The sequence below is a fragment of the Pinus tabuliformis genome, chromosome 5_1 (assembly GCF_031772625.1).
Source record: "Pinus tabuliformis cultivar Carrire ecotype Pingquan chromosome 5_1, CPIR1, whole genome shotgun sequence".
NCBI lineage: Eukaryota > Viridiplantae > Streptophyta > Pinopsida > Pinales > Pinaceae > Pinus > Pinus tabuliformis.
Window position 1 is genome coordinate 443,312,583 of NC_142305.1, and position 72,089 is coordinate 443,384,671.

A 72,089-nucleotide genomic window follows, 5' to 3' on the forward strand; every position below is an offset into this window, starting at 1 on the left:
TAGTTCGTGGAGTGGTTGGGCCTACCGACTACAACACACCCGCAGCCATACAGTATCGAGTGGCTTCACAAAGGACGAGATCTCCGAGTTCACCAGTAGTGTCGTCTCCCCTACTGTTGGGTAGTGGAAGTGTCGCACAATGGTTAGGGGGCTCGAAGCTGGACATTTTGGGTAAAGTTAGGGTAAAGACTCCGCTGAAAGCGCGGAGTGCAAATTATAATAGGTCGAGTCAAAGAGTAGTCCACCCGAAAATAATGTAAAGAAATGTAAATAGAGTCAGTCCATGCAAGGATCGCGGGCCAAGGAAGGGTATAAATAGAGTGAGGCTCTATGGGTAGAGATAGTTAAGTTTTGATAGTTAATCTGGAATATGGAATGTAATGGGTTTCTGAAGAAGATATCCTGAAAGCGTCTGTTAGTCCGAGTCAAGGGTTGGGGTAGTAAATAGAGGCTCTGCAGCTGTGTACGCAGAGGCCTAGAAAGTCCGCAGCTATGTGCATGGACCCCTGCAGCTGAGTGCGCATGGCGGATCTGGATGTATTGAGGATAAGTGGAAATAAAGATAAGTTTCTTCTGAAATTTTGTGTTCCTTCTAAGCTATCGTGAATCTGACTTTCATAATATTTGTTTAAATTAATCTGCTTATTGTATGAATGTATGTAAATCTGGGTTCATTTTAATGCGTGAATCAATTGTGTTGGTTAAATTTTTGCTTAAAGACACTGTTGATTTGTAACCGCATCCTCCAATAGAATAGCGCACTAATAAGAAAGATATAATCAATCTAGATCTGTGTGAATACCGAGCAGTGCAGAGCTGTAAACCTGTGCATGAAACCTCCAGACCACACCAAGACATCCCTATGGTGTGAAAACCCGGTTCCAGCACCCTCCCCTGCTACCTCAGGTGAGACCTCAGTCTGCGCTCTGCGGGTTGTTTCCGAAAGGGCCGGTTGCTGCGGGATTTGTTTGGCTAAATAACTCTTCTGAACTTGGGTCAGGCCCATATAAGCCAACAAATGGTTCCGTTGTCGGGACCGGGTGTTATCGGGAAACTAATGTCCATTCAAAGCTACTAGTCCCACTAAGACGGGTAGCTATCTTAGAAACAAACAAACTAAAGTTACTTGTGTTTTCCTTTATGAGAGATAGATGAGAGAGAAGCAGAGAGTACCAACCTCAGTCTTTCGCTAGTCTCCTTGCTCGTTTCCTCTCTCCCTTGATAGAGCTTTCGCCACTCCTTTCTCGCTTGTCCCGCTTCAAAGAACACCTGTAGAGTCAAAGCAGCAAAATACCATCAAAGCATAGAGATCTATAACCATAAACAATGTAGGATCAGATGTACATTAACCATATAAATGCATATACAAATACAAGATTCAGAGATATACAAGCATATGGAGGAAAACTCAAATAGATTTATTGATAGAAGTAGTAGAAGAGAGGATTACAACCAAGCTGTTTGATCCAGCATCATCTTCTTAGCATGAAAGCCTTCTTCACCTCATGCAAAGCAAGATCACCCAACAATGTCTTCAAATAAAAACCAACAGCACTTCCTTGCAAATTACAAAATTCCACCCTCTGGATCTCTAGGATGAGAGATCCATATACAGATGTTTGCAGGAGAGTGAGTCAGCTTCTAGGATTTTGATTAGTGTCATTTCACTGATAGTTCTTGGTTCCACTTGGAGATTTCATGATCTCTTACTCATCCCTGGGCGAATTCAAAGAGGCAAGTGTCATATGAGCAGTTTCTAGAAAATTCTTTGAGTTTCCACCTAGTGAACAGCTTCTGCCATTTGTCTGCTCTCGCTCATCGCACCCTACAGAAGGGCTTTTCAGTATGCATCGCACCCCCCATGTGTAACAGGTGATATGCATCACACCCTCAGCATGGAGCAGTCTGTATGGTCCAGTTTTGCCCAGTTATGAGTAGTTTTTCAGGGAGAACTTATGGGAAATGATGTAATCAGCTGACCTTGTTCCTTTAGGGTATGAAACAACACTTTTAAGGGTTTAGAAGCCCTTGGTTTATGGACATATTTGATTGGGGTTGCAGTGCCCAAATATGTCTATAACAGTTTCCCCCTAAAGCATGAGGTCGTAAATCTTCTGATTTCGAGTGAAATGCTTTATCATGAGGATCCAAGGTTTTTCGAACTGGAAGGTGACTTGTGATAAGATACAATACAATACATTATCTTCATAATATTTTCATGATCTAGCTAAGGTGGGCATTCCCATGCTCAGCTTTATAAATTCATTTTCATGTACATAAGACAGACAATCGTTTGTGTGGCAGACTGATGATTCTGGTAGAACCATCATCCTTAGTTTGGATGATTATCTATGCAGTTGTGATGTACATTTGATGTCTTTATTTTCCTGAATATATCGCAGCCCAGATGGATGAAACTAGATCCAGGGTCTTCAAACTCATTCAGTCTTCACCTGAAGTACAAGTCAATCCATGTGAAAAGATGTTCTGATGTCGAACATGGAAAGACATCACCTGATTACCAGCCAATGATGCAAGCTATTAATAGGCATGAGAGGAATCATCGATAATGATAATGACCCTCAAGGTACTGCAGTAAAATTCACGTGGTGTGAATACATGAGTTGATGTCGAACACCACGCAAAATCTTTCGGTCGAAGGCCATTGATGTAGCCCTGTCACCGGAAGTGAGAAACTTGCCATTGAGGCATGCAAGCTTCAAAGTACTGAAAGGGTTGTTCCCAAGTCAACTTCTTGGATAATGAGCTGATGTCGACAAGAAGTGACCCGTCATAGGAGGGCCTTCATGAATCCCGCATCTACGACACGGAACAGAGCAAATGATTTTGTGGAGGTGAAAATGATCTGATGATACAAGGTTCAGGGTGGCGGTCATGAAAAATGCAGAGTGAAGGTATTGCAACGGATGAGGCGTTAGCTGGGTTGGTGAATTCTCTAAGTGACTTCTCTTGAACATATCAGCGACACTGAAATGGATTGGTAGCGTTAACCCAAAATGGATGGTACGACGGATCAATGGTGATATGACCAGTGAACAAAATAACCCAACCTGACTCAATCATGGTGATGGAGTGAAAGTTTCATGTTCAAGAGCAACCTGCTACCAATGAAGTTATTCAAGTTTTCTTCCCTTTTTCCCCAGTCATTGTTGACCAGTACCTCTTTATTTTTGTCAAGTTTGAGGAGGATAACATATGCTTGTTCTACAATTTTCCCTTTGGGCAAACCTGTCACTATGTTTTAAAGAGCCTAGCGACAGTGAAACTCATTGTTGTCTGCATGGACAAGTTTGTTTCTATTGTTTTAACAAGTTTAACGACAAAGATAACTCGGTCCTTTTCAATTTTAGAGAGTCTAAAAAGAGATGTAAAGGAAACTCTAGTAGTCCTTTTTTGTAATATAATCCCTTAAGTCTGAAAAAGTATAAAATATTACGAAAGGGATGACTTTTCGATAGTTTTAACGAGCCGAACAAGACAAGCACTCGATCTTTTTGTGTAATGATCCCTCAGGTCCAAAAAGATTAAAATCTAGAGGAGGTATGGCACTTCCGATTGCTTTAACGAGTTGGAGAGGCCAATTGCTTGGCAATCTTTTCATATTTTACGAGTCAGATGAAAAGAGCTTAAAAGAGACTCATTTTTTTAGGAATGAGTGATGTTTTTGGATAGCAACTGGTTCCAGGTTAGGTTTGGAACTTTTCAATCACGGCAGTGTAAAGAAGGTGGCTAATAGAATCACTCATTGCAGCTATTCCTCAAAAGGGTAAACAATCAAATGGAGGCTTATGATCGGCTAAAAAAGAGTGGAGGAGATGGTAAGAACATGACCAAGGTTCAAAAGCTAATAATTATTCGATCGCAATGGTTATTTACCAAAGGTGGGTTCATTTTTTAATGAGCTTGAACTCTGGGGGAACATTTGCTCATTGCTAGGTTTATTTTTTAACGAGCTTGAACTTTACGTAAAACTGCTCGTGCTAGTCGTATAATAAGGATGTCTCATCAATAGGTTCATTTTTTAGGGAGCTTGCCCCATTCGAAACTTTGCTCCGGAGCCTTTCATATGCAAGCTAGGAACGACCAACCTACGAGTTTAAAGGGTTGAGAGCCTACAAACTAAGAAAATAAAAGGTCACTTTTCACTTGCATGCAAAAAGGTTTGCATGCCCCCAGGTATAAGTAGAGTTTCCAGGTTACCATACGGAAGTTCTTGCATTAGCAAGATTGTTCCATCCACGTAGCAGACAAAACACTTCCTTAGCGATGTCCATAAAAATGGACAAGGGTGATTATTGTCAGTGCCAATCACATAACCTTTGACGGGGGAATCCTTTTCCAATCTACTTCCATTTTCCTAAACGAACAGGGGAGTCAGACTAGTCATATATCCTCCATGGAAACCTACCTTATAACTGGGGTGTTCCTGCCGAAGCAGATCAGGGTGCATGCCTCCTCGGTTTTAGTCACAATCACCGAATCACTCGCGATCATCAGGTGGATGGACTGGAGATTGATGAGACATTCCTTGCATAAAAAGACCAGTTAGGGATGGCATTTGACTAGTAGCTGTGTTTGAACCAGGGAATGAAAGTTGGTCAACTAGGTGGACCACTCCGCCTTCATACGGAAAACACATCACTCGAAAGAGTGAGGAAACAATAGCTCCCATGCTATAAATGTAGTCACGCCCAAGGAGTAGATTGTAATCTAGGGGCCCTTGGACTACCATCACGTTTAGATGAATGGTTTTCCTTCTCAAAGTTACAGGAAAATTTGGAAGGATCCCTAACGGTCGACTGGATCCTTTGTTGAAGCCTATCAAATTTTGAATCTTAGGCAGAAGTGATGGAAAACCAAGCGCTTTCCAAGCAGTTGAGGAAAGGATACTCACAGAAGCCCCTTCATCTATGATAGTACCAACCATGATCATTCTATAAGCTTGTACTATGATTCGAAATGGTACATTAGATGGTAGACGGGGTCTGCCTAGTAGATTCCAATCGAAGGAAATGAATAGATTTCTTGGAAGAGGGACCGAATAAACAGCCGGGTAAATCTCTAACGAACTTCCTTCCTGTGGTAAAGGAATGGGTAGATTGCCCCCATGTTCATCGGATTTCATGTTAACAAAAAGAATTTGAACGATGTCGTTCTCATTCTCTTTGGTGACAGTATCATCTGAAGGTGGACCTTCTGAAGACAAGGCTGGGTCGACTGCCGTCTCAACCTGTTGACTTTGGTCTGGTGTGGACTCAGAGGGTTTATCTTCAATGATAGGTGCTTCGACCAACAACAAAGGTGTGTCAGTCAGATTTTCAACTAGCAATGGACTCGATAAGAGTTTCTTGTATCTAGGAGGAAATTGTTGCGGTGAAGCAGGACGGTTATCCAAGACTCTTTTAGCTTCGTCCAAGAAGAGACAACAGTGGAGGGCATGATTGCCTTCACACAGCCTACAAGGAAATCTAGATCTTCCTTTCTGTCCACTGACTTCATTTTCACTAGTTGATGGTGTGCTCTCAACGTGATCGTCAGAGGTTGAAGACACCGGATTGTGCAAGCAGGGAGACCAGTCCCTCAGGATCCATGGGATGCAGGGACAATCTCGATGATAGTGGTCTCTTTTGCAAATGACACTTGGAGATTTAGATTTGGAAGATGTGGTGTGTGGATTTTTGCCAGATGATGCATGGTTGCCCCCTTTCACCATTGGATTCTTCTTCTTCTTCTCCTTCCCTTTCTTCTTCTTCTAAATTACTTGGTTTTTAGCGTTACTAGTTTCACCAAGTGAAGAGGAAGAAGGAGAGGGAGAAACAAATGAAGTAGAAGGTGGGGGAGCAACTTCAGTATCATCTGGTTGCTAATTTGATTGCTGAGGAATTGTAGTGTTTTGAATGACAGAGGTCGAGAAAAGCCATACTGGCAGGCCAATTGTGAGTCTTGGAAGGTACAATGTAGCCATGTGTGGAGCACCAACATCTCCCCAAGAGGAGAAGGGACTAGGATTTCCCCCAAGGGGAAATCCTTGATTGGTAGACTCCATTTTCTCAACCTAAGTCCAATGAGGGAACAATGATGTTATTCCAATTAAAATAAATTTTATGATGCTTTGACACAGCTTGCTTTTTCAATTTTTAAGAGTCGAGAAAAAGCTAAAGATGACTCTAGTCGCCTTTGATTTTTAATGAGCCTGAAGTGACAAGTGCTCAGATGGACCTTTTCTTTTTACGGTACGGCAGTCAATCTTCCCGAATGCTGTGTTCAGTGCATTGCGATCGATAGGGCGGTAGACATGGCTTCCTAAGGATAAAGGATGTAGCCTATTGTGGTCTCCAAATATATACTCGACAATACGTGGGAGCACAAGTCCATATTGGCACTTGTCGTCTCAAAGATGAGGAATCACCCAACCTACGATGAAAGCAATAGTTACCAGGCTTTACGACGCCGGAATACGTCTCTAGCCTAGACTTCTAGATGTTGTGCGTTAAGTTCCAAAGAGTTTTTATGTTCATTGAGGTTTATTTTACAGTTGATCTTTCTTAAGAAGTTTGCCTTTAAGGTTCACCGCGTGATGTAGATATACAATTCCTAAATGTATAATATAAGATGATAAACATTCGTTTACTTTCTTTTTGCAATGAAAATCCTAGCTACTAAAGAAAGAGAGATGAAAATCTTTCAACATAGAGCAAAGAGCACACACTAGATGCACTTTTCCTAAATCAATTTTAGCATGCAGTCTAAATGCAAATGCACATGCATGTATTGTTTTTTAGTTTCCTTAATGTGAGAATGACAAAAAGAAAACTAAGTAAAGATCTAAATTATCTTCTTTGAAAGCGACAATACCAACAATTTTCTCTTCAAAAAACAAAAGGAAGGCTAAGATGACACTTTGTGATTTCGAATTTAAAACTGTTTTTGACACTTGAAATACTATTCATTCAAATCAAATACAATGGTAAAAGTGTAATCGACTATCTAAAAGAGGAATGCTTTACGACACTCTTTTTCTTGACTGAAAACGACACTTGCGACACTTTCAAATCAAAAGACGATAGTTCGATTAAGCTACTATTTGCAAAGGAGAACTGTAAATGATGAAAAATACATTAAAAAACATCACAATTCCTTATCAGTGGAGGCTGAAATAATGCAAAGGAAGATGATTTCAGTAGTGATGTACTGATCATAGATAGCAAAACTACTGAATAACGCTGAAGACAATGAAGAAAAAACCAAAATCTGGAGGCATAAATAGTCCTAGTCAATCATCGCACTTGTAACACAGGGAAACAGGGATGCATCTCACCTGCAACACACAGGAGGTGTGATGCATCCAGATTGCCAATGAGAGACAGTGCGATGGTTCAGGGATGAGACTGAGCTTGGTTTTCACTCACAATTTGCAGCTAAGTTCAGGGGTTTAGGCTTAGCTAATGATAGTTAGTAAACACAAAGTATAGGGGCTGATCTAATGAGGTTATTTGAGCTACCAGCAGGGCACTTATTATGTTTGCAAGCTAGATGTTCAGTTCATAAACCAACCCAGAGATTGACTGAAGCAGTGTTGATCTACTTTGTAGTTGCATAGCAAAAGCGGTTCAAAGGCTAGCTGGCTTAACTTCAGGCTCCGTCTATGGTTTATAAAGCAAACAATAGTAACAAAACAAACAAACTATTCGCTCCCCAGTGGAGTCACCATTTTGTTATTGGGAAAACTAGTGTCCATTCAGAGCTGCTAGTCCCACTAAGATGGGTAGCTATCTTAGAAACAAACAAACTAAAGTTACTTGTGTTTTCTTTTATGAGAGATAGATGAGAGAGAAGCAGAGAGTACCAACCTTAGTCTTTCGCTAGTCTCTTTGCTCGTTTCCTCTCTCCCTTGATAGAGCTTTCACCACTCCTTTCTCGCTTGTCCCGCTTCAAAGAACACTTGTAGAGTCAAAGCAGCAAAATACCATCAAAGCACAGAGATCTGTAACCGTAAACAATGTAGGATCAGATGTACATTAACCATATAAATGCATATACAAATACAAGATTCAGAGATATATAAGCATATGGAGGAAAACTCAAATAGCTTTATTGATAGAAGTAGTAGAAGAGAGGATTACAACCAAGCTGTTTGATCCAGCATCATCCTCTCAGCATGAAGCCCTCTTCACCTCATACAAAGCAAGATCACCCAACAATGTCTTCAAAGAGAAACCAACAACACTTCCTTGCAAATTACAAAATTCCAGCCTCTGGATCTCTAGGATGAGGGATCCATATATAGATGTTTGCAGGAGAGTGAGTCGGCTTCTAGGATTTTGATTAGTGTCATTTCACTGATATTTCTTGGTTCCACTTGGAGATTTCATGATCTCTTACTCATCCCTGGGAAAATTCAGAGAGGCAAGTGTCATATGAGCAGTTTCTAGAAGATTCTTTGAGTTTCCACCTACCACACAGCTTCTGCCATTTGTCTGCTCTTGCTCATCGCACCCTACAGAAGGTCTTTTTAGTATGCATCGCACCCCCCATGTGTAATAGGTGAGATGCATCGCACCCTCAGCATGGAGCAGTCTGTATGGTCTAGTTTTGACCAGTTATGAGCAGTTTTTCAGGGAGAACTTCTAGGAAATGATGTAATCAGCTAACCTTGTTCCTTTAGGGTATGAAACAACACTTTTAGGGGTTTAGAAGCCCTTGGTTTATGGACATATGTGATTGGGGTTGCAGTTCCCAAATATGTCTATAACACTGGGATCTACCTAAGGGGTGTCTAATGTGGGAACACTGGAATCCTACAAAGAAAGAGCTTGAAGATTGGTGGGATCTGAAGCTTCGCAAGTTTGCGGTTCAGGAAAATAGAAACTTGCAGATATCAGAGGAACAGTGGTTGGATCGCTATATATTCATGGATATACATAAGATCTTCTTCGTAACATTTCCAATAGAATTGTACGAGTGGATCGCGAAGTTAGCTGATAGCGTGGGGAGGTGCAGATTAGACCAGCCGATAGTGTGGACTCTAGAACTGGTGTGTGGGCTGGAAGCCACCGAAGATAGACTTGCACACATGGTAGACCACTGTTTAGATCGAATCATAAGGGGATTTATCACTGAATTCGCGATAGATACAACCATAAGTTACAGCGAAGCAGAAAGGCAATTTCTCCAAGGACCGCGGGGTAGGTACATCAAATCATTGAATACTTGGATTAAGATTTTGTTGTGCGAAAAATAGATTATTTGCGTATATTGATGTCTAGAATAACGCGGAGCGGAAGGGGTTATCGAAGAACAGGAGAAGTAGAGAACAACCCTTTAGTTTCTATCTCATGGGAGAACGAGGAGGATCTCGCTAGGTTTTCACCAGGAAGTGCAGTTTGATTGATTAAAGAATGCTTCCCACTGATACCACCTCCATCTACACCACCACCTACTTCACCCACATCATGTCCATCCACACCAACACCACCTCCACCCCCTCCACCACCGAAATCTGGGATGGCAACCACAGTCAAGTTACCAACATTTCAGGGTGTAGAGAATGAAAAGCCAAGTCGGTTCTGCTTTGTGATAAAATATGTATGGGACGCGCAAGGCATAACAGATGAAAACATTAAAAAGGCCATGTTGGTCAATGAATTACAGGACCACGTGATGACATGGTACATAAAATACTCAACCGACCATCTGAATGAGGGAATAGTGGCGAACCAGGGTGGGCTTAATAAAGAGTTTGGCCGACCAAAGTCTGAAGCCCAGTCGATCATTGGGTTCAAGGAGATAGCAATGTTGCCTGGTGAAACTCTGTGGGATCTGGACCAAAGAGTACTATTCGTGAAGCTAACATGACTTTGATAGATGGGTAGCATTGTGCGTGGTTTGTGGAGTCATTGACACCCCATCTGAGGATGGCTTTGTCACAACATAAGATCTCAACCCAAGCCGAGGCATTGGAGACAACAATGAGGTTACACGTGATCCCAATACCAGACCCAAGGTTGGGAGTTCAACAAATTCATGCGCAACTTCAAAATTTGAGTCTGGAAGTGCAAAACTTGAATCAAGGAAGAGTGTCCCGACCATAGGTACGCCCGAAGGTAGGATGTATTAAATGTAAGAGCCAAGTACACGACAAGGACCATTGCCCTGTCTTCACAAACTATCTGGCAAGAGGAGGCCCAATGCCATTAAAAGTGGAGGTACAAGCAGGGCCGAGTGCTGCGCTTGTGCTTTGGTGTGCGATTTTCTAGGTAGGAGGAAAGCATGCCACGAACAGTTGCCACCTATTGCCAAGTTTACGACAACCTCCTCAACACTTATTTTGTAACTTCTGCAGAACGATGGGTCACAAGGAAAGGGATTGCCGCATGTTGATGGATCAACCACCTACGTATAGGATGCAAATAAAGACACACGGGCAGGACCCGGCCACACCATTCACGTGCGGGGGATTCCTGGTACGCGGATGGGGTCACGTCGAAATGGGACCTGGATGGGGATGAAAACAATTAATTTTCTATAATTGTGGAGGGGAAGGGCATTACGCTCGGGATTGTACAAATCCAACCAAAGCTTGTTGTCCGTCATGATACCAGTTTGATCATGATGCAGTTGACTGCCCTACGTTGATTGCTCAATTGCGGGAAAAAGGAGTGCTCCCAGCTAGCCCTACTCAGAATGTCCAATTGATGAAGGCTGAACCACACACCAAAGATCCCAACATAAATATGATGCTCAGAAGTGGCACAGCTATAGGGGAAGATAAGGAGAAGAAGCAAGAAGAGGATACATGGGTTCGTAAGGCTCCCGTAAAACAAACAGAACTTGATTTGGTGCAAGTGAACAAAACCTTTTTGGAGGCTAAGAAAAATTTCGCAGAAGCATCGACTTCGGGTAGTAAGGGGCAACTAGAACTGGAATAGGATAGTTCTTTGATAACTACCTTCTTAGAAACCTGTATGAAACTTCTAAGGGATGCTAATGCACTGAAAGGGTTACAAGAGTTAATAACTAGATGTGCTGGGGCAGATGAACCGCGCTTGATCCGCAAACTGGGCAAACATGTTTTGCGTATCGGTCAGGAGATGCAACTGACCATCCAGATTGGCGACTATGAGATGGACCAGGTCATTTTAGATCTGGGGTCCGATGCAAATGTCCTACCAAAACAGACTTGGGAACGCATGGGTAGGCCTACGCTACAATGGTCCCAAATCCAATTACGGATGGCCAACCAGCAAAATATTATGCCTATGGGAAGGCTACAAGGGGTTACCATGGACATCGATGGCGCTAGCATGCAAATCAATTTTGAAGTCATTGAAATCATGGATGATAGTAACCCATATCTGGCATTGCTAGGGATAGATTGGGCAACAGACATGAATGGAATCATCAACCTCAAGAAATGAAAAATGATCTTTGAAAAGAATTCTCTCCGAGTAGTGATTCCATTGGATCCAGTTGAAGGAGCACATTATACTGAACCTGTACGTGATGACGACAGTGATGGGGATCTAGACTGTATATATCAGCTCACAGCATGAAATCGGGACAGGGTAAATCCATCAGCGGACGATCAACTCTCATTGGACCGTGATAGCTCTTGCACGTTGGATTCGGATGAAGAGGTTGAATGATGGCAGAACCGACTACATGAAGTAACCACATTAAATTGCAACGGGATGGTGTTATAGACATTTTTGGGCACTACAACCCCAAGCATAAAATGTCCATAAACCAAGGGATCCTAAGTCCCTAAAAGTGTTGTTCTAACCCCTAAAGTAACAAGGTCAACTGATTACAGCTTCTCCCAGAAGTTCTCCATGAAAAACTGCTCAGAACTGGTCAAAACAGGATCATTTCACCTGCTCCATAGGCAAAGTGCATTGCATCTCACCTAAGTACACTCTGTGGGTGCGTTGCATTTCAAAAATCCCTTCTATGGGGTGCGATGGGCGAGAAGTGACAAATGGCAGTGTCAATCCGCGAGGTGGAGAGGCATGGAATCTTCCAGAAACTTCTCCTGTGACACTTGCCTCTCTGAATTCGACCAAGGATGAGTAAGAGATCATCAATATCCAAGTGGAAGCAAGAACTATTAGAGGGAAGACACTAATCAAATCACAAGCTGACTCATCTCCCTTACAGATATCTATATATGGATCCCTCATCCCAGAGATCCAGAGGCTGGAATTTTGCATCTTGTAAGGAATTGTTGTTGGTTTCTTGAGACAACATCATAGTGTTGGGTGATCTAAGCTTTGTATGAGGTGAAGAAGGGCTTACTTGCTGAGAGGATGATGCTGGGTCAGAACAACTGGTTGTAACTCCCTTGGCTCTTTCTTGATTATCAATAAAAGCTATTCAAGTTTTCCTCCATACTCTTGTGTCATTTATATTTTATGCATTTGTATGGTCAATTTACATCTGATCCTAGATTGTTTATGATTATAGATCCATGTTCTTGTATAGTTTTATGCTACTCTGATTCTACAGGTACTCTGTGAAGTTGGGCATACAAGGAAGCAAGTAGCAAAGGACTATCAGAAGAGAGAGGAATCGAACTAGGAGCCAAGCGCAAGATAGAGGTTGGCCTCCTCTATTCTTCTCTCATCTATCTTTCATAAAGCAAAAACGAAAGTAGCTTTACTTTTTTTGTTTCTAAGGTAGCTACCACACCTTAGTGGGATAAGCAGTTCTGTATAGACACTTTTCCCTGTAACAAAATGGCGAATCCACTGGGGAGCGACTAGGTTGTTTGTTTATCTTCCTTGTTGTTTATTTTATAAACTTACAGACGGATCCTGAAGTCGAGCCAGGTAGCTTTCGAACTGCATTTGCTATGCAAATGCAAAGTAGATAAATGCCGCTTCAGTCAATCTCTGGGTTTTGTTTATGAATTAAACAACTGATTTACAAACTCTCTAATTGTGCTTGTGGTGGCTCTAGTAACCTCCTTAGATCTACCCCTGATTGTTGATTTACTGATTACCATTTGCTCGGCCAAAACCCCTGAACTGAACTGCAAACTGTGACCCGGAACCCAAGCAAAGTCTCGTCTCTAGCCTAGCACAGTCTCTGTTCTGTGAATCTGAAATTCAGCGCACTTCCCGAGTGTAGTAGGTGCGCTACATTTCAAGTTCACTGTGTTACAGGTGCGCTGATCAGACTAGGCATTGTTCCTTAGTTTTGGTTTCTGTGATTCATTCTTTTCAGTTCTATTCATGAGTTTTGCTGCCTGTAATCAGTATACCTTTGTTTGAAACCCCTTTCCTTGCTGTTATTCCACCTCCATTGTGCAAAGAATTGTAAATGTTTTTGTGTATTTGTTGAGTCATTTTCAGTTCTCCTTTGCAAAAAAGTAACGTAGTTGTACTGTCGTTTCTTGATTTGAAAGTGTCGCAAGTGTCGTTTTCAATCATAGGAGAGAGTTTGGTTGCTATTGATAGTCGATTACCCTGTTACTATTGTATTTGGTCTGAATTTGTAGTTTTTCTAGTGTCGAAAGCAAGTATTCATTTCCAAATCACAAAGTGTTGTGATTGTCTTCATTTTTTATTTTGAAAAGGAACTTGTTAGTAATTGTCGCTTGAAAAGTAATTCAGATTTGCACATTAGCTTTCTTTTTATCTTTCACATATTAAGAAGGCTGAAAACAAATACATGCATGTGCATTTGCATTTAGACTGTTTGATAGGTTTGATTTAGGACAGTGCATATAGTGTGTGCTCTTTGCTCTTTGTTGAAAGAATTCTGTCTTTCTTTCCTTAGTAGCTAGGATTTCAGTGCACAAAGAAGATAAAAGACTGTTTATCATCTTAGATTGCATTTTAGGAATTGTACATCTACATCACTCGGTGAACCTGAAAGGAAAATTTCTTAAGCAAGATCAACTATAAAATAAATTTAATGAATCTAACAACGCTTTGGAACCTAACGCACAACATCTAGAAGTCTAGGCTAGAGACGTATTCCGGTGCCGTAAATCCTGGTAACTATTGTTCTCACTGATGGTTGGGTGATTCCTCCACTTTGAGATGATAAGTGCTAGTACGGACTTGTGCTCCCACGTACCATCGAGTATATTTTGGGATACCACAATAGGCTTAATCCTTTATCCATAGGAAGCCGTGTCTGCTGCCCTATCGATCGCAATGCACTGAACACAGCATTTGGGAAGATTGACTGCCGTACCGTAAAAAGTATTCTGCAATTTTGTGATTGGTTTGGTAATCCCTCTGCCTAGATTTCCAGAGCAGTCCCTTTCGTTCCTTTTCAGACTCCTTAACGAAAAAGGTCCATCTGAGCACTTGTCACTTCAGGCTCATTAAAAATCGAAGGCGACTAGAGTCATCTTTTGTTTTTTCTCGACTCTTAAAAATTTAAAAAACAAGTTGTGTCAAAGCGTCTAAAATTTATTTTAAACGGACTAATCATCACCCTTTCCTACGTTGATCTTAGGTTGAGAAAATGGAATCCACCAACCAAGGAATTCCCCTTGGAGGAAATCCTAGTCCCTTCTCCTCTTGGGGAGATGTTGGTGCACCCCATATAGCCACATTGTCGCTTCCAGGATTGACAATCGGCTTGCCCGTATGGCTCTTCTCAACCTCTGTCGTTCAGAACACCGCAATTCCTGAACAATCTAGTCAGCAACTAGATGATTCCAAAGTTACCCACCAACCTTCTACTTCCTCCAATTCTTCCTCTCCTCCTTCCTCTTCGCTTGATGGGGCTGGTAAAGCCAAAAATCAAGTACCTGAGAAGAAGAAGGAAAAGAAGAAGAAAGAGAAGAAGAAGAAGGAGCTAAAAGCAAAAGGGGGCAACCAAGCATCGTCTAGCGAAAATCCACACACTGCACCGACCAGGCCTAAATCGCCATGTGTCATTTGCAAAGGAGACCACTATCATAGAGATTGTCCCTGCATCCCTCGGATCTTAAGGGACTGGTCTCCTCATTTGCACAACCCGGTGTCGTCAACCTCTAATGATCATGTTGAAAACACACCATCGACTAGTGAAAGTGAAGCCCCAGGATAAAAAGGAAAATATAGATTTCCTTGTAAAGTGTGTGAAGGCGATCATGTCATCCACCGTTGTCCCTTCTTAGACGAGGCTAAAAGAGTTTTGGATGATCGTCCGATTTCACCGTTACGACTTCCTCCTGGATATAAAAAACTCTTGTCGAGTTCGTCACTAGTTGAAAATTCGGCTGACCCGCCCAGGTGGTCGGCCGAAGCATCTATCATTGAAGACAAACCATCTAAACCCATACCAGACGAAAGTCAAAAGGTCGAGGCGGCAGTTGACCCGGTCTTGCCTTCAGAGGTTCCATCTTCAAATGATACAGTCACCGAAGAGAACAAGGATGACACCGTCCAAATTCTTTTTGTAAGCATAGACTCTGATGAACATGGGGGCAATTTACCCATTCCTTTACCACGGGAAGGAAGTTCGTCAAAGTTGTACCTGGCCGTCTATTCGGTCCCACCTTCAAGCAACCTAGTTCTTTCCTTCGACTGGAATCAACTAGGCAGACCCCGTTTACCGTCTAGTGTACCATTCCGAATTATTGCTCAAATATATAGAATGGTTATGGCTGGTACCATCATAGATGAAGGGGCTTCTATGAGTATCCTTTCCTCGACTGCTTGGAAAGCGCTTGGTTCGCCATCACTTTTGCCTGAGATGAGAAATCTAACAGGCTTTGACAAAGGAACCAGTCGACCGTTAGGGATCCTTCCCAATGTGCCCATAATATTGAGAGGGAAAACCGTTCATATGAATGTAATGGTAGTCCAAGGACCCCTGGATTATAATCTACTCCTTGGACGAGACTATATTTATTGTATGGGAGCCATTGTCTCATCACTCTTTAGAGTAATTTGTTTTCCGCACGAAGGAAGAGTGGTCAAGCTCGTAGACCAGCTTTCATTTCCCGGATCACGCATAGCAAATAGTCATATACCATCCCTGAATGGTCTTTTCACACAAGGAATGTCTCATCAATCTCCAGTCTGTCCACCTGATGAGCACGAGTGATTCGGGGGACATGACTGAAACCTAGGGGGCATGCACCCTGGTCTGCTTCGGCAGGAAAACTTCGAGTATAGGGTGGGTTTCCACGAGAGATATATGACTAGTCTGTACTCCCGTCGGTGATTGGAAAAGGGGGTTAGACTGGAATAAGATTCCCTCGTCAAAGTTATGTGAGTGGATTGTCTCACCTTTGTCTATTTCGGTAGACATCGCCGAAGAAGTGTTTTGTTTGCGGTGTGAATAGAACAATCTTTGGTAACCTGAAAGAGGTAGACCTTTCCTAATAAAACAAATGTTTTGTCAGAGATTTGAAAGGTAACCTTGAAACTCTGTTTTATACCTGGGGGCATGCAAACCTTTTGGCGTGCAAGCAAAGAGCAATCATTTATCTGTTTTTTGGATTGGTCGTTTCCTAACTTGCATAAAGAAAGGATGTGGGGCAAAACTCTGAAAAATGTCGTTTTTAAATGAGACATTCTTATTATACGACTAGATTAATCGAGTAGTTTTAGCACATAGTTCAAGCTCGTTAAAAAATAAACATAAGTCATGAGCAAATGTTTCTCCCCGCATTTAATCTCATTAAAAAATGAACTATTTCCCGGTAAATAACCATCGTGAATGTAGTACTTCAGCCTTTAAAGCCTTGGTCATGTTCTCATCATCACCTCCACTCTGTATTGGCCGATCATTCACCTCCATTTGATTGTTTACCCCTTTTGAGGAACAGCTGTGAAGAGTGATCCCACTAGCCATCCTTGTAACACTTCCGTGATTGGAAAATTCCAAACCTTACCTGGAATCAGTTGCTACCCATTTTTATCAATCGTTCCTCAAAGACGAGTCTCCTTTAAGCTCTTTTCAACTGACTCGTAAAATATGAAAAGATTTCCGAGCCATTGGCCTCTCCAGCTCGTTAAAGGGACTGGAAGTGCTATCCCTCCTTTAGATTTTAATCTTTTTGGACCTGAGGGATTATTACATAAAAAGATCGAGCGCTTGTTTTGTTCAGCTTGTTAAAAGTATCGAAAATTCATCCCTTCTGTATTGTTTTATACTTTTTCGTACTTAAGGGATTAGATGACGAAAAAGGAATTTTGGAGTTTCCTTTACGTCCCTTTTCAGACTCTAAAATTGAAAAGGACCGAGTTATCTTTGTCGTTAAACTCGTTAAAACCTAATAGCGACAAACTTGTCCATAGCAGACAAGAACGAGTTTCACTATCACTAGGCTCGTTAAAACATAGTGATGGGTTTGCCCGAAGGGCAAATTATATAACAAGCATATGTTATCCTCCTCAAGCTTGACAAAAATAAAGAGGTACTGGTCAGAAATGACTGGGGAAAAATTGGGAAGAAAACTTGAAGAAACTTTGTTGGTAGCAAGTCGCTCTTGAACATGACACTTTCACTCCGCATCCAAGTCGGGTTGGGTTGTTTCATCCACCAGTCACATCACCATGGTCCCACCACACCATCCACATTTTGGGTTAATGCTACCAATCCATCACGTCAGTGTCGCCGATATGTTCAAGAGAAGTCATTCAGAGAATTCACCTGTGTCTCACCCGCTGCAATACATTTACGCTCCATTCTTTCATGACCGCCACCCTGAACCTTATATCACCAGATCGTTTTCACCTCCATTAAAATCATTTTCTTCGTTCCGTGTCATTGATGTGGGATTCATTAAGGCCCTCCTATGACGGATTGCTTCTTGTCGACATCAGCTCATTATCCAAGAAGTCGATCTAGGAACACCCCGTTCAGTACTTTGAAGCTTGCATGCCTCAATGGCAAGTTTCTCACTTCCAGCGACAGGTTTACATCAATGACCTTTGACCGAAAGATTTTACGTGGTTTTCGATGCCAAGTCCTTTATTCACACCACGTGAATTGTACTGCAGTACCTTGAGGGTCGTTATCATTATCGGTGATTCCTCTCGCGCCTGTTAACAGCTTACATCATTGGCTGGTAATCAGGCGATGTCTTTCCATGTTCGAATCCAGAACATCTCTCACATGGATAGACTTGTACTTCGAGTGAATATCGAACGATATTGAAGACCCCGAATCTAGTTTCATCCATCCGGGCTGCGATATATATTCAGGGAAATAAAGACATCAAATGTACATCGTTGCTGCACAGATAATCATCCAATCAAAGGGATGATGGCTCTACTAGAATCATCAGTCTACACTCAGACGATTGTCTGTCCTATGTACATGAAAATGAATTTATAAATCTGAGCATGGGAATGCCCACCTCAGCTAGATCATGAAAAAATTATGAAGATAATGTATTGTATTGTATCTTATTACAGGTCTCCTCCCAGCTTGAAAGAACTTCAGATCCTCATGATAAAGCATTTCACCCGACATCAAAAAGATTAACGACCTCATGCTTTAGGGGGCAACTGTTATAGACATTTTTGGGCACTGCAACCCCAAGCATAAAATGTCCATAAACCAAGGGCTCCTAAGTCCCTAAAAGTGTTGTTCTAACCCCTAAAGGAACAAGGTCAACTGATTACAACTTCTCCCAGAAGTTCTCCATGAAAAACTGCTCAGAACTGGTCAAAACAGGATCATTTCACCTGCTCCATAGGCAAAGTGCGTTGCATCTCACCTAAGTACACTCTGTGGGTGTGTTTCATTTCAAAAATCCCTTCTATGGGGTGCGATTGGCGAGAAGTGACAAATGGCAGTTTCAATCCGCGAGGTGGAGAGGCATGGAATCTTCCAGAAACTTCTCCTGTGACACTTGCCTCTCTGAATTCGACCAAGGATGAGTAAGAGATCATCAATCTCCAAGTGGAAGCAAGAACTATCAGAGGGAAGACACTAATCAAATCACAAGCTGACTCATCTCCCTTACAGATATCTATATATGGATCCCTCATCCCAGAGATACAGAGGCTGGAATTTTGCATCTTGTAAGGAATTGTTGTTGGTTTCTTGAGACAACATCATAGTGTTGGGTGATCTAAGCTTTGTATGAGGTGAAGAAGGGCTTACTTGCTGAGAGGATGATGCTGGGTCAGAACAACTAGTTGTAACTTGCTTGGCTCTTTCTTGATTATCAATAAAAGCTATTCAAGTTTTCCTCCATACTCTTGTGTCATTTATATTTTATGCATTTGTATGGTCAATTTACATCTGATCCTAGACTGTTTATGATTATAGATCCATGTTCTTGTATAGTGTTATGCTACTCTGATTCTACAGGTACTTTGTGAAGTTGGGCGTACAAGGAAGCAAGTAGCAAAGCACTATCAGAAGAGAGAGGAATCGAACTAGGAGCCAAGCGCAAGACAGAGGTTGGTCTCCTCTCTTCTTCTCTCATCTATCTTTCATAAAGGAAAAACGAAAGTAGCTTTACTTTGTTTGTTTCTAAGGTAGCTATCACACCTTAGTGGGATAAGCAGTTCTATATAGACACTTTTCCCTGTAACATATGGTCGTGACAGGAGCCATAGAGCCACTCGCGGAGGAAGCCAAAGAACCAGTTGCCTTAGTAAAATCGAAACCATACTGTAGCACCCCGAACGACCTTAGCTTCAGCAAAAGGGGCAGTCGTAACAAAGAAAAGGAAAAAGTGTGGAGGTCACGGACAGGCGCAGGCACAAGTGGCCAGACAAACTAAGGGAAGCAGCCTAAAGTGACTCTGGTTGCCAGTAGCTGACGACAGGGTCCGCAGGGACTCAAGGGGTAGCACACATCGCGGTTGTCCAATGACACAAACCTCTTGGAAGTTGCAAATACCATGGACTAGATGGGTCTGGAGTAAGTGATGGAAGAGAGCTCAGAGGAATCCGGGTAGCTACAGGCCCCGTGTTGACGACACACTCTAGGTACGGTCAGGAGACCAAAGAGCGATATGTGGGAACGGATTCAGCAGAATGTCACACTGCGACACTCACAAAAGCATAGCCCCTCTGCACATAAGGTGATTCGGACCACTTAGGAATACTACTAATAATGACCGAGCTATGACCCTGTTATCATGGCTATGCACACATCCTCGGAATGAAAAAATGGCTACCCAAGCGATCAATCAGTGCTCACAGCCTGGGCTGGCAGGGACATTACGACAATGCACCAGTGGTGCGAACACCTGACTAGTGGTTGACGTTACAGTCTCAGTGCCCCGAGCAGTTGACAGAAGGCATGGCACTATAAACAAGTGTGCAGCAAGCCAACCTAGAAAACACTTCCCTCCCAAATTACTCTGCCCTCCTGATTGCAGCAGCGCCCGATGGACTGCACTACTGCGTGGACCAGTCAAGAGATGACCATTATCACCACTATTCATGTCAAGGACGTTATGGTATGGCAGGAAGGAGCAGGCGGCAGACCTTTAAGGCGAAAGTTCCAAGTCGGATCCGCTAAGATATGCCGAGGGAACATTAGTACTAAGCCAGAAAAGGAGGGAAGCGAGTCGTTCAAAATTACGGCTTTATTTTATGACCTAGGCACGACACAGGCATATTGGCACTATACATCAGAGCAGAGCAGCAAGTAGTTGGCTCCCAGACAACCCATGAGTACCATGGCCAGAACCCGAGCACGATTCGCGGAAGAAATGCAGCTGAATCCGGAAGAGCCAGAGGGCAGGAGTCGGGCACCTAGGGTTCTGAAATCCCCACGCACACCATGAAAGAAGAAGACTAAGCAGAAGATAGGAATAGCCTGAGCCTCACCACGATTCACCAAGCAATCTGCATTTGATAAGGGCAAAGTCGTTTCCACCGAAATCGACGAGGATGATGATGCTCTCCAGGAGTTTCTTGACCAGATAGATGCACAGGCCAAGGAAGAGGTGGATGCATTCCAACTCCCATCGTTACCTCCATATTTCTCTCCATGGCGAGGGTCAACCAAGCTACCCAAGGACTTAGAGGTTACAAAGGCTGAGCTTCAAGCCCCGCTTCTTCCAGATGACATAAGGTTCGAAGGCTTGCCGTTGGGGCGCGTTCCGAGCCTCAAGTTTGAAGATTGGGATCTGGCCGACCGCGATAAGTTCCCTGAGCTGGCCGAAGACATGTTATTGCCACGGGCATGGCTACTAGGTTTGGAGAAGGCGAGCATCCTCAACCTCAGATGGCTACCTCACTACCACCGCATGACTATTACCACATTTGTAATCCGGCAACTACTCTATCTAGTACATGATGGATTCCTGTGGTTGGAAGAGTCGATCCTGATCACAGCTGAACTAATCCATTGAATAACACACCTACTGCTAAAAGGAAATGACCCCGCTGACACCGCAGGAACCAGCAGCGAGGTAGGACTCACCGAAACAACAAAGACACGATACCAGCTAGAGAAAGGTAAGCGCGGATATGTCATAGCCAGCATCAACGACTGAGCCGTCTGAGTGGCTACCCAGCTCCTCGCTTGTAAACTCATGAGGAAGTGCCATGTAGACGAAGTACCCACATCTGTCATTGCATTGGCCGGACAGTGTGCCGAAGGGGTTTAGTTCAATTGGGCATAATTCTTAAGCAACGAGTTCCTGACCAACTATCAAGAAGCACGGGACAAAGGTAAGACATTTCACTATGCATGGTTGCTTTTTTCAATCCTCTTGGTTACAGGAAAACTGCCGTAGGATAGCCAGTTCCCCAACATTATAGATGACCTCCCTGAGGCAGTGCGGTATATGGCACTATGCAGTACAAGGGATAAGACAAGGGTTTCTGCAATCCAAGAATTTTGGACCTCTATGGAAGGAAAGATAAGGACAAGGATTGCTCGATGACCGTGAATGTCTCCCACGATCTATAATAATTTCTAGAGCACAGCCGAGTTTAAAGCTGACATGCATCACTTGTACATCCAGGTGCGGAAGGATCTGAAACAATCTTGGGTCACACTCCCGTTCATGGAAATGGATGAGGCAATCTACGCAGTTTTGGTAGCATGGCCACTCGAATGGTGCGCCCCAGATAAGGCCATCCTCGACCAACTCACCGTGCAGCAACAAAAGAAGGATCGACAGCAATGGTTCATGCACATGGCAGAAAAGGCACGTTGGGAACAACAGATGGCTTCACAGCAAGAGGCGTCCAAGAAACCACCACCAGAAGAGATCACGGCAAAGCAGGTATTAGAGTCAGACTAGGAAATAGAGATGCAGGACCACGCAAACCAGGTCAAGAATTCGCACACACAGGACTCACCAACTACCCGAAAAAATCCAAAATAGCGAAGGTTTTGGAGAAAGAATTCACAGTGAGTCCTACCACTACCAGTGCCTTGCCCGCTCTAATTATAGAGCAAACAATTGTGTTGGGGGAGATCAGGATGCAATTGGAGGCAATACAGGCATGATCTCTAGGCAGGGTCCACCTCATCGACAATACAACCGCAGCTGAGCAGATGGTGCACCTGCCCACACCGAACACTATACCGTTGCTAGCCGATGCTATCCTAGTTAAAGGCACCGGTGACAGACGTAGTTGGGAGTTAAATTTGGCTGCCCTACCTGGTGGGTTACTCTACCAACTGTAGGAAGGACTCACTAATGAAATTTGGGCGAGGGAAAGTTGCGCCCTTCACAATTTAATGGAGAAAGAAGCCGAGTTAGAACAGGTAAATCTTCAGCACGCTGCCTTGGTTGAATGTTACTGGGACGTCGAACAAGCCGTGACAGAAGCATGTAGCACAGTTTTGGCGTTAGTTATCCCCGTGGACCTTCCAACCATTACCAAGGTTCAACACATGGCTGCAAGAGCCTACATGGCCCAAGAGGTGGCCGCAAAAGCACAGGGGGAGCTTACTCGACAAATAGCAGAGCTCAAACTCCAGGTGTAGCAACCATTGGTGGATCGTGAACAAGGTCGCGTAGAAATTCAAGCAGGCATGGAAACAATGAGGTGTGTTGTCCGTGAATATTCAAGGCTCTTAGATCATTCTATTGGTATACTTACATCTCTCCAAGAGGACCCCACCATACAGCGCGTAGAAGCTGAGGCACGCACACTACAACAAGCCTATGATACAGCTCGCGGAGATGCACAAATGGTCACTCTCACATAGCGGTTGGCCAAAATGCGGGAGGCCCAGGCTCTCAAAGCCGAAATGGACATTGCACGGCAACAAGAGGCAGAGCTTAAAGAATGCATGTAGCCTTAGCTCAATGAAGTGTTTGTAATCTCTACAATGATTGAGGGCAAGTTAGCACATATGCAGGCAGTATGCGATTCCGAGCAGGTGAATCCAACTGACACGGATACATCAGTGACTCGGGTGGAAAAGGTACAACAGATCGCACCAGAATTTGTTGAGGCAACACGCGTTGTGCAGAAGTTATTAATCGACCTCCGTGAGAAGATCGTTGCACCAGGTGAGTGACTCGGGACAAGTCACGATGATTGTGTTGGGGGACTGTTGGGTAGCAGAAGCCCCGCGCAACGGTTAGGGGGCTCGAAGCTGGACATTTTGGGTAAAGTTAGGGTAAAGACTCCACTGAAAGTGCAAATTATAATAGGCCGAGTCAAAGAGTAGTCCACCTGAAAATAATGTAAAGAAATGTAAATAGAGTCAGCCCACGCAGGGATCGCGGGCCAAGGAAGGGTATAAATAGAGCAAGGCTCGATGGGTAGAGATAGTTAAGTTTTGATAGTTAATCTGGAATATAGAATGTAATGGGTTTTTGAAGAAGATAGTCTAAAAGCATCTGTAAGTCCAATTCAAGGGTTGGGGTAGTAGATAGAGGCTCTGCAGCTGTGTGTGCAGAGGCCTTGAAAGTTCGCAGTTGTGTGCGTGGACCCCTGCAGCTGAGTGCACAGGGTAGATCTAGATGTATTGAGGATAAGTGGAAATAAAGATAAGTTTTTTCTGAATTTTTGTGTTCCTTCTGAGCTGTCGTGAATTTGTCTTTCATAATATTTGTTTAAATTAATCTACTTATTGTATGAATGTATGTAAATCTGGGTTCATTTTAATGTGCGAATCAGTTGTGTTGGTTAAATGTTTTCTTAAAGACCCTATTGATTTGTAACCACATCCTCCAATAGAATAGCACATTAATAAGAAAGATATAATCAATCTGGATTTGTGCGAATACCGAGCAACACGGAGCTGTAAACCCGTGTGTGAAACCTCCAAACCACACCAAGACATCCCTAGGGTGTGGAAACCTAGTTCCAGCACCCTCCCCTGCTACCTCGAGTGAGACCTTAGTCCGCGCTCCACAGGTTGTTGCCGAAAGGGCCAGTAGATGCGGGATTTGTTTGGCTAAATAACTCTTCCGAACCTAGGTCAGGCCCATAAAAGACAACACCTACAGCATCAAATCCTTCACAGACGAGGTACTATGTGATGTTGCACCTCTAGATGTTTGTGATGTATTATTAGGCCAACCATACTTGTGGAGGCGACACGTTGTGTATGAGTCAAGGCCTCACGGTGTCATTATTTCTTTGTGTAATTCATTATACAAGATACCAAAGGTAGCCCCACCTACCACCACCTCTTTGATAACTACTATGAAAGGCAGCAAGCTCATCTCCCAAACTAGGAAATTCATTTTCTATCTAGTTTGCTCCCAAAGTAAGGGGAAGATCGTCGCCACATCCATGACCCCCGCGAAGGGTTCCTCCACGCAGTAGCAGCAACAACAGAGGGATACGGTCATGAAAGAACATAGGAACAACTTCTCCTCACCCACAGGGGTACCACACAAGTTTCAGGTGGGCGACAAAGTCTGGTTGCATCTGCAGAAAGAACGCCTTACAAGAACCCATCAGAAGCTCAGACCACTCCGACATGGTCCTTACACCATTAACAAGGCTATGGGAAACAATGCTTTGGAGCAAAAAATTCCCTCATTCCTTCACCTGCACCAAATGTTCAATGTGTACCACCCTTCACCATGCTTCCCACCATTACTAGACACATCAGAGATTGCAGAACAGCTCACCAGGGACCTAACTCAGCAGAAGTTTCCTCATCTCAGGGAGGAACTCAACGCAATGGGAACCATTTCTTCCTAAGGGGGGACGAATGATCCAGGTGGATGTTGGTGGCCACCCACCTATCCCACTTGGACACCCGCAACTGTCTCTATCAGTTTTTCAGTTTCCTTATTTGTAGCACAATTTACTATTTTTAGCAGTTTTTCAGGTCCTAACTTCCGGAGCCATTTTGAGGCCCTAAACGACAATTTTTGGGAAAATTGGGAGCAACATGGGTCAATGAACCAATGTTTTCCTTCCCAAACTTATAGTTCTAGAATAGATCTTTCTAACGAGCTATTGTACGCGTCAAACAGAGATCGTATGCCAAAGTTACGACCCCGGGAAGTTGATGTACCAATTTACCCAAATGGGGCCCACAGGGCGTTTCATCTTCTAGGGTTAGGTTTTTGAATGTTTAGGGTTTTCCATTGTTTCTCAACAATAAATAGGCCTTCAAACCTCATTGTAACACAGTTCAGAGGCATGTAGCCACCACATCTCTTCTCAGAGATAAGCTACCATCGCCCTCGCTAGTTTATTTCCATTTCTGTTTGCAAGCATATTTCAATATTTTACATTAATGAAACGAAGTATTATTTCCACTGCATCTTTGTATTTATGGTTATATATGTAATCTGTTGCATTCCTGTTTAAATCTGGATCACTAGTTTTGAGAAGCTAAAGCAGTTGTTGACACATGCACCAGTGCTACATATTGCAGATCCGTACAAAGACATATTGCAAATCCGGACAAAGAGTTCCTAGTATGCACATATGCTTGCAAGAGAGGACTTGGTAGAGTCCTTATGCAGGATTGACACATGGTATGCTATGAGTCATGAAAACCAAACGAACACGAGAAGAACTACCTGACACATGATATTGAGTTAGCAATGATCATAAATGCATTGAATATGTGGAGGCACTATCTTCTTGGCAGGAGGTTTGTACTGATGAGTGATCATATTGGGTTGAGGTATTTTTTTTTTTCTATTTAAGACTAACCTAAGTACCCATGGGGGATTTGAACCGGTGACCTATCGCAAGGAGTGCCTTAACAGTGCACCCATTCACCGTCAATCCAAAGACCTGTGGGCTATTGGGTTGAGGTATTTGATTGACCAGCTGAATTTGAATAGCCGATAGGCTAGATGGTTGGCCACGATCAGTGAGTTTGATTTCGAGATCAGGTACATCAAAGGTAAAGAGAACAAGGTGGTAGATGCTCTCACCAGGTGGGTACAGGTAAATCACTTGGCAACTATGAACTCCTATGGGACAAACTTACAGGATAGGATCTTGCAGGCAAGTCAACAAGATGTGAGGTACATGGATATTGTGCATAGGTTATAGCATAGTACTGGTACAAGTACAGGTGATAGCACAGGTGCAGGTAAAGGTAGTAGTACAGGTAAAGGTACAGGTGCAGGTGCACGAGATGTGGATTATTGTCTTACAGCAAATGGATTGGTCAGATTCAAAGACACAATATATGTGTCGGATATCAATGAGCTCAATAAGGTGATCTTGAGAGAGTTTCATGCGAAAACTTATTCAGGTCACCTAGGTTATCAGAAGACATTGACTGCAGTGAAGAAATTTTATTATTGGTCGAATCTTAAGAGGGATGTAGTAGAGTTTGTGGCTAAATGTTTTGATTGTTAGCAAGTAAAGGCAGAGTGTAAACATCCAGGTGGACTGCTACAACCGATCATGATTCTAGAGTGGAAATGGGAGGTCATTTCCATGGACTTCATCACAGGGTTTCCAAAGACAGTGAGATAGCATGATTCCATCATGGTTGTTGTGGACAAGTTGACAAAGGTTGTACACTTCATTCTAGTGAAGTCTACATTCTCAGCTAGCGATGTGGCACAAGTATTCATTAGAGATGTGGTCAGGTTGCATGGTATTCCAAAGAAGATTGTGTCAAATAGGGATGCAAAGTTCACTTCCAAGTTTTGGAAGGAGTTGTTTGCAGGTTTGGGCATAGAGTTTTCCTTCAGTACAACTTATCATCTGTAGACAGACTGAAAGACAGAGATGGTCAACAGGATATTGAAGGACATGTTGAGGATGTATGTGATACATTAGCGGTGGAAGTGGGAGGAGTATCTTCCCTTGGTTGAGTTCACATACAAAAATGGTTATCATGAGTCATTGAGGATGAGTATTTTTTAGGCATTGTATGGGTAGAGTTGCAATACTCCTATTAGTTGGAGTGATCCGGTTAACAGGGTCTTGATTGGACCAGACATGTTGGCAGACATGGAACAGGAAATGCAGGTGATCAAGAAGAATCTAGAGGCAGCACAGGATAGGCAGAAGAGCTATGCAAATCGGAACAAGTTATTCAAGGAGTTCTAGGTTGGGGAATAGGTGTACTTGTGCATCAAACCAAAGAAGAGCTCCTTACGGATTGGATCATGTGCCAAGTTGGCACCATGGTTTTGTGGAACCTTCAATGTTGTTGAGAGGATTGGGCCAGTGGCCTATCAACTTGCACTACCTCCGACATTGAAATTCCATGATGTTTTCCATGTATCACTACTTAATAAGTATGTTAAGGATGTTGATCATGTGATTGACTAGTCTATATTGAAGGTGGAACCAGATGGAGAATTCTAGATGAAGCCTTAGTGTATATTACTGAAAAGGTGTTCATGCTGTGGAACTAAGCAATCAAACAAGTTAAGGTGTAATGGAAGCACTTTGGGCCCGATGAAGCTACATGGGAGATGGCAGATCAGATGTGGGCCATGTATCCTTCCTTGTTTTCCAGTTGAGGCAAAGAAATTTTGATATGTTGTTTCAGTATATGTTTTAATATGGTGTTTTGGTATATCTTTTGATATGGTGTCTTGGTATATGTTTTGTTGTATGTTTAGGTGATATTGCTATATGTAAATATGTATATGGATGTAAATACCGCCATGAGCTATGTTATAAAGATCCAATAAGTGGTATAGGTGTCATGACATTATGATTTTCATGTTGCTATATTGTCATGTTACTATGTTATCATGTTGTTATGATGTCATGTGGGTTGGCACTTAGCAGGGTGATCACTGTAAATCCTACATTGAGCTATGTTAAAATCTCCATGAGCAGTATGTTCATTTGGTTGTTTATGGCTAAGGAAATTGGCAAAGGTAATGGCTAAGGATTTGGAAAGGAAAAATGGCATTTTTGGCACATTTATTTATGAAAATAATGGAAATTAGGAGAAAATGGAGGTGAAAGGTCACATGTTTCATGTGAGGAAGAAAAATGAAGGAAAATAATGGAAAATTAAAAAAATAGAGGCCTCATTCATAAAAAGGCTTCTGAGGATCAATTAGGAACCTTTTGTCAGTTCAGTTTTGGAGCTATCTCATTATTCTCTCTCTATCTCTATCTCTTGGACACAAAGAGTTTTTTGGGAGAACTTTAGCATTGGAAAAAGAAAGGAAAAGAAAGAAAGAGGAAGCAAAGATCAAGTAGGGAAAGGCAAGATCAAGCAACTGCAATAGGATCCACTGCCAGTATCGATTTGCATGTGTATTTTCCTTGCTAGATTTTGCATGCATGGTGTTGCATGTGGTTGTTTTATGTCATGCCATGGGTTTTTCCAAATGTCACAGTGTTTTCAGCCTAGCCTTTCATTTTCTAATAGAATTGATGAGATGGGTTTTGTTGACGGTTCTAGACCTGCCAACATGTCTGGGGATCTCCCTGGTAAGAAGTCCCAACTAGACCTCAAATCGTTTGGTGTAGGAATCCCAGTAGTGGGTTGTACGATATCGCCTTGACCGTAGTTGTTCGCAAAGGAAAGTAAGATGTCCCTATTGGTAGCAAGGGTGTGACATATGCAACAAGTCAAGGAAGGTGCATGAATGATTCTAACACAAGGAGGGTGAGGTGAGTGCGCTCCTTGGAAACCTGTGAAAGCACAAATTTAAGAAGGGAACAAATGAGCAAAGATGCATCACAAACCAGAAGGCCAGTAAGCTAGTAATCCAAAGTGATGGTTAAACCAACAACACATTTCGGTAAGATTCATACATACTGATCCAAGTGGATATTGGTGGCCATCTGCCAAGTCCACCTGGACCCCCACCATTGTTTCTCTCAGCATTTTCAGTTTCCTTAATTGTAGCACAACTTACTATTTTTAGCAGTTTTTCGGGTCCTGAACTTCCGGAGCCGTTTTGAGGCCCTAAATGACGTTTTTTTGGGAAATCTGGGGGAAACATGGGTCCATGGACCGATGTTTTCCTTCCCAAAGTGGTATTGCTCGGATAGATCTTTCTAACGAGCTATTGTACGCGTCAAACGGAGATCGGATGCCAAAGTTACGACCCCGGGAAGTTGATGTACCAATTTACCCAAACGAGGCCCACAGTTTGGCGTTTCATCTTCTAGGGTTAGGTTTTGGAATGTTAAGGGTTTTTCCATTGTTTCTCAACAATAAATAGGCCTTCGAGCCTCATTGTAATGGAGTTCAGAGGCATGTAGCCACCACATCTCTTCTCAGAGATAAGCTACCATCACCCTAGCTGGTTTATTTCCATTACTGTTTGTAAGCATATTTCAGTGTTTTACATTAATGAAATGAAGTATTATTTCTGCTGCATATCTGTGTTTATGGTTATCTCTATAATTTTTTGCGTTCCTATTTAAGTCTGGATCAGTGGTATCAGAGCGGTTTGCTTTTTCTCTATTTTTCTTTACATGTCCCCAACGAGGTCGGGATATAAAGAGTTAGGGCTTGAACTGGTTGAACCTTTGCAAGACTAGCCTTGCAAACCCCGACGGCCTCCCATGGTGGATGAGAAGAAAGATGAGGGGGCAGGAGATCCTATCAAAATCTTGCTCGAAGAAGCCCTCGAGTGACAACGGAACACGATGATGGACAGCTTTTCCCAGATCCTTCAACGGCTACCCAGAAGCGACGCATCGGCTTCCAGCAGCTACTCTGGAAATGCCATGCCCTTTAAGGTACAAGTTAATTTTGAAATCCCCATATTCAAGGGTTAGATAGACGCAGATGCCATAGATAAATGGTTAAATCTGCTAGAGGGTTATTTTTCTGTTCATGAATTTTCAAGTCGGGAAAAGATTGTTTTCGCTCTTCTCAAAGCAACCCCCCACGTCAAGGACTGGTGAGAGACCTATTGCGAGAAGAAGGATGAAAATACCGGCTCACTATTTTCAGCCACACCCACCTGGAATTCATTCCGGGATGCCATCAAGGAGCAGTACTACCCTGTCGGAAGCTATGAGGATGAATACATAAAGTGGACCACGCTGCGGCAGGGAAGGGACCAAGACGTGCCGAAGTTCACCAATCTTTTCCATACCCTTCGCACAAAGTTGGGTATCAAGGATTCAAAGCATTATTTCATACTCAAAAATCGCGGCTGCCTACACAAGTACATCCAGGAAGAAATAGAATTCCTTAACATCTCCTCGCTCGGCACGGCATACCGATATGCCATCAAGGTTGAGCAGAAGTTTAAACAAAAGAAGTTTAAACAAAAGAAGCGAGACTTTGGATCTGCAAATCCGAAGCAAGGTAAAGGTGCCCCTAAACCACAGAACAAAGGACAAAGCCAAAGTGGGGCAGCCCAAGACAACCCGCCAAAGCTGCAAGCAAAGAACAACACCGCGAAGCTGAAAAAGGACATGGGAAAATGGTGTGAGTTCCATAAGAGCACCACTCACAACACAAGTGAGTGTCGAGCCAAGCAGTCACTGGTGGCTGAGCTAACGATTTTAGAATCAGATGCATGTTCCAACTCTAAGTCAGAACCTGACAAGGGGAATGACAAAGGGAAGCAGATCATTGATGCGGATCCCAATGCCACTGTTGCTACCGCCAAGATCCAGAAAAATGAACCCGAAGATCCAGAGGAGGAGAAGTGCCTCTTCCACTCCCAGATGTGGGTAAAGGGCTCCCCGCTACAGTTCATTGTTGATAGCAGGAGCCAAAAGAACCTCATTTCAGCAGAGGTCGTGAAGCAATTGGGCTTACTGACCACATCACATCCACAACTGTACACCATCGGGTGGCTTCACCAAGGACGGGATCTTCGCGTGAGCCAGCAGTGTCGCCTTCCATACAACATCAAGCCCTTTACGGATGAGGTATTGTGTGACATTACTCCCCCTTGAAGTTTGTGATGTATTATTAGGACAACCATACTTGTGGGAGCGACATGCTGTGTATGAATCAAGGCTCCGTGCTGTTATTATTACATTGGGAAATAAGTTGTACAGGATACCAGAGGTAGCACCGCCTACTACCATCTCTTTGATTACTGCAAAACAATGCAGTAAGCTCATTTCCAAAACTGGGAAATTTGTTTTCCTAATGATACGCCCTCAAGGAAAGAAGAAGATAGTGGCCACGGCCTCCAGACAGGGCCCCTCCACACGACAACTATAGATGGACAAGGTTGTGGAGGAGTACGAGGACATCTTCACTTCCCCCACAGGGGTTCCTCTGCACTGTCAGGCCAAGCATTCCATCGATCTGACCCCAGATGTGCCGCTACCCAATGGACCAATTTATCGGCGCTCCATTTTGGAGAATGATGAAATCAAGAGGCAGATTCAGGAGCTGCTGCATAAAGATCACATCCGTCTGAGTTCATCACCTTGTGGGAGCCCGATCGTGTTGGTATAGAAGAAGGATGGGACTTGGAGACTCTGTATTGACTATCGGGTGCTGAACAAGATCATTGTCCGTAATAGGTACCCGATCCCGCGGATTGATGACCTCCTCGACCAACTAAAGGGGGCAAAATATTTCAGCAAGATCGATCTGAAGTCAGGATATCACCAGGTACCAATCGAACCCTCTGATGTGTGGAAGACTGCCTTCAAAGCCAAGGAGGGCCTTTTCGAATGGTTGGTTATGCGTTTCGGATTGACGAATGCTCCTACAACCTTCATGAGGCTAATGTATGACATCTTGCAGCCATTCACCAACTCATTTGTAGTGGTATACTTGGATGACATTCTGATCTTCAGCCAGAGTTGGGAAGAGCACCTCCACCACATCCAACAGGTTCTCCAAACACTGCGGCAACACAAGCTATGTGCCAATTTGGAGAAATGCACTTTTGGCATGACCCAGGTTCAGTATCTGGGATACATAGTGATGAACAAGGGGTGCATGTAGATCCAGCCAAGATCCAAGTCATTCGGGATTGGCCATCTCCAACCACTTTGACAGAGCTCTGCAGCTTTCTAGGTCTTGCCAAATTCTACTGCAGGTTCGTGTTGGGGTTTTCTCATATCACTTGGCCCTTGAGTCAAGTCACCAAGGGAGGAGCGAAAGAAAAATTATTTTGGTCTGAATCTCAACAGAAGGCATTCATAGAGTTGAAAGATCGCCTCTGCACGGCACCAGTGCTCACATTACCAGATTTACAACAACCATTTGAGGTCGAGACAGATGCCTCTGACTATGCTATTGGGGCAGTCCTTACTCAACACAAGCATCCAGTGGCATATCACAGTGAAACACTTTCAGACACAGTCCAGAAGTATCCCACTTATGATAAAGAGATGTATTCCATTGTGCAGGCCTGCCGACAATGGAAGCATTACATTTGGGGAAGGAAACGGTCATCCACACAGACCACCGACTCCTGCAGTTCATACAAACCCAAGGGAAATTTCAGAATGATCGCCATCAGAAGTGGTCTACATACCTGCAACAGTTCCATTTGAATATCAAGTATAAGAAGGGCAGCACCAATAATGTTAGAGATTGCCTCAGTCGACCACCGATCATGGCGTTAACCACCGTGCTCAACTCTTGTGGGCACGAGACTTCTGGTTGGCCACTTCTCTACAAAAGCAACCCAGAATTTGGCCACACATAACAGACACTCTTGGAGGGTCAACATGTTCCAGATTTTCACCTCCAGGATGCCCTGTTATGCCACCTGGGTCACCTTTGTGTTCCTTCAAGCGAGCATGCCAATATGATTTGGGAAGCACACTACAGTCGGGCTGCTGGGCATTTCGGGGTCAAGAAAATGGTGGCAGTACTACAAAAGTATTTCTATTGGCCGAATCTTCGATAGGATGTCGGGAAGTACATCAGATCATGTACTGCCTGTGCCATTGCCAAACCGACCATCAAGAAGCAAGGCCTCTATACCCCATTGCCTACCCCTAGTCGACCTTGGGAATCCATCTCCATGGATTACATGTCAGGCATTCCTTCCACTAAGCATGGAAATGACTGTGTTTTTGTGGTCGTCAACAGGTTCTCGAAGATGGCCATTATGGCAGCCTGCAAGAAGAATATCACAGCAGAAGCCACTGCTAAACTCCTCTTTGGACGAGTGTGGGTGCACTTTGGGATCCCACAGTCTATCGTCTCAGATCGGGACAGTCAGTTCCTCAGTACATTTTTCTCCAGTCTCTAGTCAATGCTAGACACCAAACTCACTAAGTCCACAGCCTTCCATCCTCAAACTGATGGCCAGACAGAGGTTGTCAATAGGATGATTGTACACATTTTGCGCATGTACAACTCAAAGCATCCACGCACATGGGACGAGAGCCTCCCCTATGTTCAGCACAGCTACAACCGAACTCTTCACAGCTCGACTGGCCACAACCCTTTTCAGGTGGGCTTGGGATTCCAGCCACTATGCCCCATTGATGTGGCCATGCCACTTGCAGCTACTCACACAGATTCGACTCATGTCTAGTTTGAAACAGACAAGGCAACCAACTTCATTGAGCACATCCAACATATTCGCCAGCAAGTCCATGACATTCTGGAGAAATCAAATGCCAAGTACAAGCAGCGACATGATCAACATTGGGTGCCACACAAGTTTTAGGTGGGCGACAAAGTCTGGTTGCATTTGCAAAAGGAACGCCTTACTGGAGCCTATCAGAAACTGAGACCACTCCGATATGGTCCTTACACCATTACTAAGGCTGTGGAAGACAATGCATTTGAGCTTAGCATTCCCCCATTCCTTGGCCTGCACCCAGTGTTCAATGTGGACCGCCTTTGGCCATACTTTCCACCATTGCTAGACACATCCGACATTACAGAACAGCTCACACCCACAGAATTAAATCCAGATTGCATGGAACAAGCTGCAACTGATCAAATCATGGAAACACAGATCAAGAACACTCGCCAACAGAATATCCAACTGTATCGAGTTGTCAAAGTAGGCCAATTCCTTCACCAGGGCAAGTGGCTCACCAGGGACCAAGTTCAGGAAAAGTTTCCTCATCTCATGGAGGAACTCAACGCAATGGGGACCATTGCTTCCTAAGGAGGGATGAATGATCCAGGTGGATATTGGTGGCCACCTGCCAAGTCCACTTGGACCCCCACCATTGTTTCTCTCAGCATTTTCAGTTTCCTTAATTGTAGCACAACTTACTATTTTTAGCAGTTTTTCAGGTCCTGAACTTCCGAAGCCGTTTTGAGGCCCTAAACGACGTTTTTTGGGAAATCTGTGGGCAGCATGGGTCCATGGACTGGTGTTTCTCTTCCCAAAGTGGTAGTGCTCGGATAGATCTTTCTAACGAGCTATTGTACGCATCAAACGAAGATCGGATGCCAAAGTTACGACCCTAGGAAGTTGATGTACCAATTTACCGAAACGGGGCCCACAGTTTGGTGTTTCATCTTCTAGGGTTAGGTTTTCGAATGTTAAGGGTTTTTCCATTGTTTCTCAACAATAAATAGGCCTTTGAGCCTAATTGTAATGGAGTTCAGAGACATGTAGCCACCACATCTCTTCTCAGAGATAAGCTACCATCGCCCTAGCTGTTTTATCTCCATTACTGTTTGTAAGCATACTTCAGTATTTTACATTAATGAAATGAAGTATTATTTCCGTTTCATATCTGTGTTTATGGTTATCTCTGTAATTTGTTGCGTTCTTGTTTAAGTCCGAATCACATACATATATAGAAAGAGTCTATACACACATGCGTAAGCAAACAGATACATATATGATTTAGAGTAAACAAGATAGTTGAAATACAATACGACATATGCATGAAACGTGATGGCTCTGTTATATTAAGAAGTGAAAGTTCCAGTCATACAATACAACCATGACCAACCACTAGTTCTGACAGTGGAACATTACAGTCGTTGTCGCCTGCTCCTCCAAAGAGATATACTAGTTTTGCACAGTGGAGAAGCCAAGGCTTGTTACAATACTCTCCAACATTTCTCTAAGATACTCCTATCAGAAGCTTGGCTGACCAAAATCCTCTACAATGAGTTATGAGGGACTATTTATAACAAAGGGTGCGGTGACCCTTAACATTCCCATTTGTGACTATTCATCTACCCCCATGACTCTTCAACTGCTCTATGATTGTTACATTCAACTATCGACACTTGAGCCTCCACTTGACAAGATGTTACATACAATCTGCACATGTACCCATGTGGGACAAAATGGGTTGAGCAAGCCATGCAAGACATCACTAACACTCGGACCATTGTGGTGAGACCAACTCTTCGACATCCTCATGATGGTCGACAGTGGAAAACTGATGCCACACTTGGTTATCTGTGATGGTGTCTGTGCGCTCAATGGTGACACCTTACTCAAAGTGAAATCTTGCCTCCGTTCCATCCGGGTACACTGATATGGCTCCTCTGTCCAACTCGTCTGATAATATGAACATCACGTCTTGAATGTAGCTAGACCAGCAACATACTAATGCATAGTGTCTATGTTAATCTCCAAGTATGTGTCGGTGACCATGCACATCAACTTGTTGAAATACATGTTCAGCTCCAGTCGGACTTGCTTCTTGTCTTCGCCTTAGTGAGTGTGCCAAATGGGTGGGATCGCATGGGTGCGCACAATGACATTCATGCTCCTAAATATATTTGCATGTGATCAACGACACTTCTCACCCTATCTGCTCCATGCAAGCTGCTGGATGGGTTCATAACCTATATGGGCGCAGTTTCATCAGTCTGTGTATGTTGTGCCTCCTGTTGTGTATGTTCCTGCTGCAACTCCTTCTCTCATTTGTTTAGCTTCTGGTCTTCCTTGAGTTTCCGCTTGAGCACCTACAACTCCTTCTCTGCTTCTCTCTCTCTGCCTTCGCGTAGTCCTCTTATCGCGTCGTCGCCTCGTAACTTCAGTGTCCAAAGTTGCTTTCATCACAAGTGGATCTACTTGAGCTTGCAACCTTGAACAATGTAAACTTTGAAATGTGAACTGATACAATTCCCTGTTTCATAGAGGTAGCAAAAAAGTGACCCAATTTTGAAAAGTGGCGATGTAGAATACACCCTTTTTTTTTCGGAGCATATTTTTGACATTTTAAATTTTCCTATGTATCAAATATAAATATTGTTTTTTAAATGTTAGTGATTTTCATGCTGATTTTGAAACGTGTTGATGCAACATTAACCTTTTTTTTAGAGGGCTTATTTTTGACACTTTAAATTTTTTAATGTATTAAGTGTGGATATTTTTTTTAAATGTTACATTTTTTTACACTTTAAAATTTTTTATGTCAATTTTTCTTTTACATTAAAAAAGGAAATATAAAAATATAAATATAAAAAACAAAAAAAAAATATTTATCTCGTAAACCATAAAAAAAAATTGGAAAAATAAAAATAAATAAAAATAAAAATAAAAAATTAAGTAACTAAAAAAAAAAACAAAAACACAAAATAGATTTAAAAAATATAGAAAATTAAAAATAAATAAAAATAAAAAACTATTAAAATTAAGATTTAAAAAAAAAACCTAAAAAAACCAAAATATACTCGGGGGAACAAAACACACACACACACAAAAAAAAACAAAAAACAAAAAAAACACACACACACAAAAAAAACAAAAACAAAAAACAAAAAATAAATTTAAAAAAAATATATATATATATATATATATATATTTTCGATTTTTTTTAAATCATTAAAAAAAAAAACAAAACCATATATTTTCGATTTAAAAAAAAAAAAAACAAAACAAAACAAAACAAACAAACAAAACAAAAACAAAAACAAAAAAACATATATTTACTATTTAAAATAATCATATATATATATATATATATATATATATATATATATATATATATATATATTATTGATTTAAAAAACATTTAAAAATTTAAAATGTACTTTTTAATAAATAAAAAGCACTAAAAAAACAAACAAACAAAACAAAAACAAAAAAAACAAAATATACTTTTGATTTTAAAAAATAAATAAATAAAATAAAAATAATACATTTAAAATATTAAAAATGTATATATTTTAAAAATCTATATAAAATTATATATATATATATATATATATATATAATTCGTTTAACATAACATTTAAAATTATATATTTTTTAATTCGTTTCGCATATTTAAAAAATATGTTTTTTTCTATTTAAAAAAAATGATAAAGTAGTTGCCGCTCGTGGGGGTACAACCTTGGCTAGCGAAGCTGCGTCTGATTTTTTTGTTTTTTTTTAAATAAAAAATATTTTTTTTAAATATGTTAAACGTATTTATTTAAAAAATAATAATTTTAAATGTGTTTTTATTTTATATATATATTTTTTAATATTTTTGTAAAATATTTTAAATGTTTTTTTAATCAAAAATATATTTTGTTTTTTTCTTTTTTTTCTTTTTTTTTAAATGGTTTTTTTAATCAATAATATAATTCTTTTTTAATTTTAAATGTTTTTTAATTTTATTTTATTTTAATTTGAAAATATGTGTAATTTTTAAAATTTTAATTGTTTTTTGGTTTTTTTTTTTAATTTCAATATAATTTTGTTTTTTTAGGTTTTTTCTAAATGTTTTTCTGTTAATTTTCTTTTTTTTTTAAATCAAGTTTGTTTTTAATTTTATTTTTATTTTTCTTACTTGTTGTTAAAGCTTTTTAAAAAAATCCTATTTTACGTACTTAATTTTATAGTTAAAAATAATAATAATAATAATAATAATAATAAAATTCCAATTTTTTTATGCCAGAAAACAAATATATATATAGATGAATTTATTTATTTACATTTTGCTATTTTTTTTAACTTTTTTTTTTCATTGTTTTAATTTTTGTCTTTATTTTTAATTTTATTTTTTCATTATTCTTTTGAAATTTTAATGTTTTTCGGAGTCATGATAAAATCTTTTACACCATTATTTCAAAATGTTGAAAATTTACCCTTACAAAAAAAAAAAAGGTGTTATTCCAGCATCAACACTTTTCGTTTTGAAGGTGTTTTTTGCACAATTTTTGCACAAAATATTGGTTTTCATTGCCATTTTTAAAACATGATGAAAATTTACCCTAGAAAAAACAAATGTTATTCCAGCATCAACACTTTTCATTTTGAGGGTGTTTTTTGCACACAAAAATTGTTTTCACTGTCATTTTTAAAACATGTTGAAAATTTACCGTAGAAAAAAAATGTTATTCCAGCGTCAACACTTTTCATTTTGAGGGTGCTTTTTGCACAAAAAATTGGTTTTCACTTCCATTTTTAAAACACGTTGAAAACTTACCCTAGAAAAAAAAAATAAATAAATAAATAAATAAAAAATAAAATAAAATAAAAAATAAAAAATTGTTATTACAGCATCAACACTTTTCATTTTCAGCACTATTTTTCATGCTTTTTGGGGGGTTTTTGGCTAGAGTTCTCGTTTTGAGTTTATAGTTCCCGTTTCAAAGTTTACATTGTTTTTGTTCTACCTTTGTGCTGTCCACAACCTTCCTCTTGCACTTGTCGCATGCATGTGTGCTACCTTCTGCCGCTGCTCATGGTGATGCTCGTTGTGACGTTGCTACCATTTCATCTTGATATCCTTGTCCATGAACAACTTGATGTATTCGTAGATAGGCAAGTTCATAGATACTTGATCGACTGAATCCCCAGTTGTGCTATGAACGGTGTCTTTGACTCTGCTCTCCTAGAAGCCATTGTACCTGTGTTGCTAAGAGGCAGACGAACACCTATGATACCTGGAGACATAGTAACAATCATGACAAGAAATCTATTAGTCGAAAACCAAAACAAACTAGAGGAATGACATGCAACATACTTGTGTGACTGTCTAGAAGATTGTGCAATTTTCACTGAGAGGCTGGGAGACTAACTGCCAAAACTGCGCAAAGCACAGTCCAGGCTACCGAGAAGCTGACTGACTATTGGAACTATGCAATGCATAGTCCATCCTGGCCTATTGAGGACTGAAACTGTGCAATGCGAAATTTCAATCAGCAGTGACATGTGAACTAGCAAACTGCATTGCGTAGTTTCTGTGGCCAGCAAGGCACTGCCTGCCAAAATTGTGCAATGCAAGCCTGGAGGTCAGTTTTGGGCCAGACTTGTGCAATTTCTGGAGGGAAGGCAGAGCCTTCACTTCCAGAAATGTGCAGTGCTAGCCGGGCAAGGTAAGGTCTGGTTAAGGCAGCCCAGACCCGCCAACGGGTGACTAAAAACATGAGAAGTTTGAATGCATGGTGATACTGAGTATAAACAAGAGTGAATGATCATGCATGCAAATAGTAAGTGCAGGATTCAAAAAACGGGAAAGCATGCATGTGTGTGAAGTAAGTTTCCGCAATAACAATCGTCAGTGCAAAAACAGTGTCATGCATGCGACAGTAGTGAGATGCAAACGAAAACTGAAATGGTGCTTCTACAAGCTAACATAAATCAAAACGATAGAAAGCGCTCATTGAAATCAAACAAACAACACTCACACAAAGTGAAACACAAAAAGCAATAGAAACGTAGTGCAAGACATGAAAAGCAGACTTACCCTGAAACAGCTAAGTTGAAAGTGTCGAAGACTCCTAGATGCAATGTGGGATGTCAGAGCTGCAAGGTCGATGTGAGGAATGAGCTCTGCAGCATCCAGTTGATGAGTTTTGATAAGATTGAGGTTATGACGCGCATGCCACAAATCTAGGAAAGAGTGACACTTGGCGAGAGGTTTCTAAAATGAGCTTTGTATGTAACCCCCAGCTGCTAAGAATATATCCCTAGATCTAGGGATTCCTTTTGCATGCTACCTTTTGCTATTTTGGGATGAGCAGCCCATGCATGCAAATCAGTTAGCTTAGTCCCGGAGGGGACTAGTCAACCTGAAGACACATGCATCGGTTTGCGAGTCTAGGAAGAAAATTTGTACATTTCCTGGGCTAAGTTGGGCTAGCTGTCCCATAGAGATTGCGTCATTTCTAGGAGGAATAGGTGACTATCTCCAAGGATTGCGTAATTCCTAGGATGAGCAGCTGTCCTCGGTCAGATTGCACAGTTTTCTGGAAGAAGACTACCTGACCGCTCTGCGCAATTATGAAGCCTAGTAGGCTGCCAAGCTGATTTACGCAATTTATGGAGGGAAGGTTGGTTCCCTTCCAGAATTACACAATTTTCTGAGGGAAGCCTGACAGACTGATTTGCGCAATTCTTGAGCTCAGCAAGTTTGCCAGTTGATTCGCGCAATTTATGGAGGGAAGGTTGGTTCCCTTCCAGAATTGTACAATTTTCTAGGGGAGCTACTTGGCCAGCACATGGTCTAAGTCTAAAAAGATAGCCTATGAGGGGAGTGAAGAAAACTAACATGCACAGGCTAACAAGATTCTGAGAAAAAACTGAAGCCTATATGCTTGACAGAGCAAGACATGTTACTAAGGATGGTTTGTAGGGAGGCTCCAAAAAGAAGTTGAGGCAGAATTTTGGAGGGTGTTTGTAGCCACTACAACACTTGGCAATGCACTGGTAGAACTCTAGCTCTCGGAATGGACCTTGTTCGTGAAAACAAAGTCCAACACATCTGGAAGTATTGTTTAGTTCTTTGTTCGTCTTGGTTTCCACACTTGCTTAATTGTAAGATGTAGCATATGCCAAGCCCTTAGTCGGTCAACACACATTCCTAGCCAAGTCTACAAATTCATTTCGATTGGGGTTGGGGGGTATATTGGTGCACAAGCCATATGGTCGTTAGAGTTTATTTTCATCTCTGGTGTTGCTCCACTCCCAGCAAGTGGGTAGTACCCCGACAGAGTCATGTAGGAGCACAAGCATTGATCTGCTTCCATCAAGCATAGTCAGTAGCCCGATGGAGTTACTTGCATCACCTCTTTGCACAATAAGCCTTCTCTTCTTTCACCTTATTTATTTTTCAATTTTTCGATTCTTTTTTTACTTTTTCATTTTTTTCATTTTTAATTTTTCGTAACTGTGCATAGCACTTATTCATTTCAAAGGCGAAAGAGGGATCTCAACTTATTAAGAATAGAAGAGGTTGTTCCTTCGGAGAGGTATTTTATATACCTCTGACGTGCTTGTTAAAGTTTTCCCCCTCACCTTACTCTACTTGACTGAGCTGACAAGGATTAACCCAAAATAATGGACTATAGTAGGTGACACTAGTTAGCGCACAAGTGTTGTGTTTCCACCAAGGTTCACTTCAAACAGTATATATTTTCCATGGCGGGCTAAAGATAAAAAGTTCTTCATGAAGAGGTAGGACGACAAATAACCAAGTATTTATAACTGCACAAGTCCTCTTGTACTTTACTAAGCTTGTTTCAAGAGTCACACATGGTTTCACATGAAACTAACCTACGAACATAAACAATCAAACAAACACAAAACAAAGCAACAATAGAAGTAAATGTGTAAGCGAAGTGAGTAAGAAAACAAGCAGGTAAACAAAAAAACATGCAAACACTACTCCTACTCCTAATCTAACAGTGCATGGGTCTGCTCACGTGAAGTGATACATCCAATGTAGCCACCGATGCATTGGTCAACCCATGTTGGTGAAGGCATCATTCGCAAACAAGACAGATGTGCGAACCAGCAGAAAAGAAAGATATAACAATGAAGACAAACACACTCGAAGTTTAAAAGCATCCACAGAACATAAGTGAGTGAAAGCACATGACATGCACTCTGTGGACTTGCCATGGTGTTGTGCTACAATGTGTGCAGATGTTAAGTGTATGCATTCTCTTGATTGTGACCTACAAGCAAACATGAGAAAGGTAGACCACTTATGTTGCAATTGTGCTTGTTGTGTAAGATTCCTCCAATGCATGAGTGATGGGATCGTGTAGTTCGAGTGGAGGAAGTGAAATCTATGTGTGAGATTGATCTTCAATGCATACAGATGAGTGATGAGGAGCCTCAAGTATTTCAAAAATTTCCTGATCGAAAGTGAAACCAACCTTAGGACAACGAGGACATGACATAACCATCAACTCGGGCTAAAGTTCCTCAATAGTCTGTGGGGCTTCGACTTCATCAACATATAGATCATCGTAGACCAATTTCTTAGACAGATTAATGATAGTTGAATCAGTATCATGATCAGATGAGGAAGTAGAGAGATCACGACACTCAAGATCAAAAATTCAGGATGTTTGTCGGCATCCTCATGATTTTATGAATCACACAGAGGGGTAGATGAGAAGCAAGGATGTTCACCCTCTGTGTTTCCAGAAAAAGCAGATGAAAAATCAAGTGGATTTTCAATGAATGATTGGTCCTCTCCATTGTCGGATGATGGGATGACATACGGTGTGTCCTGTGAATGATAAATAATGGGTGCATCTGTGGATGGAGATACACATGAAAAATTAGGGATGGCATGATCATCAAGGATGTCAGGAAAAAATGGAGGAGGTACGGATAGACAGGGATGGTCCCCTGCTATCGGTGAATGTTCAAGCTCCCAGTCATACTCTTCATGAATGACAGCACATGTTGGTTGTGCAACACCAACTCCATCGATGGCTTGATCCTTGTTCACAACAAGTGTAGAGTCTGGAATGGAAGAACACAAGACAGTGTCATCCGAAGGATCATCCGAGTACGAAGATGGAGGTTGAGGTACAAAATACATGTGAGAACCCAATGGATTCACAACCAAGCTTGCACAAAAATCGGAAGGAGCGATGTCGGGAGGATGTGATAGTTGAACCAATGTGTGTGCATGTTCTCCCACTTCACTCTGCGATGGTGGAGTTGTTTGATGAGGGGATGGTAGACAGTAACTTGTGACAGTGACCATGTCCATCCGTGATTGCCCATCTCCATCACCGAAGTATGCTGAGCGGGGCTTGATCTTGAAATTCTTCTTGGGATTGACTGATTTGTTCAGAAAGCATTCGAATCTATCCCAGAGATATGGAAATTTCATTTGGCTTTTTGGAGCTTGAAACTGCAACACACGGAAGCATTCCCAAAATTCCATAGGCGATTCATGCGGGACCTTCCATTATTGTAACAGTTTTTTGTTAAGAGGTTCTAGATCAAAATTATGGAAAGTAGATTCAATGACATCACAAAACTGGTCAATTTGAGTGCATGCTACCAGGAGGCAGACTGCAGCACCACCATTGTGGCGATTTGCGAAGTGTGTATGAAAGCAGAAGATTGGCCTCTTCTACATAGAACTCGTCTACATTCTCAAGGAATACATAGTAGTCTTCTAGGTATTCAAGCCAATCTACCTCGCCTTCATCATCATATGTGAATTCAGACAAGAGATCAAAAAACTCCCTCATGATGTTGAGAGATTCAATATGCAAAAGACGTTGTGGAGGGATGAGTGTGATGGAATCCATGATAGATGTGCAAAGGTTCAAAATAGGATGAGAGGACACAGCTTGTCATCTACCCTCCTTCTAGTGCCAGAAATGTTGATAGTGTTGGACCCGCCAACATGTCAAGGGATCTCCCCAGTAAGAAGTCCCAACTAGACTTCAGACCATTTGGTGTAGGAGTCCCGCAGTGGGTCGTACAGTATTGCCTTGACCGCGGTTGTGCGCAGAGCCAAGTAAGGTGTCCTTGTTGGTAGCAATGGTGTGACATATGCATAAAGTCAAGGAAGGTGCATGAACGATTCTAACACACAGAGGGTGAGGTGAGTGTGCCCCTTGGAAACCTATGAAAGCACGGAGTTAAGAAGGGAACACACGAGAAAATATGCATCACAAACTGGAAGGCAAGTAAGCTAGCAATCCAAAGTGATGGTTAAACCAAAAACACATTTCGGTAAGATTCATACGTACATATACAAAAAGAGTTACTACGTTATCATGTTGTTATGATGTCATTTGGGTTAGCACTCAGCAGGGTGATCATTGTAAATACTACATTGAGCTATGTTAAAATCTCCATGAGTAGTATGTTCATTTGGTTGTTTATGGCTAAGGAAATTGGCAAAGGAAATGGCTAAAGATTTGGAAAGGAAAAATGGAATTTTTTGCACATTTATTTATGAAAATAATGGAAATTAGGAGAAAATGGAGGTGAATGGTCACATGTTTCATGTGAGGAAGAAAAATGAAGGACAATAATGGAAAATGAAAAAAATAGAGGCCTCATTCATAAAAAGGCTTTTGAGGATTAGTTAGGAACCTTTTGTCAGTTCAGTTTTGGAGCTCTCTCATTATTCTCTCTCTCTCTCTCTCTCTCTTGGACACATAGAGTTTTCTGGGAGAACTTTGGCATTGGAGAAAGAAAGGAAAAGAAAGAAAGAGGAAGCAAAGATCAAGCAGGGAAAGGCAGGATCAAGCAACTGCAATAGGATTCATTGTCGGTATCGATTTGCATGTGTATTTTCCTTGCTAGATTTTGCATGCATGGTGTTGCATGTGGTTGTTTTCTGTCATGCCATGGGTTTTTCCAAATGTGACAGTGTTTTCAGCCTAGCCTTGCGTTTCCTAATAGCATTAATGAGATGGGTTCTGTTGATAGTTCTGGACCCACCAACATGTCTGGGGATCTCCCCAGTAAGAAATCCCAACTAGACCTCAAATCGTTTAGTGTAGGGGTCCCAGTAGTGGGTTGTACAATATCGCCTTAACCGTGGTTGCTCACAAAGGCAAGTAAGATGTCCCTATTTGTAGCAAGGGTGTGACATGTGCAACAAGTCAAGGAAGCTGCATGAATGATTCTAACACGCGGAGGGTGAGGTGAGTGCGCCTCTTGGAAACGTGTGAAAGCACAAAGTTAAGAAGGGAACAAACAAGAAAAGATGCATCACAAACTAGAAGGCAAGTAAGCTAGCAATCCAAAGTGATGGTTAAACCAACAACACATTTCGATAAGATTCATACATACATATATAGAAAGAGTCTATACACACATGCGTACGCAAACAGATACATATATCATTTAGAGTAAACAATATAGTTGAAATACAATACGACATATGCATGAAACGTGATGGCTCTGTTATATTAAGAAGTGAAAGTTCCAGTTATACAATACAACCATGACCAACCACTAGTTCTGACAATGGAATGTTACAGTCACTGTCGCCTACTCCTCTAAAGAGATATACTAGCTCTGCATAGTGGAGAAGCCAAGGCTTGTTACAATACTCTCCAACATTTCTCTAAGATACTCCTATCAGAAGCTTGGCTGACCAAAAGCCTCTACAATGAGTTGTGAGGGACTATTTATAACAAAGGGTGGAGCGACCCTTGACATTCCCCTTTGTGGTTGTTCATCTGCCCTCATGACTCTTCAACTACTCTATGATTGTTACATTCAATTATCGACACTTGAACTTCCACTTGACAAGATGTTACATACAATCTACACATGTACTCATGTGAGACAAAATGGCTTGAGCAAGCCATGCAAGACATCACTAACACTCGGACCATTGTGGTGAGACCAACTCTTTGACATCCTTGTGATGGTCGACAGTGGCAAACTGATGCCAAGCTTGGTCATCCATGATGGTGTCTGTGCGCTCAATGGTGACATCTTACTCAAAGCGAAATCTTGCCTCCGTTCCATCCGGGTACACTGATATGGCTCCTCTGTCCAACTCGTCTGATAATATGAACATCACATCTTGAGTGTAGCTAGACCAGCAACATACTAATGCATAGTGTCTGTGTTGATCTCCAAGTATGTGTTGGTGACCATGCACATCAACTTGTTGAAATACATGTTTATCTCCAGTCGAACTTGCTTCTTGTCTTCGCCTTAGTGAGTGTGCCAAATGGGTGGGATCACATGCGTGCGCGCAATGACATTCATGCTCCTGAATATATTTTCATGTGATCAACAACACTTCTCACCCTGTCTGCTCCATGCAAGCTGCTGGATGGGTTCATAACCTGTATGGGCGCAGTTTCATCAGTCTGTGTATGTTGTGCCTCCTGTTGTGCATGTTCCCACTGCAACTCCTTCTCTCGTTTGTTTAGCTCATGTTCTTCCTTGAGTTTCCGCTTGAGCACCTACAACTCCTTCTCTGCTTCTCTCTCTCTGCCTTCGCTCAATCCTCTTGTCGCGTCGTCGCCTTGTAAATTTAGTCTCCAAAGTTGCTTTCATCACAAGTGGATCTGCTTGAGCTTGTAACTTTGAACAATGTAAACTTTGAAATGTGAACTAATACGATTACCCGTTTCATATAGGTAGCAAAAAAGTGACCCGATTTTGAAAAGTGGCAATGTAGAATACACTTTTTATTTTGGAGCATATTTTTGACACTTTAAATTTTCCTATGTATCAAATATAAATATTGTTTTTTAAATGTTAGTGATTTTCATGTTGATTTTGAAACGTGTTGATGCAGTATTAACCTTTTTTTTTCGAGGGCTTATTTTTGACACTTTAAATTTTTTAATGTATTAAGTGTGGATATTTTTTTTAAATGTTACATTTTTTTACACTTTAAATTTTTTATGTCAAATTTGTTTTACATTAAAATATATATATATATGACAAAAACAAAAAACAAAAACAAAAAAAATGTAAAAAAAATATTTATCTCATAAACCATAAAAATTTTGGAAAAATAAAAAACTATAAAATTAAGTAACTAAAAATAGAAAAATTTAAAAAACTAAAATAAATTAAAAACAAACTAGATTAAAAAAATATAGAAAATTAGAAATAAAAAATAAAAAACTATTAAAACTAAGATTAAAAAAAAAAACTAAAAAAACCAAAATATAATAAAAAAAAACAAACCGAAAAACATTTTAAATTTAAGAAATATATATATTTTCGATTTTTTTAAAATCATTTAAAAGAAACACACACACAAACATATATTTTCAATTTTTAAAAAATAAAAATAAAAAATAAAAACATTTATAATTTAAGAAAAAAAAACAACAACAACAACAACATATATTTACTATTTAAAAATAAATAAAATAAAATAAAAATATATTTTAAAATTTTAAAAATATATATATATTATTGATTTAAAAAAAAACATTTAGAAAACTTAAAATGTACTTTTTAATAAATAAAAAACATTTAAAAAAACAAACAAACAAAACAAAAGATACTTCTAATTTAAAAAAAAACAAAACAAAAAAAAAATACATTTAAAATATTAAAATATATATATATTTTTAAAATCTATATATATAAAATAAAATAAAATTCAAAAAAAAAACATTTAAAATTATATATAGTTTTTTAATTCGTTTAACATATTTAAAAAATATTTTTTTTTTATTTTTAAAAAAATGAAAAAATCAGTTGCCACCCATGGGGTACAGCATTGGCCGGCGGAGCTGCGTCTTATTTTTTCGCATTTAAAAAAAATAATATATATATATATTAAATATGCTAAACTTATTTATTTAAAAAAATAATAATAATTTTAAATGTTTTTTATTCTATATATATATTTTAAAATATTTTAAATGTTTTTAATCAAAAATATATTTGTTTTTTTTTTTTTTTTTAAATGTTTTTTTAATCAATAACATTTATTTTAATTTGAAAATATGTGTATTTTTTAAATTTTTAAATTTTTGCTTTCTTTTTCTTTTCTTTTTTTTAATTTAATTTAATTTCAATATATTTTTGTTTTTATAGGTTTTTTTAAATGTTTTTCTGTTAATTTTCTATTTATTTATTTTTTAATCTAGTTTGTTTTAATTTATTTTTATTTTTATTTTTTTACTTTTTATTAATGCTTTTTAAAAAATTCCTATTTTACTTACTTAATTTTATAGTTTTTTTAAATTTTATTTTTTTTTCCAAATATTTTAATGCCAGAAAACTATATATATATATATATATGATTTTTTTTTAATAATTTTTTTTAGTTTTTTAATTCTTATCTTTTATAGGTTAATTTGCTTTTTTTTAACATTTTTATGATTGATTTTTTTTTGTTATTTTTTTATGTTTAATTTTTTTTTGTCTTTTTTTTCTTTTTCTTTTTTTTTTCATATATATATATATATATATATATATATATATATATTTATTTATTTATTTATTTATTTACGTTTTGCTATTTTTTTCAACTTTTTTTTGTCATTGTTTTAATTTTTGTCTTTATTTTTAATTTTATGTTCTCATTATTCTTTTGAAATTTTAATGTTTTTCGGAGTCATGATAAAATCTTTTACACCATTTTTTCAAAATTTTGAAAATTTACCCTAGGAAAAAAAAAGTGTGTGATTCCACTATCAACACTTTTCGTTTTGAAGGTGTTTTTTGCACAATTTTTGCACAAAAAATTGGTTTTCACTGCCATTTTAAAAACATGTTGAAAATTTACCCTAGAAAAAAAATGTTATTTTAGCATCAACACTTTTCGTTTTGAGGGTGTTTTTTGGACAATTTTTGCACAAAAAAATTGTTTTCACTGTCATTTTTAAAACATGTTGAAAATTTACCATAGAAAAAATATGTTATTCCAACATCAACACTTTTCGTTTTGAGGGTGTTTTTTGCACAAAAATTTGGTTTTCACTGCCATTTTTAAAACATGTTGAAAATTTACCCTAGAAAAAAAAAAGTGTTATTCCAGCATCAACACTTTTCATTTTTAGCACTATTTTTCATGTTTTTTGGGGGGTTTTTGGCTAGAGTTCTCGTTTTGAGTTTATAGTTCCTGTTTCAAAGTTTACATTGTTTTTGTTCCGCCTTTTTGTTGTCCACAACCTTCCTCTTGCACTTGTCGCATGCAGGTGTGCTACCTTCTGCTGCTGCTGATGGTGATGCTCGTTGTGACGTTGCTGCTCTTTCATCTTGATATCCTTGTCCATGAACAACTTGATGTATTCATAGATAGGCAAGTTCGTAGACACTTGATCGACTGCATTCCCAGTTGTGCTATGAACGGTGTCTTTGACTCTGCTCTCCTGGAAGCCATTGTACCTGCGCTGCTAAGAGGTAGACAAACACCTATGATACCTAGAGACATAGCAACACTCATGACAAGCAATCTATCAATCGAAAACCAAAACAAACTAGAGGAATGACATGTAACATACTTGTGTGACTGTCTAGAAGATTGTGCAATTGTCACTGAGACGCTGGGAGACTAACTGCCAAAACTGCGCAAAGCACAGTCCGGGCTGTCGGGAGGCTGACTGACTATTGGAACTATGCAATGCATAGTCCAGCCTAGCCTGCTAAGGACTGAAGTTGCGCAATGCGCAATTTCAGTCAGCAGTGACATGTGAATCAGCAAACTGCATTGCGCAAATTCTGGGGCCAGCAAGGCACTGCCTGCCAAAATTGCGCAATGCAGGCCTGGAGGTCAGTGTTGGGCCAAACTTGCACAATATCTGGAGAGAAGGCAGAGCCTTCACTTCTAGAAATGTGCAATTCTAGCTGGGCAAGGCAAGGTCCAGCTAAGGCAGCCCAGACCCGCCAACGGGCAACTAAAAACATGAGAAGTATGAATGCATGGTGATACTGAGTATAAACAAGAGTGAATGATCATGCATGCAAATAGAAAGTGCAGGATTCAAAAAACGAGAAAGCATGCATGTGTGTGAAGCGAGTTGCCGCAATGGCGACCGTCAGTGCAAAAACAACGTCATGCATGCGACAGTAGTGAGATGCGAACGAAAACTGAAACGGTGCTTCGACAAGCTAACATAAATCAAAACGATAGAAAGCGCTCATTGAAATCAAACAGACAAAACTCACATAAAGCGAAACACAAAAAGCAACAAAAACGCAACATAAGACATGAAAAGCAGACTTACCCTGAAACAGCTAAGTTGAAAGTGCCAAAGACTCTTGGATGCAATGTGGGATGTCAAAGCTACAAGGTCGGTGTGAGGAATGAGCTCTACAGCATCCAGTTGATGAGTTTTGATAAGATCGAGGTTATGATGCGCATGCCACAAATCTAGGAAAAAGCGACACTTGGTGAGAGGTTTCTAAAATGAGCTTTGCATGTAACCCCAGCTGCTAAGAATATATCCCTAGATCTAGGGATTCCTTTGCAAGCTATCTTTTGCTATTTTGGGAAGAGCAACCCATGCATGCAAATCAGTTAGCTCAGTCCCGAAGGGGACCGGTCAACCTAAAGACACATGCATCTGTTTGCGAGTCTAGGAAGAAAATTTGTGCATTTCCTGGGCTAAGCTGGGCTAGCTGTCCCAGATGGATTGCATAATTTCTAGGAGGAACAGGTGACTGTCTCCCAGGATTGCGTAATTCCTGTGGTGAGCAGCTATCCTCGGTCAGATTGCGCAGTTTTCTAGAGGAAGACTGCCTGACTGCTCTGCGCAATTATGAAGCCCAGTAGACTGCCAGGCTGATTTGTGCAATTTATGGAGGGAAGGTTGGTTCCCCTCCAGAATTGCGCCATTTTCTGAGTGAAGCCTGACAGACTGATTTGTGCAATTCTTGAGCTCAGCAAGTTGGACAGTTGATTCGCGTAGTTTCTAGAGAGAAGGTTGGTTCCCTTCCAAAATTGTGTAATTTTCTGGGGGAGCTACTTGGCCAACACATCGTCTAAGTCTGAAAAGACAGCCTATGAAGGGAGTGAAGAAAATTGACATCCATAGGCTGACAAGACTCTGAGAAAAAACTGAAGCCTATATGCTTGACGGTGCAAGACATGCAAATGAGGATGGTTGGTAGGGAGGCTCCAAAACGAAGCTGAGGTAGAATTTTGGAGGGTGTTTGTAGCTACTACAACACTTGGCGACACACTGGTAGAACTCCAACTCTCTGAATGGACCTTGTTCGTGAAAAAAAAGTCCAACACATTTGGAAGTATTGTTCAATTCTTTGTTCATCTTGGTTTCCACACTTGCTTGATTGTAAGATGTAGCATATGCCAAGCCCTTGGTCAGTCGACACACATTCCAAGCCAAGTCTACATAGTTGTTTCGATTGGGGTTGGGGGGTATATTGGTGCACAAGCCATATGGTCGTCAAAGTTTTATTTTCATCTCTGGCGTTGCTCTGCTCCCAGTAAGCCTGGATATTACCCCGGTAGAGTCACGTAGGAACACAAGCATCGCTTTGCTTCCATTGAGCCTAGTCAGTACCCCGGTGGAGTTACTTGCATCACCTCTCTATGCAAGAAGCCTTTCTCTTCTTTCACCTTATTTATTTTTCAATTTTTCGATTCTTTTTTTACTTTTTCATTTTTCATTTTTCGTAACTGTGCATAGCACTTATTCATTTTAGAGGTGGAAGAGGGATCCCAACTTATTGAGAACAGAAGAGGTTGTTCCTTCAAAGAGGTATTTTATATATACCTTTGGCATGCTTGTTAAGGTTTTCCCCCTCACCTTACTGTACTTGATTGAGCTGACAAGGATTAACCCAAAACAATGGACTATAGTAGGTGACACTAGTTAGTGCACAAGTGTTGTGTTTCCACCAAGGTTCACTTCGAACAATATGTATTTTCCATTAGCATATCATGGGCTAAAGATAACAAGTTCTTCATGAAGAGGCAGGACGACAAATAACCAAGTATTTATAATTGCACAAGTCCTCTTGTACTTTACCAAGCTTGTTTCAAGAGTCACGCATGGTTTCACATGAAACTAACCTACGAACATAAACAAGCAAACAAACACAAAACAAAGCAACAATAGAAGTAAATGTGTAAGCGAAGTGAGTAAGAAAACAAGTAGGTAAACAAACAAACATGCAAACACTACTCCTACTCCTAATCTAACGGTGCATGGGTCTGCTCACGTGAAGTGATACATCCAATGCAGCCACCGATGCATTGGTCGACCCATGTTGGTGAAGCATCATTCGCAAACAAGACAGATGTGCGAACTAGCAAACAAGAAAGATATAACAATGAAAACAAACACACTCCATGTTTAAAAGCATCCACAAAACATAAGTAAGTGAAAGCGAATGACATGCACTTTGAGGACTTTCCATGGTGTTGTGCTACAATGTGTGCAGATGTTAAGTGTATGCATTCTCTTGACTGTGACCTGCAAGAAAACATGAGAAAGGTAGAACACTTATGTTGCGCAAGTGCGCTTGTTGTGTAAGATTCCTCCAATGCATGAGCCATGGGATCGTGTAGTTCAAGTGGAGGAAGTGAAATCTATGTGTGAGATTGATCTTCAATGCATACAGATGAGTAATGAGGAGCCTCAGGTATTTCAAAAATTTCTTGATCGAAAGTGAAACCAACCTCAAGAAAACGAGGACCTGACATAACCATCAGCTCGGGATGAAGTGCCTCAACATTCTGTGGGGCTTCGACTTCATCAACATATAGATCATCGTAGACCAATTTCTTAGACAGATTAATGATAGTTGAATCAATATCGTGATCAGATGAGGAAGTAGAGAGATCATGACACTCAAGATCAGAAAATTCAGGATGTTTGTCGGCATCCTCATGATTTTATGAATCACACAGAGGGGTAGATGAGAAGCAAGGATGTTCACTCTCTATGTTTCCGGAAAAATTAGACGAAAAATAAAATAGATTTTCAATGAATGATTGGTCCTCTCCATTATTGGATGATGGGCTGACATACGGTGTGTCCTGCGAATGATCAATAATGGGTGCATTTATGGATAGAGATACACATGAAAAATCAGGGATGGAAGAATCATCAAGGATGTCAGGAAAAAATGGAGGAGGTACGAATAGACAGGGATGGACCCCTGCTACCGGTGGATGTTCAAGCTCCCGGTCATACTCTTCATGAATGACAGCGCATGTTGGTTATGCAACACCAACTCAGTCGATGGCTTGATCCTTGTTCACAACAAGTGTAGAGTCCAAAATGGAAGAACACAAGATAGTGTCATCCAGAGGATCATCCGAGTACGAAGATGGAGGTTGAGGTACAAAATACATGTGAGAACTTAATGGATTCGCAACCAAGCTTGCATAAAAATCAAAAGGAGCGATGTCGGGAGGATGTGACGGTTGAACCAATGTGTGTGCATGCTCTCCCACTTCACTCTACGATGGTGGAGTTGTTTGATGAGGGGATGGCAGACAGTCACTTGTGACAGTGACCATGTCCATCCGTGATTGCCCATCTTCATCACTGAAGTATGCTGAGTGGGGCTTGATCTTGAAATTCTTCTTGGGATTAACTGATTTGTAAAGAAAGTATTTGAATCTGTCCCAAAGATATGGAAATTTCATCTAGATTTTCGGAGCTTGAAACTACAACACACGGAAGCGTTCCCAAAATTCCATAGGTGATTCATGCGGGGCATTCCATTGTTGTAACAGTTTTTGGTCAAGAGTTTCTGGATCAAAATGATGGAAAGTAGATTCAATGACATCACAAAACTAGTCAAGTGAGTGCACACTTCCAGGAGGCAAACTGCAGCACCACCATTGTGGGGATTTGCGAAGTGTGTATGAAAGCAAAAGACTGGCCTCTTCTACATAGAACTCATTTGCATTCTCAAGGAATACATAGAATTCTTCTAGGTATTAATGCCAATCTACCTCGCCTTCATCATCATATGTGAATTCAGACAAGATATCAAAAACTCCCTCGTGATGTTGAGAGGTTCGACATGCGAAAGACATCGTGGAGGGATGAGTGTGATGGAATCCATGATAGATGTGCAAAGGTTCAAAATAGGATGAGAGGACATAGCTTGTCATCTGCCCTCCTTCTAGTGCCAGAAATGTTGGCAATGTTGGACCCACCAACATGTCAGGGGATCTCCCCAGTAAGAAGTCCCAACTAGACCTCAAACCGTTTGGTGTAGGAGTCCCAGCAGTGGGTTGTACGGTATTGCTTTGACCGTGGTTGTGCGCAGAGGCAAGTAAGGTGTCCTTGTTGGTAGCAATGGTGTGACATATGTAGGAAGTCAAGGAAGGTGCATGAGCGATTCTAACACACGGAGGGTGAGGTGAGTGCGCCCCTTGGAAACCTATGAAAGCAAGAAGTTAATAAGGGAACACACGAGAAAATATGCATCAAAAATTGGAAGGAAAGTGAGCTAGCAATCCAAAGTGATGGTTAAACCAAAAACACATTTTGGTAAGATTCATACATACATATACATAAAGAGTCTATACACACATGGGTAAGAAAACAAATACATATATAATTTATAGTAAACAAGATAGATGGAATACAATACGACATATGCATGAAACATGTTGGCTCTGTTATATTAAAAAGTGAAAGTTCCAGTCATACCATACAATCATGACCAACCACTAGTTCTGACAGCAGAACGTTACAGTCACTGCCACCTACTCCTCCAAAGAGATATACTAGCTCTGCACAGTGGAGAAGCCAAGGCTCGTTACAATACACTCCAACCTTTCTCTAAGATACTCCTATCAGAAGCTTGGCTGACCAAAAGCCTCTACAATAAGTTACGAGGGACTATTTATAGCAAAGGGTGGGGTGACCCTTGACATTCCCCTTTGTGATTGTTCATCTACCCTCGTGACTCTTCAACTACTCTATGACTGTTACATTCAACTATTGACACTTGAACTTCCACTTGACAAGACGTTACATATAATCTGCACATGCACCCATGTGAGACAAAATGGCTTGAGCAAGCCATGCAAGACATCACTAACACTCGGACCGTTGTGGTGAGACCAACTCTTTGACATCCTTGTGATGGTCGATGGTGGCGAATTGATGCCAAGATCAATCATCCGTGATGGTGTTCGTGTGCTCAATGGTGACATCTTGCTGAAAGGAAACTCTTGCCTCTATTGCATCCAGGTACACTGTTATAGCTCCTCTGTCCAACTCATTTGATAATATTCGCATCATTGTTTTGAGTGCAACTAGAACAACAACATACCGATGAATAGAGTATGTGCTGATCTCCAAGTATGTTTTGATGACCATGGGAATCAACTTGTCGAAATACATGTTCAGCTCCATTCAGACTTGCTTCTTGTCTTCGCTTCAATGAGTGTGCCAAATGGGTGGGATCGCATGCATGCACATAATGACATCCATGTTCCTGAATATCTTTGCACGCGATCGATGATGAGCCCCAAAAATGGGTAACTTATTGGGCTCATTTTGCCTATTGTTCTTCATCAATCAACCATTTTTCATAGTTTATGCATGTTTTTTTAGTATATTTATGTTAGTTGAACGAATGAGAATAGTCACTTGACCAAGAAGGCTAACACGTGGTTATTGCAGATTTTTGGACAAATTTTGGACCAAGGCCAAGCATTTATGAGCCAGATGACAGCCAGGCATGAAGGAAAAAGGGTGAGGATTCGTAGGAAGGGTGTCTCCTACACTAAATGGCCCCTTCCTCAAATTCTCCACCCTCAGCTCGGAGTTCAGCAAGCCACCGAAAAGGATTCCCAAAGGCAGCCAAGCAGTTTTGTGTAAAGTGACTGATCACTGGCAGTTCGAGCAGCCGAGCCCCTTGAGTTAAGGAGGGCTATTGGAGACCCTCGTAGTGCATAAATGGGAAGGCTTCCAGCCTTCATAGGTTACTTTTTGAACAGTTGTATTTTGCACTATAGTGCTGCTAGTTTCTCAACTCATTTTGTAGATTCTGCTGTACAACTTTCTTTGTGACATGGTTATTTTTTAATAATGGAAAGTAGTTTCATTTGGCATCAGTTCTAAGCTTTTTCTTAGGAGCCTATAGCTCTTGGGGTTGGGCCCAACCCAAGTTCCAAGGCCTCCTTCGTGTACTATTATATGTTTTTAATGTCTTTGCAAAATAATTTCTGTTAAGTAGATTACAGTCTTGCTTGGTTACCTAGGTCATTTTTGATGATTAAAAAGGATTTTCATGTTCAGATTGATTTGATAGGTTAAAATAGAGAAGATATTCAAAAAAAGGCCATCAAGCACCCCTGATCTCACCTCTCCCTCTGTGCGACCATGAGATGAGACCAAGGTGTCCTTGCTACCACCAAAAACACTGTCTTTGCTTCATCATGCAATTGTTAGTGTTAAATTCTCATTTGAAGAAGTTGATACCAGTTGTGGTTACATGTTTAGGTTCATGATTGCTTAATTTGCATAGCTATTTCACATGATTTCGTTGCAATAACCTTCTGTTCATTTTATTTGTTGATATTCAGGTCAGATTAGGTTAAAGTAGCTAGGTCTTTGGTTTTCCGAGTCTTTGTTTGAATAGTTTGGAAAATAACTTGCAGAGCACCTGTGATACCTCTTTGCCTACCCCTACTCCATCAATACCGCCTGCTCCATCCTCCAACTCTGATTCTTGCCTCGCATTTGCCACGTTCCCTCACTTTGACCTAATTTCCATATTTTTGTGCAACATTGCTCTACCCCTCCTTGAACAAATCCAGCCATCCTTATCACTCACCCACTTCGTTCGCCAAGTCCTAGACCTCCTCACACCCTTATCTCACCTCCATACCCACTTCTTCACCTTTTTTCCACCATCAGCCCTTCAAAACTCCCTTTTGGAACATCCTGTAGAAGCCACAAAACATCCTATAGAACCCCTGCAGACTTCCTGTAGAAGCTCACAAAAGCGGTTTCTTGAGATCTAAGCACTGTGAATCTCTCTGGAAGGGTGCTAGGGACCCCTTAGGCCCTCTTATAACCTTCCCAACCTCGTGCAAGCACCTACTTAATTTCCTTTCGCCAGTCAACCTCTGCACAGTCAAAAACAGTTAAAGCACATGCAAGATAATTTTGACAAATTACTCAAAAATGAAAAAAGATGTTTTCTTCATATTTCTCTTCAGAAGTAGCTTAGTCACATGCATTTTACCTTTCTAGAAGTCAATGGCATCCATTTCTTTAGCTTTCATCCTTTTACTTGCACTAGTAGGGTTAGTCGGTACAACTAGGGTTTGCTAGGGTTGGCATTCCTTTCTAGCTTTCAACATCTTTCTGCAAGTAGATTAGCCTCTGGTTGAGTTATCTTTCGTCCATCACAGTTAAAAGCTTCTTCTGAGAGCTCATAGAAGTTGGCTTAAGCTCCTAGCGGACTTGTGCCAGCTAATCAAGTGACAGCCTGTGGCAAGAGCTAGTACTTGTGCATATAGCACCGTCGCTTCCAAGTTTGTTATGAACTACCGGGTTGATAAAAGTAAAGAAGGGAGTCCCAGGAGTTGCAGCATTATTGCTGCAATACTGGAGCCCACCATTCTTTTTGGTGTCGTTGCCAGGGAAGCGTCAGAGTATTTGTGATTGCTGCTTTTCTTCTATTTTCTACTACAACCTTCTGCTAAGTAGTTTATTTCATTTCCATTCTGAAATTTCATTTCTGCAAAAGTAGATTAGACCTTTCCTACTTTCATAGATTAGCATTTCAATTCCGCAATTTCATTTCTGCAAGCGTAGATTAGCATTTCAATTCCGCAATTTCAATTCTGCAAGTGTAGCCTAGCATTTCATTCCTACAATTTCATTTCAGCAAAATAGATTAGTCCTTTCCTGCTTTCATTTCAATTCCACATTTTCATTTCAGCAAGATAGATTTTAGCTAGTTGCAATTCAATCTATTTCAGTTTTGCAAGTACAAGCAGAGAAAAAAAACACAAAAGCAAACAAAAATATTCCATTTTCATGCCTTGTAAGAACAGAGACAATACCGGAAAATTCCTACCCAACACCCCCACCACATCACTGAGTCATCCTTCTCTCTTCTTTGGTGGCAGTGATCCAGAAGAACCTATAGGTGAACCTCCTGAGATATACGAAGATCCTATAATAGAAGAAGAGCAAGAAAACATTCCTTTTGACACCATGGCTGAAAACATAAACGGTAGAGAAGATGAGGAGAGAATAGAAGGTGCCTTTTCCATCCAAGAGACCAACAGGGACATGAGGATGAAAAACATAAGTCCCTCAGCCTTACCTCATTTCCATGGATTGACCACTGAAGACCCTGATACCTTCCTGTTTGAGTTTGTTGTCCTTTGTCAAACTTATGACTATGCGGAAGACGAGCAAAAGTTGAAACTCTTTCCCTCTACCCTCAAGGATGCAGCACTACGTTGGTTCATGGGGCTACCTGGAAACAGTATCACAACTTGGGCTCAGATGCACCGAGCCTTTAACAACAAATACCAGGACTATTGTAGGTCAAAGGAAACAAAGGGAGAGATCCTTCAGATGACCATGGGAAGTGATAAGTCTTTAGAAGACTACGAGGAAAGGTTCCAACTTAGCTATAAACGGGCCAGGTGCATGCTTGACCCTGAATCTCTGAAGCTGGTTCTGCTCCGAGGAGTCCCCGAAGACCTTCTAGATACCATCCATCTGCTAGCTGGAGGAGACATCTACCAACTACCTTATGAGGACATAAAGACTATGTTTAGAAACCATTCTAGGGCAGCCCGGAAACGAGGTAGGGGGAATTCACTCTCAGCTAGTACCACCTTATCCAAGCATGAGTTTGCTAATCAGATGGAAGACCTCAAAAGTGAGATGAGACAGGCCATTGCCATGCAACTGGATACCTTTTGAATCCAACAGAAGAAAGAGGAAGCTGAGAGGGCTTTGGCCATTTTTTGTCCCAGATGTAAAATGAGGCATCCTAAGAACGAGTGTCCATTGCACTCAGTGGAGGTATGTTTCGTTTGTGAGGAATACCACCCCACGAACCAATGCCTAACCTTACCTGGACTTAAAGCCATGTACCAAGGGGTTGAAGGGGCCACTGAGCCACTCTACTTCCTTAACCAAAGGAGGCCACATGGGTCCAAACCTTACCAGCAGGGGATGCAAGGAACATCCCAAACATATTACAACCCCAGCCAATCCGCTCACATGCCTTCTTGGGGGCCCCCTGCTCATCCTTCCTGGTCCACACCTCCTCCTTGGTCTTATCCATCTCAGTACCATACTCAACCTGCTATTCATTCATTTCACTCTCATATCCAGCCACAACCTCAGTGGAATGCCCCTCAACCGGGGTGGAGGCCCCAATACAACTCTCCTCCCGATATTTTGCCTCCACCTCCTACTCAACCACAACCATTACCTCCTGCTCCTCCAAGACAACCCCAGATGCCTGCTCAACCGAACCCGAACCCCAACAATAGACAGGCCCAGTAGGTATACACTGGAGAGACAACATGCCCTACCTATGGTGTGGAGATTTAGGAGATCAACCTACAATCTAGAAAGGTCCTTCTAGATCGCCAGCCTCCTCCCCCGAAGGAAGAGGAAGAGAAACAAGAAAGTGAACCCAAAGCCATTCCACCCTTTCCTAAGAGACTAACAGTAGCCACGCAACCAAACCTAGAGGAGACTGAAATTCTGGGAGAACTTAAACAGTTGTGTGTGAAAATCCCACTTCTCCAGGCCATAAAAGATGTACCAATCTACAACAAATTGATCAAGGAGAAGTGTTTCAGGCACCCAGGCAGGCGCAAGAGAGATGCCCCGACTATCAATGTCATAGGACAACTGTCCGATCTGATGTTGGGACAAGTAATCTGTCCAAAATATTTGGACCCTGGGAGTCCTATAGTTGATGTCCACATCAATGGCACCATAATCCCCCACACCTTGATTGATCTAGGGGCTACCATTAATGTGATGACCAGGGACACTATGCTTAAACTTAACCTTCAGGGTTCCTTAAGAAAGACCTCGACAGTACTGCAATTGGCAGACCGCTCCACTGTGACTCTCGAAGGGATTGTGGAGGATGTCCTGGTCTCTGTTGATTCTTGGGAGTACCCTGCGGACTTTTTGGTCCTTCAGCCAAAGGCAAAACTCACTGGATACCCCCTCATTTTGGGAAGGCCTTAGTTAGCTACTGCGGATGCTTACATCAGTTGTCAAGCTGGAAGCATGACCATCAAGAATGGGCCTATGTCCAAACAGCTAGTCCTATACCCTCCTACCCAACCTCTATTGGAACATGACTTACCACTCTGGTTGGAGGAGGAAGATGAGGGTGAAGTCTACTATGCACCATTGTGCATAGTAGAAGCTACCAGGGGAGGTCCTCTGACCGAGGATGACTTGATCGAGAATTTGATTCAAAATCCACCTCCCAGTGCACTATTTTTAGAGGAGTTAGTGGAAGGTACCCAAGCCAGCGCTTTAGTGGACCTCTGTGTGGCCGATCCAACCTCACCCAGAGTTAAAAATGTGGAATTTGGCCATGAAAGAACCTTAAAGATCAGCTCATCCCTATCTTCCTCTCAGGAGAAGGATCTCTGTAGCTTATTGAGCCACCATTTGGATGCCTTTGCTTGGAGCTATAAGGAGATGAAAGGAGTCCACCCTTCGGTCTGTACCCATCAAATTTACATCAAAGAGGATTGTAAACCAGTCAAGCAGCCTCAGAGGAGAATGAATCTGGCCCTTAAGGACATCGTTAAAGAAGAATTCCAAAAGTTGTTGGATGCAAGATTCATCTACCCTATCTCGGACAGCGAATGGGTTTCTCCTCTGGTGCTTGTACCCAAGAAAAATGGGAAGTGGAGAATCTGTGTAGATTATCAAGAACTTAACAAAGCCACCAAGAAGGACCATTTCCCTTTGCCGTTCATAGATCAAGTGCTAGATGGGCTGGCAGGGAAGAAGTTCTTTTCTTTCCTAGATGGGTTCAGCGGGTATAATCAAATCCAAATCAGCCCGAAAGACCAAGATAAGACCACCTTCACTTGTCCTTGGGGAACCTTTGCCTACCGGGTCCTTCCCTTTGCGCTATGCAACACTTGTGCCACTTTCCAGAGAGCAGTATTGAGCATATTTGCTGAGCTGGTTCACGATTCAGTGGAAATCTATATGGATGACTTTACTCCTTATGGGTCTAACTTCCAAGAAGCATTGTCTAACCTGGGAAAAGTTTTAACCAAGTGTATTGAGATGAACTTGTCCCTCAGTCCTGAAAAATGTGAATTCCTGATGACTGAAGGGACTGTGTCAGGTCATACCATTTCTCAGCAAGGATTACAGGTGGATCCTAACAAAATTGCTATCATCCAAAAGGTTCCACCTCCTCAAAAGGTGAGAGATGTTCAGAGTTTTCTAGGCTTAGCAGGATATTATAGAAGATTCATTAAAGATTTCAGTAAGCTAGCCTCGCCATTGTTTGGCCTCTTAGGGAAAAATTTTGAGTTTAAATGGACTAACGACTGTCAAGGGGCTCTGGATGAGTTGAAAGATAAGCTGGTGTCCGCCCCGATCTTGAGAGGTCCAAACTGGGCCCTACCTTTCCACATCCACACTGATGCCTCGAATAGAGCCATAGGGGTAGCCTTAGGACAAGTTGAGGAGAAACTACCATATGCCATATATTTTGTCAGCAAAAACTTGTCCAAGGCAGAGATGAACTATACTGTAACCGAAAAAGAGTTCCTGGCTGTAGTGCACTCCCTAAACAAGTTTAGACACTACATCACTGGCTATCAAACATTCGTACACATTGATCATGCTGCGATTACATATTTAATGAATAAGCCTGATGTAAATGCTCGTATCATTAGATGGTTACTCTTGTTGCAGCAATTTGATTTGAACATTGTGGACAAGCCAAGTAAGGAAAATGTTGTTGCTAACTTTCTGTCTAGATTGGATTTTCCTGCAGGTGAAGAAGGGATAGTGGATAACCAGATGCCAGACGAACACTTGTTTTCTATTTCAATACTCTCTCCATGGTTTGCTGATATAGCAAATTACTTGGTCTTAGCACAGTTCCCTCCACACCTATCCTCAAGAGAGAAGAGAAAAATTGTGAAGAAAAGTGCCCCATTCACTTGGATTGGGGGCAACCTGTTTAAACTTGGCCCAGATCATATCTTGAGGCATTGTGTTAGGGAGGAGGAAGTTTTCGACATCCTCCTGACCTGTCACGATGGGCCCTGTGGAGGTCACTTTGCAGCGAAAAGGACTGCCTTCAAAATTCTACAGGTAGGCTACTATTGGCCCACTCTTCATCAAGATGTCAGAAGATACATCAGCCAATGTGACCGATGTCAAAGGATGGGGAAACCGACTCCAAGGGATGAAATGCCCCTCCAACCTCAAGTGACCTTCGAGCCATTTGAGAAGTGGGGCATGGATTTTGTGGGTCCTATCAACCCTCCTTCAAAGCAAAGGTCTTACATCATTGTGTGCACAGACTACCTGACAAAGTGGGCAGAAACCAAGGCAATCAAGGAAGCGACAGAAGGAAAAGTGGCTGATTTTTTAAGGGAAAATATCTTCTACAAATTTGGCTACCCAAGAGAGCTGGTCACCGATCAAGGAAGTTAGTTCACCTCTAACTTGATTGAAGACCTACTCGCTCATCACAAGATCAAGCACAGAACTTCCATCCCTTATCATCCGCAAGATAATGGGCAGGTGGAAGTTACTAATAGATCATTGGAAGAGATTTTGACTAAAGTGGTGAGCAGCACCAGGAAGGATTGGGCAGATCGCTTGGTTGAGGCCACCTAGGCCTACAACACCACTTGGAAACTACAACAAGTTTCACACCTTATGAGCTAGTCTATGGGAAGAAGGCTCTGTTGTCCATAGAATTCGAGTACAACACATTGAGGGTGGTAGCTCAACTGGACCTAGATCTCAGCCATGCACAACGGGAAAGATTACTGCAGCTGAAATGATTAGATGAACAGAGAATGCAGGCCCTCCTCCACTCAGAAGTAGTTCAACTCCAGAGGAAGATATGGCATGATCGACACCTTAATGAAAAGAAATTCCAACCAGGAGATTGGGCGTTGTTGTATGACTCAAGATACAAGGATTTCAAAGGGAAACTAAGGACAAGGTGGTTAGGACCATATACAGTGGAGAAATGCAACGACAATGGTTCAGTCCTTATCATGACCATTGATGAAGAATCCATCCCCATGCTCATCAATGGGCATCGATTGAAAATCTACAGGAAACCCCTTTCGAGGCAGGAGTCCATTGAAACTTTGGACAAACCAGTGCTGGTAGTGGAGCAGGGCCTTGTCTGTACTCCACCCACACCTTGAGCATCAAAAAAAAAAAAACAAAGAAGTGAAATAAAAAGATCCCTGGGTGAAAACTTCTTAGAGGCGCCCGGGGCAGACAGTGAGGGTGAAAACCTCATGGAGGCACCCCAGCTGTCTCTCAAAAAAAAAAAAAAAAACAGGCCTAATCTCTATGGAATAATTGCAGGTTGCAGGGAATATATTGCAAGTTAGGAAGGTCATGCAAAACAAGGACAAGGGTCCACACTAGGCTACAGGACACCCTCACAGACACTTCCTCCATGACCACTCGCCTCTCCTAGGATTTGATCATATTCGGGGGCATATTTCACCTTCTACAGGAAGTTCTACCTATTCTACAGGCAGTTTATGTTTTCTACAGGAAACATCCTGTAGAACCTCCGGGCAAGCCAAAATCGATCTTGGAGGGGAATATGAAGGTTGGAATCTGTTTGTTAGGCCTGCAGCCACCCCTGTTTCCACCCATCACCATATGGCACCCTGTTCCATCTCTTTACACCTCCGTTACCCACCTGGTTATGTGTTCCTGCATAGTCATACAAGAAACCCTGTTTTCCTCATATTGACAGCAAGAATTTTTTTAGTGACAAGTCAAGTAACAAAGTCTCGCTCACCCTACCTGTCCAAACTCCATCTAGACTCTTCATCAATGAATCCCTCGTCCGCAATATAGCCCTGCTCATTTAGCCTGCATCCCAGGAGGAGAAGCAGCTACAAGACATCCTACAGGAATCCTGTAGCAGCTGATCCCTCTGGAAGACATACTTTGGAGGTAGGGACAGCCGAGATCAACAAAGGGAACATGCAAAAGGCTCCTCTTGGATGTGAAAACATCCTCGGTAGCTGAAACCCAACAGAACCTGTGCATGCAGCGTTGATAACCGAAGGATCGGGTTCCAAAACCCGTGCATACAGCATCAACAAATGAAGGAATGGGTTCTAACACCCGTGCACGAGGCAGCAGCAAGTGAAGCAGTGGTTCCAAGACCTGAAGTCTGCATAATGCATCCACGGCCACACAGGTAAGTGTCTAAACTCATTCGTCAATTGCATAAACTATATTTCGAAAACTGCATGACTGTGAAAATGGTTCGGATTGAACGGGATCAGTGGCTAGTCAACTGGCCACCCTCAACTAGTTACATAGCTTCGTGGGATCCGAACAAGCTCAGTTACGTTCAAATTTTCCGCCGAGATGTGCAGCCGACACATGTGGAGTGTCCAGTCGGGGAAAATCGTCGGGATTGGTAGTGGTGGCGGTAGTTAATGGCAGAGGGGAGGTGATGGCGGTCAGAGACACACAGAAAAATGATGGTCGTGATGTTGGATCAACGGTTCAGTCCGGCCACCTCATTCCCTCACCACGAATTGTGCCACAGTTAAAAGATACTCGGCTGAAGACTCTCACCACCCGCTGTTCATTTGCACTTGCAACGTCCTCAGCCGAAGTACGCGTTCTCTGCGTCCAAAATCTGTTAACCTGTTGTCCTCCACCGAGTTTTTCAGCCTGTTCAAAAAAATCTCCCGCGTACCGGGCTCGTTCAGAGGCGCAGTGACATCCTACAGAAGCCGGCAAGAGTTCTACAGGAAGAAGCTCTACAGGAAATACGGCACAGCTTTCCGGAGCAGGGAAGCCTGGACTTTTCTTCGTCGAATTTGGAGTTCCAAGAGAGGTAGGCTCGAAAACACTCTTCCATGCATGGTATGTTTCGAAAAGGTGGTGAATTGAACTGTCTCAAATTGGGGAGTCCGAGAAAAATCCGCCTGTGAGTTGGAAATAGCAGTTTTCCTGTGTGTTGCACGATATTTCTCAGTCATTTTTGCGTCAAAATTCTCCTCCACAGTTCTTGTTAAAAAAGAAAATTTTCCTGTAGGAAAGATACGCAACTGTGAGGGCTAACCTGTGTATGAAGAATTTGAACTTTCATGTTTGTATGTATGCTGGGAATAAAACATTGAGCTCTGTACTCTGTTTGTGGAAACCCAATTTCTTCCTTCATAAACAGACAGCCGAGTTCTAGGCAGCAACAGCCTTAAAGCCAGGAAATTGGTGCTAATTGATAGTTGAAATCCCTTCTCAAAGTTCAGGGGAGAAATCCATAAACAACATTCCCTTTTCTGATCAGAGCATAAAACAGGGCACTCTCACCATGCCAGGAGGGTTTATCAGGAAAGAACCTTCAGATCCCAGCAAGCTGCGTGAGCATCCGGAGGTGGTGGACCTCTTCACCCGCGCCAATTGGATGTCCTTTTGTGACAAAATTCAGGGTCATGACGATGAGATAACGGAGGAATTCTTAATGTCCCTAAAACCTGAATCAAAGACACAGGCCACAATGAATTTTAGGGGTTTGACCTTAGAAGTTACCCCTGAGCTCATCATTCGTGTTACTGGTCTCCCATTAGGGCTCCCTTGGAGCAAAGAAGAAAGGTCATTGGGCCAGGTAGCCAAGAAAGCATTCTTCCTGCCTGAGGAACATCCTGTAGAAGACAAGAACGGGGTCCGGAGAACTAGCTTACCTCCTCTCTGGAGTGAAGTCAGTTTCCAAATCATGAAATACATTACCTGTGAAGGGAGGTTCAACATTGTCTACGGCTATCATTTTAGGTTGTTGAATGAACTAAGACATGGAATGGATTTACCCCTGGAAGAGAAGTTGAGCATTCCCTATTTTCTTCTGCAGTCATTAAGTGAATGTGGCACAAAATTGAAGGAAGGGACACCAGATCAGTTAGCCCATCATGGGCTCATCAAACTTTTAGTGGAAGATGCCCTCCACACCTACACTGTCCCCCTCTCTTGGGAAATTTTCCGAAACATGACCAAAGATGACGATATTAGAATTCTAGCTGAGGAGCTCACCTCATCCAGCAGTGAAGAAGGGGAACACACTGAAGCAGGAGAGAAAACCAGTGGTAAAGAAACACAAGACAAACAAGCACAAGCAGGACAAAAAGAGAAAGAGGGAAAGGGCCAAATTGCTGAGCCTAAAATAGAGCAAGGAACAATAGCACAAACACCAAGGGAAAAGAGACTACAGAGGAGAGAAGAGAAGGCAGAAACATCCCAAGTAAAGGTTGGCACAGCCACAGCAGTCACACCAAAACAAAGGAAAAGACAGATCCTAAAATGGCCACAATACAGGCAGAAACAGTTGACACAGAGGCTTCTACAGGAAGCATGGAAACAGAACAGCAAAGAGGGAAATCACCGGAAATATTGGCAAGAGAGGGAGCAGCTGTGCTGGCCGCCTTAAAAACACCTCCAAAACAAAAAGCGAAGCGAAAGAGGTAAACCTCCATGTACCTTAGAGTAAGAAGGAGCACACGGATCAAAGTAGGCAGACCCCAACCGCAGTCAAAGGAGCCAATTATCATTGAGGACACAACCCCTAAACCAAAAGAAGGGGCTCCTTCAAAGATTTCCGTCACCTATGAGCGAGGAAGCCTAAAAACTTCCACCTGGGGAGAAAGACTGGAAACAATGGACTCAAAGACAGTTCTACAGGAAGCTGAGAAAGCTCTACAGGAAACTCGGGCTAAGCTAAAAGAGACTGAGAAATTGGAGGAAAAGGCGGCCAAACAACCACAGGAAGAAGAAAGGACAGAGGAAATATTGGAACCAAGCCCTTAGCCCAATTGTTATAAAATTATATATTACGGAGCAATGGAACACATAAAATATTGCAGAAATATAAACACAAAAAACGCATAAAACAAGAGAGACACATATATACGTGGTTCACCCAGTTTGGGCTACGTCCACCCCGAACAGCCAGTCCTTCCTTTCTATTATCCAGCAAAATGAAGAGACACAACCTACAGCAGATCCGCTGTAATATCCTCTGTTTTCTCTCACAGTCTCACCTCTCTGTTTCTCGCTCACAGTCTACACATCTATTACACAGCCTCAAATACAATGCCCTCATACAAAGAGAGGGGTTGCCTTCTAGGGCAAAAAAACCTAAACTAAACATAAGTTCTACCGTCAGATCATTTGCCTAATGAACGGCCCAGATTGACTAGAAATTACTATACTTTTACAAGGCAATTTTACATCTGTTTTTAGCTTCGGGGGCGCTGCCCTTGAGCCCCCGCCGGGGGACCGCTGGCCCCCGGACCCCCCAACCGGGGGGGATCGGCCCCCCCAGACCCCTGCACCCCCCTGCGTGGATGGGTGTACAAACTTCCTAGGGTATACATCCGGCTAAAACAAAGACCTCTGAACAATCATGCTCCACACACAACACCAGTTTGGGTACATACTATAACCTGTTAGAAGTTGGGAAAATAATTCCCCAGAAATTTGCGGTGCCACTATTCTTTGCACTAGAGGAAGAAAGAATTAAGACTCATACTTGGATGAGGATTGCCAAGTCCAAGGGTGTGGCAGACATAGGCCCCCTAGAAGAACAACTCAGGGAGTCAAGGAAAGAATTGGCCATGGTGAAGCATGTGGAAAGCATTCAGAGGGCCAAACTACAGGAAGAGAATGAGCTGCTGAAACAGCAGCTACAGCTATAGGGAATCCATAAGGAAGACAAGCCCTCCATTCTAGGAGAACAACAACAACGGGAAAAGCCTCCAACAGACAAAGAAACCTTGGATGAACAACAAAGAAAGGATGGGCTGCAGGCTGAGATCGAGGCACTAACAAAACAGCTACAGGAGAAGGAGTTGCAGGCAGCAAAAGAGATACAGTCTCTAAAACAACAGGTACATGAGAAGGAAGCCCAACTGGCTTGCATGGCCAGCTGGGCCATAGAGGTTGTACAGTGTAGGCAGCCTGCCAAGTCATACGCTTTGTACCTTAAAGATCAATGGTTGCAGTTCCAGATTAACACCTTGGCCCAAAGGGGCACTACTCCATTTCAAAACTATCATCAATTTATGGCTTTATGTGACAGTAGCTCATCAAAGGACAAGGCTAAATTATCAGAGTTTTATTTGCACAACTTGGCCCTTCCAAATATGAATTCGTGGGATCCCAACATTGTGGTAGGAGATGTGCAACTTATGGCCATGGCCTCTTGGTTGAATCATGAGGAAAAAAGGGCAGCAGAGGTCCGAGATATTATGAACAAGGAACTCAGTGAACCACTAATGATCAGAGCAGAGCTGGAGGATCCCTCGACATTGATAAGCGCCCACTAGCACTTGGCCAACAACCCTCAGAGTTACCAGATTACATTGAACAACAAGCTTAAGCTATTGCCCACTTTGAGGACATGGAGAGACTGTTGGGGGATAACTGCCTTCATGCTTGCACAAGGAGGTGGAACACACTACCCCACAGTTTGAAGATAAGAGAATACCACTCTCCAACCAAGATGAGGGAGGCCTTGGCAAGGGTACCCCTCTATAAACAGTCAATGCAAAATCTGCAGGCCAATTGGATCGGCCTAAAGTTCAGTCCTCCCTTGCTTTTGGGATTGCTGGAAGGAGTTAAGGAAGAAGAGGAAAACAGGCAGTGGGAGGAAGTGGAAAGAAAAGCAGGATTTCATGACCGGGAAGAAGACATCACCTCGGAGGCCTGGGACGTGAGAGAGGCAGTCAAAGCTATCAAGGATGATGAGCTAGATTAGTTGCTCAGAGGATGAGCAACCCATTTAGCAGGGGGGTGATGATGAGCCCCAAAAATGGGTAACTTATTGGGCTCATTTTGCCTATTGTTCTTCATCAATCCACCATTTTTCATAGTTTATGCATGTTTTTTGAGTATATTTATGTTAGTTGAACGAATGAGAATAGTCACTTGACCAAGAAGGCTAACACATGGTTATTGCAGATTTTTGGACAAATTTTGGACCAAGGCCAAGCATTTATGAGCCAGATGACAGCCAAGCATGAAGGAACAAGGGTGAGGATTCGTAGGAAGGGTGTCTCCTGCACTAAATGGCCCCTTCCTCGAATTCTCCACCCTCAGCTCGGAGTTCAGCAGGCCACCAAAAAGGATTCCCAAAGGCAGCCAAGCAGTTTTGTGTAAAGTGACTGATCACTGGCAGTTCGAGCAGCCGAGCCCCTCGAGTTAAGGAGGGTTGTTGGAGACCCTCGTAGTGCATAAATAGGAAGGCTTCCAACCTTCGTAGGTTACTTTTTGAACAGTTGTATTCTACACTATAGTGTTGCTAGTTTCTCAACTCATTTTGTAGCTTCTACTGTACAACTTTCTTTGTGACATGGTTATTTTTGAATAATGGAAAGCAGTTTCATTTGGCATCAATTCTGAGCTTTTTCTTAGGAGCCTGTAGCTCTTGGGGTTGGGCCCAACCCAAGTTCCAAGGCCTCCTTCGTGTACTGTTATATGTTTTTAATGTCTTTGCAAAATAATTTCTGTTAAGTAGATTACAGTCTTGCTTGGTTACCTAGGTCATTGTTGATGATTAAAAAGGCTTTTCATGTTCAGATTGATTTGATAGGTTAATAATAGAGAATATCTTCATAAAAAGGCCATCAAGCACCCCTGATCTCACCTCTCCCTCTGTGGGACCATGAGCTGAGACCAAGGTGTCCTTGCTGCCACCAAAAACACTGTCTTTGCTTCATCATGCAATTGTTAGTGTTAAATTCTCATTTGCAGAAGTTGATACCAGTTGTGGTTACATGTTCAGGTTCATGATTGCTTAGTTTGCATAGCTATTTCACATGATTTCGTTGCAATAAACTTCTGTTCATTTTCTTTGTTGATATTCAGGTCAGATTAGGTTAAAGTAGCTAGGTCTTTGGTTTTCCAAGTCTTTGTTTGAATAGTTTGGAAAATAACTTGCAGAGCACCTGTGATACCTCTTTGCCTACCCCTACTCCATCAATACCGCCTGCTCTGTCCTCCAACTCTAATTCTTGCCTCGCATTTTCCACGTCCCCTCACTTTGACCTAATTTCCATATTTTTGTGCAACATTGCTCTACCCCTCCTTGAACAAATCCAGCCATCCTTATCACTCACCCGCTTCGTTCGCCAAGTCCTAGACCTCCTCACACCATTATCTCACCTCCATACCCACTTCTTCACCTTTTTTCCACCATCAGCCCTTCAAAACTCCCTTTTGGAACATCCTGTAGAAACATCCTGTAGAAGCGACAGAACATCCTGTAGAACCCTTGCAGACTTCCTGTAGAAGCTCACGAAAGCGGTTTCTTGAGATCCGAGCACTGTGAAACTCTATGGAAGGGTGCCAGGGACCCCTTAGGCCCTCTTATAACCTTCCCAACCTCCTGCAAACACCTACTCCATTTCCTTTCGCCAGTCAACCTCTGCACAGTAAAAAATAGTTAAAGCACATGCAAGATAATTCTGACAAATTACTCAAAAATGCAAAAAGATGTTTTCTTCATATTTCTCTTCAGAAATAGCTTAGTCACATGCATTTTACCTTTGTAGAAGTCAATGGCATCCATTTTTGTAGCTTTCATCCTTTTACTTGCACCAGTAGGGTTAGTCGGTACAACTAGGGTTTGCTAGGGTTTGTGTTCCTTTCTAGCTTTCAACTTCTTTCTACAAGTAGATTAGCCTCTGGTTGAGTTAGTTTTCATCCATCACAGTTAAAAGCTTCTTTTGAGAGCTCATAGAAGTTGGCTTAAGCTCCTAGCGGACTTGTGCCAGCTGATCAAGTGACAGCCTGCAGCAAGAGCTAGTACTTGTGCATATAGCACCGTCGCTTCCAAGTTTGTTACGAACTACCGGGTTGATAAAAGTAAAGAAGGGAGTTGTAATATCCCTCCCCTTAATAATAAATAATAAATAATAATATAATAATAAATAATAAATAATGCAAAAATCATAATTAATAATAATAAATAAATCACTTAATAATAAATAATAAAAATAATAAAGATAATAAATCATAAATGTTAAATAATAAATGATATTAAAAATATATACAAGAAAATAAATAAAAATAATAATAATAAAAATAGTAATAACCATACTAAAACTCTAAATAAGAATAAATAGAAATAAAACAAGAAAACTATCAAAAAGAAGGAAATAAAACAAGAAAGCTAAAAATCAAAAGAAACGTAAAGAAATAAAACAAGAAATCTAAAAATCAAAAGAAATTTGCATGTAGACACATGGAGTGTGTGCATGTGGTTCCCCTTCCAATATTGTTCTATTTAATAGATGGTGAGGAAGATGAGAGGCATTCCTGCATTCCATCATTCCGAGAGTCTATCTTTCATTCTCTTGGGAGAATGGTGTACTAAGACTTAGGAGTCATTGGCAGTAGTACGTTGATTGAGGGCTCGAGGGTGGCCAGTTGTAGCAAAGCCTTGCGCAATTGAGCCCACGGTTAGGTGGAGAGTCGTCCCCAAAACCTTGTTTTCATCTGGCAGACATCGATCACAGGTAATATAGGTATGTACTTATTTGTTGATTTTGATTTTAATTAGGAAATTAATTTTATATTTACTTTGGGCTGTTACATATGGTATCAGAGCTTTGGCTCAACTCTTAGGGCCTATGGGCATCTTAGAAAGAAAAAAAAATTATTTTGTTGGGATTTTTAACTTGACTTGTTTTGAAAGTTACAAGATGGTTACTTCCAGGAAAGCAGCATGTTCTACAAACCCTCCCTATACACGAATTTTTTTTATTCCGTGCATATTGACTGCGTAGTATGAGTAATTTCCAATATTAGCAGATTTTTGTTTCATTTGCTAGAATGGTATCCAGAAGATTTAGAAAGCAGTAAGATGCATCTGGAATGTTTTTAATTAAATGTGGGAAATATAAGTTTTTAATTAAATGTGGGTATCTTTAACTCTAAGAGCAGAAGCCAAATCCTTCTCTATCTTGGCATCTATTTTTATAGTTCGAGGAGGCAGTTTGTTGTGGGACTCCCAATAGACCTGAAAAGCTTTCTCTAACTCTTTGAGTGCTTTCCAATTGTCACATATTCTGGTATGTCTCTCGAACACAAGAACAACC

At 41.5% G+C, this 72,089-nt stretch overlaps 1 pseudogene; it reads right to left on the reverse strand.

The window, feature by feature from the left end:
* Positions 1–71,902: 71,902 nt before the first annotated feature.
* Positions 71,903–72,089, reverse strand: part of LOC149165369 (thioredoxin-like fold domain-containing protein MRL7 homolog, chloroplastic) — a 98,341-nt pseudogene continuing 98,154 nt past the window's right edge.